At 40.4% G+C, this 60948-nt stretch overlaps 5 protein-coding genes across 7 annotated transcripts; 1 reads left to right on the forward strand and 4 right to left on the reverse strand.

The window, feature by feature from the left end:
• Positions 1–11415: 11415 nt before the first annotated feature.
• Positions 11416–12905, reverse strand: LOC109985686 (growth arrest and DNA damage-inducible protein GADD45 gamma-like). The gene is made up of 3 exons (XM_020636080.2): positions 12745–12905; positions 12417–12624; positions 11416–12305 (listed from the first exon to the last, which is right to left on the reverse strand). Exons 1-3 carry the CDS (start codon positions 12843–12845, stop codon positions 12192–12194), a joined length of 423 nt encoding a protein of 140 aa, XP_020491736.1. The 5' UTR covers positions 12846–12905; the 3' UTR covers positions 11416–12191.
• Positions 12906–17142: 4237 nt separating this feature from the next.
• gadd45gb.1 (growth arrest and DNA-damage-inducible, gamma b, tandem duplicate 1) lies at positions 17143–18746 on the forward strand. The gene is made up of 3 exons (XM_020636075.3): positions 17143–17386; positions 17499–17706; positions 17818–18746. The coding sequence occupies exons 1-3, from the start codon at positions 17244–17246 to the stop codon at positions 17929–17931; spliced, it is 465 nt and encodes a 154-aa protein (XP_020491731.1). The 5' UTR covers positions 17143–17243; the 3' UTR covers positions 17932–18746.
• A 677-nt stretch (positions 18747–19423) lies between these two features.
• On the reverse strand, positions 19424–26501 carry nim1kb (NIM1 serine/threonine protein kinase). Its single transcript, XM_020636094.3, has 4 exons — positions 25809–26501; positions 24911–25212; positions 23184–23452; positions 19424–20666 (listed from the first exon to the last, which is right to left on the reverse strand). The coding sequence occupies exons 2-4, from the start codon at positions 25182–25184 to the stop codon at positions 19905–19907; spliced, it is 1305 nt and encodes a 434-aa protein (XP_020491750.1). The 5' UTR covers positions 25185–25212; positions 25809–26501; the 3' UTR covers positions 19424–19904.
• A 1200-nt stretch (positions 26502–27701) lies between these two features.
• LOC109985660 (coiled-coil domain-containing protein 152) lies at positions 27702–33998 on the reverse strand. The gene is made up of 8 exons (XM_065965305.1): positions 33936–33998; positions 32864–32969; positions 32083–32151; positions 31709–31773; positions 30722–30857; positions 30242–30369; positions 29852–29956; positions 27702–28237 (listed from the first exon to the last, which is right to left on the reverse strand). The coding sequence occupies exons 1-8, from the start codon at positions 33996–33998 to the stop codon at positions 28109–28111; spliced, it is 801 nt and encodes a 266-aa protein (XP_065821377.1). The 3' UTR covers positions 27702–28108.
• Positions 33999–37752: 3754 nt separating this feature from the next.
• ghrb (growth hormone receptor b) lies at positions 37753–60103 on the reverse strand. 3 transcript variants are annotated; one of them, XM_020636079.3, is made up of 9 exons: positions 59806–60103; positions 54025–54112; positions 45916–46051; positions 43680–43858; positions 42738–42916; positions 41405–41549; positions 41166–41256; positions 40928–40997; positions 37753–39945 (listed from the first exon to the last, which is right to left on the reverse strand). In XM_020636079.3, exons 1-9 carry the CDS (start codon positions 59806–59808, stop codon positions 39070–39072), a joined length of 1767 nt encoding a protein of 588 aa, XP_020491735.1. In that variant the 5' UTR covers positions 59809–60103; the 3' UTR covers positions 37753–39069. The 3 variants fall into 3 exon arrangements, with proteins under 3 accessions (XP_020491735.1, XP_020491734.1, XP_020491733.1); XM_020636078.3 differs by having other exon boundaries at positions 54025–54212; XM_020636077.3 differs by having other exon boundaries at positions 54025–54215.
• Positions 60104–60948: the final 845 nt, after the last annotated feature.

Genomic DNA, 60948 nt, shown 5'->3' on the forward strand with positions numbered 1-60948 from the left:
AAAACCACAGTTACTGCGGCTCTCAGACTATCCAATCACAGATCTCTTTTTTACATTTCTACATATCAGACTGAAGTCCGGTTATAACCAGATAACGGGTACGAAAATAAAAAATATTGAGTGAAGAATGAAGAATGAGCTGCTGGTAAAGTTTAAATGCAGTAGCCTATAAAGTTGAATTGGTGACATAAGGTTCACATTGAAGACTTTTCCCACAACACTGAATGGACACCGTTTGTTTCACATAATATCATGTATGAGAATAAAAACTGCTCAAGAAGATATTTTTTCCCTCTTAACTGTTTTTTTAATCAGCAGCTAACTGGACAAGAGGGTGGAAACACATTGTTGGAAACAGCTTGTCAATCACAGGTGGAGTTTTGGTCTGTGGAGTTTTGGTTTACAATAATTGTATAGTACAGCAGTGTTTTAGCGGGCTGTGCACAGGAATACAGAAGGAGAGGAGAAGGGACAGAACATAATCCACATCACATCGACTCAACAAGAGCTGTTTCAATCAGGAGCGACTTCATTACAAGAGAACAATCATTTATTTTACACGTTTAGAAAAGGATGTGCAATTTCTTTGTGACGTATTTATGTACTTTATAATATTAGAGACAGCTAAATGTGTGCAGCACTGAAGTCCAAGACAAACTCCTGAAGGGGACAAAAGAGTGTATGGTGTCATATTGTATCATGTCATGTGGTGCTATCGTATCATATATGCAGTGAAAAGCCCCCTGTGTACTTTTGGCTGATTTCTGTTTTGAGCCCTTTGGTTCAAATGTAAAAATTATAACAATAATGTAGATTCAAAGTATAAATACTGCTAAAAGTAACAGAAAAAAGATCCTGATTCAGAAACACACATCTTTTTTTTTTTTTATCTGAGAGTGTAGTTGTGTTAGCTCCATCATCTCTCCTCTGGAGTCCATGTTTCTGACTTGCTGCAGGAGGCTTTGTGTTACTGCAACACAGCAATACTCAGAGTCAGTGAAGCGCACAAATCCAATTTGCTGTGTGGGAGCATTAGACGATCAGACTCGGTGTTAATTTCTTTCTGAAATGACTTCCAGTGTGTCTTGTGTTTGCCCAGGGGACGGAGGCGGGGAGAGGAAGAAGAAGGAGAAAAAAGACTGAATCAGACCAAGGGAAGAAGTAAACGTAGAAGGAATAAAATCAATTATATACTGAGAATAGATATAATTGATTGCAACTCTTCTCATTATATCTATCATTACAATTTGGCAGGAGTGTGTTTGGAGTGATGGGGGTCATTTTGTTTCCATAACTGGGGCATGAGGTTGTAGTATATTGTTTAGCCTCCAGTATTTATTGTCTGCAGATATCTGGATACTGCATTGATGAGCTCAATTAATCAGACGGCAGTATAGTCTGTGCGCAAAGACTTTCAATTCAAACCCAGATCCATACAAAAGTCCAGGTGTGCTTTATACAGCCATTTTCATTATGGAGAGTTTTTACTTTTCATTTAGCTTTTGAACACTTTTGCATCTGGATTTTGCTTTCTTGGTAATTGGTAAATGGACCTGAGCTTGTAAAGTGTTTTTCTTGTCTAATGACTACTCAAAGTGCTTTTACACCACAGGTCACACCTACACATTCACACACTGAAGGCAGTGAGAGACGACCAACTCTACCAGCTGAGCCACAGCCGTCCCTAAACAGGTAGATGTGTTGCCATCTGTTTCATTCACAAATGAATTATGTACACACACGTTATTTTGTTTTTGTAGCATTTATGTTTATTTTTCTCTTCCTTGCAGTGTGCAAACAATTTTTTTTATTTTAAATGTCATCAAGAGGAAGTAAAAAAAACTCTTGAGAGGTGAAATTTTATTACTTTCCCGTTCAATATTTTTCATAATGTAATAGCTCGCTCTCCCTTTTTTTATTTATATGAAATAAGAAACATGTGTAAAAAAAAAACACCTAATTAAACACAGTGCAAGACCTTTTACACACTGACACAAATCAGAGGGCTTTATCTCAGGCATATACATGTAATTCAACATTATTCACAATGAAAAGAGTAATTACATCTGTTCACATTTCATAAAAGACAGTAACAGTAGAAAGAGGTGCTGGCTGAGGATTGCAGACACAGTTTGGTGATATGTTGCTCAAAATTAATAAAAAAAGGTAAGAAATAGCAATAAATAAATAAATAATTGACAAGCACTCTGACTTTGTGTCCAAGATTTTCTGCAGGTCTGTAAGTCTTCAACACTCCTTCAGAGTGCTGTCCTGGATCTCAACAAACAAAAAGAAAACTGAAAGGTTCAGGAATATAATATTTGATAATAACACCTTGCAGTTTATTATTTTATCATCTGAAATCAATTAAAACTCTCCTCAGTTTTTACTTCTTTTTAGTCCAAACCAGAAGATCTAATATCAACAGCTCCATTCGTGATGTGCTTGTGGATGCAGGAGCTGCTTTTAACCACTAGGTGAAGATGTGTTCATCAGGTTTAACCTGAGCAATATGTGACCGTGAGACATTAAAGCTTGTAGATCCCCTGTTACACCACCAGATGGCAAACCACACACACAAACAGAATCTATTCATTACAAGGCGAGTGAGGATTTACTCCATTTAAAGGACTTAAAATAGCACTGTCTGCACGCGCATGAATAACATCACAATTATCAAGTACAGACATGAAATTTCTTTTTAAAAACTGAAGTAAAGAAGAACAAAAAAAACCAGTTTCATGAACTCATTAAAATCACTATCATTTAAAATACACCAACCAAAAAAGAGGATATTTTAAAATCAGTCTAAAGCACAATATTATCAATAATGTCTCATTCTTGTATTTTATGTGAACACTTTACATCGATTGGGCTGCAACATTGAAATAAATCATGTATTACTTTAATGCATATTTTGATTTATTCACCAATGATTTTTTTTGTTCCTGATCTCTTTAGACTTCAGTTACCTGTGCACATGCAGCATGTGGATTTATAGTTTTTTTTGTCACTAGGGGGCGCTGTAACAGTGCTACCAGCAATGTGATCTGTTCTTTGCATCACTCTGGCACTTGGATGAGTAGAAACTGTGTCACTGCACTGAGAATAATGATGTGCTTGAAAGCAGAAAAATAATAAATCAGATGTTATCGAGGGTGTCCATGAGATAAAGCAGATGCCCTCAAAATACCTGCAAGTACGATGATGTTCACCTGTAAAACAAGCCCTGCTGGAAGGCCACCCTGAAAGTTTGCCATCTGACTGGTCTTTGTCTGCAGACCCCCCCCCCCCCCCCCCACACACACACACACACACACACACACTGAGCACACAACACCCTAACAAACATGAACTCATTTGTACAAACCTGAACTTAGGTTTAAATCATGTTAAGTTTGGAAATAGCTTGATGATTTTCTTATCACTGATTGTGTTGGTTATAATAATTTGAGTGTGCTGCTCCCACACAGCTGCTTCTGTGTTTTCTTTTTTATTTAAACTATGGAGGCAACTTTATGTGCACTATTTCATTCTGAGAAATACAGTATTAGATGTAAGGACAAAGAAGTTGTATATACTGGTATTGTTATTGTATTGATGCACCACCATCACAACCATCTTCACTCTTGTGCTGGGGAAGTTCATTCATATAGTACCAGCAGCACTTCACAATAAAAGCACTCGTGTCAGAGGGGGGCATTTTGGCCAGTTATTCAATAAGCTCTCTAAAGTTCAGGAGGTGCTACGCTCTTGCACAAGATTTCCTCGATCCATCTCACCACATAAGAGCAGAGTTTGGACCTTAATGAAAACTAAGTTAAAGGTTTCAATAATCGTTGTCCCATTAACGTCCATGTAACTATAAAAATCAATAAAAGATAAGAGCCAATAATAAATGATTAAAGGATTAATGGGCGTTATGCAGCTCTATCGTGTCCTGTATCTTAGCGTAGCGCATTGTATCGTATCGTACTCATCCCTTCCAGCTTTACATTTTAAATAGAATAATTTATATATCACTGAGTTTGATATTAATCTCGCTTTATGCATTGACTTTTTATAAAGTATTGTCATTGCATTGTCTTAATATTCACCAACACTAATCAATCCGACACACAGATCATCCTGAAGCACTAAAATAAAACCACAAAGTGCCCTCCTTCCTATCTGGCTAATTGAGACACTCTGTATATGACAACACTGCAGCCAATCAGGAAGCAGAGGTGTGTTATCTCTGGGTAGAGCAGGGTGAAGAGCTCTTGCTGCTATTGGCTCAGGCTGGATTTCTTTTTGTGATTGCTGAACAGATGATGTGCCTGCGTCCATATGGCAGACCTCAGGGACTCCTTTGTGCTGAGACTGATGTGACTCATGTCAACTTTAAAGGCTTCCTCCTTCACTCTTAAGACCCTCCCCCAGATCCCCCTCTCCGGCTGATCTGCAGGATGAATGGAGAGCCAGCCCCACGTTGATCTGGCAAAGTGTGCCTTTCGTTTTGTATACAACCCCCCCCCCCCCCCCCCCCCCCCCCCCTCCTCACCCCTGCAGCCCTGCAGCCTGCACACTCACAGCCCCAGACTTTGTTTTTTGGTGAAAGGGACCGTCTCAAATGTCCCGTGCAGCCAGCAGCAGCTGCTCCTGGACCTCGCCATTCTTCTGCACAAAAGAGGAGAGAGGGCCGGGGTCTCGCTGCACCTTTGTACGGGACCCCTCCTGTCGTTTTCTGCTCTTTGTGCCCATTGATGAGGGTGTAGAAGTGTTGGCTCGGGCCTTTGTCAGAGTTTTGTTTTGGTGAGGGTGTGCAAAGGGTGGGGGCGCAGTACAAGCACATTTAGCCATCTGATCTGGTCCTACAGCATGAAGACAAGTGTTGTCCTGAATTAGTCTCAAGTCTGGTCTCCAGTCTGCATTACAGTGACTCTGCGTTCATTATCATCTTGCATGCATCTCTTTCTATAGAGCATTCAAAGCCAAAGATGCACTTTCTCCATCCTGTACATGTGGTTGTACTGTAAGTAGCAAGTGGACCAGTTTTTGATTCACTTTTTTTATTGTTATTGTATTTGATAAACTGATCTGTCCCAGAATGAGCTTTCATGCAAAAGAATCAACTTGTGTGACAATTGCTAGCTCAAATACGAACATACACACACACAGGAACACACACACACACACACACACACACACACACTCTCTGTGTTGCTGATGTGTCCAAGCGAGGCCCTTGGGGCCCCATTGCTGAATGGAGAAGCAGAGCAGTGTTTAGGCAACAGCTGGCAGTGTGTGTGTGTGTGTGTGTGTGTGTGTGTGTGTGTGTGTGTGTGTGTGTGTGTGTGTGTGTGTGTGTGTGTGTGTGTGTGTGTGTGTGTGTGTGTGTGTGCGTGTGTGCGTGCGTGTTTGCGTGTGGGTGTGTGTGTGTGTGTGTATTTCTGAATCCACTTTGTGTTTACAAGCTGCCACTATGCATGTAAACAGATAAAACAACTTGAGTTTCTTTCTTATTTACACTCTTGTTACCGCTGATCTTATTACTCTGCATGAACACAGCACTTAGTTTACAATAAACAAAACTTTTGTGAAGTATTAGAATATGATGTTCAAGTTCTCACTTTAATACCAAAAATACATTGTCTGATTTATCACATGGATGGTAAATATGTCTGAACACTCTGCAGTGTTTCTTAAATAGAGAGCAGAGCAGCAGCCTGAGGGGCTTCAGGTTTGTTAATGTAATTAGTGATTAGATTCATCATGAGCTGAAAGAGGCGCACTGATGGATATCACAATCAGGAATTACCATAAACAGCTGATAACTGGGAAGGGTGTGTGTACGTGTGTGTGTTTGTATCTGTGTGTGTGTGTGTGTGTGTGTGTGAGCATAAACACAGATAAGCCTGAGCGTACACACGTAGTAACACGCGTGTGTGTTGTTTGACCCTGAGCCTGCAGTGACCTGCAGCTCTGCAGCAGCAGGCGTGTGGGGATGAGAGAGGAGCCCACATTAGCATAGTTAAAAAATATATTAGCATAGCTGTCAGACAGAGCAGACCTCACCCTCTGAAACTATATGATCTATCTACACACAGTCACCAAGTTCTGACAAACATTTATCCCAAAAATGTCAAAGCGAAGAATCCATGAATATACATTTTTTTATTTTATTTTATGTGTGTATTTAACCGGGATACATGTAATGAACATCGCTCTATATGTAAGACCCAAAGTAGATATCACGCATACAGGTTTCTAGCCATGGCTAACTTGTAACCCCTGTCCATGACCAAGCTCTTCTGATTAAAAACAGAAGTATGAGACTTAAAGAAATATAGAAATAGTGATACAGGTAAGTGCAGGTAATGGAATATTCTTATTTCACTAAGTCTTCAAGGTTCAAAAAGGTTTACTTTTCTAAAGTCAGCACACAGGTTGATGTGTAATATTCACAGGTTGATGTGTAATATTCACAGGTTGATGTGTAATATTCACAGGTTGATGTTTAATATTCACAGGTTGATGTTTAATATTCACAGGTTGATGTGTAATATTCACAGGTTGATGTGTAATATTCACAGGTTGATGTTTAATATTCACAGGTTGATGTTTAATATTCACAGGTTGATGTGTAATATTCACAGGTTGATGTGTAATATTCACAGGTTGATGTGTAATATTCACAGGTTGATGTTTAATATTCACAGGTTGATGTTTAATATTCACAGGTTGATGTGTAATATTCACAGGTTGATGTGTAATATTCACAGGTTGATGTGTAATATTCACAGGTTGATGTGTAATATTCCTTTGACTTAGTGTTCCTGGCATACTTCAAGCAGTCGGGTCTCTCACTTTGACTTGTGAAAGTTACATGATTTTCAGAATAATAACTTATTTTCTTTGTAATCTTTGTTTTAATAAACAAGTGTGTTATTAATGAGAAAAGGATGCTGCCTCAACAAAAAATTATATCAATGAAGAAAAACATGAATTTGAGATTTGTCAAGTTTGATGTTGGTGATGCCTGTTTCCTTGGCAACCCGCTCAACCAAAACATCAACAAACTAAGAACACCAAAACACACACACACTCCCTCACACGCACACACTCCCTCAAACGCACACACACACACACACACACACACACACACACACACACACACACACACACACACACACTACCTCAAACGCACACACACACACTCAGTCACACGCATACGCACACACAGAGTACATCAGAACCATCTGCTGCAGCTCTCCAGCACACAGAAAAGATTTGGGATGGAGGAGGAGAAAGGAGGAGGAGGAGGAGGAGGAGGAGGAGGAGGTTTTTATTTTGAAAGGACACTTGAGAAGCAGCATGTGGCTGCTGCAGCAGAGCTCTTTATGACCGGGGTTGAGACAGAGGGCAGTCGAGGTTATTCAGGGTGATAGAGTTCAGAGGAGAAGAATGAAACTCAAAAGTGTTTTTAGATTAATGCATATCAATCAAAATGTTGATAGGTGTATTTTTAAAGTGCCAGCTTTGCTCTCTACCTTTCATTTCAGTCTTTTTTTGCTCAGATAATACACCCTGAGTCCAGCTGCAGACTTGATATCGCCTCAACTCTTTGCACATTTATAAAGAATATATGTAGTGTGCATCTTATGACTCATATCAGCAAAGTGGTGTTAGTGTAGTGTAGTGGTGCTAGCACCATCCTGCAGTGTTGTGGTTTCTCTTCAGCTGACTGTCGGGGGATGGTGTTGTTGTTAATTCAGGATTTGGTCCTGAGTGGATGAATGGCAGCAGGCTTGTGCCAGGCACATGGCCTCCTCCTCCTCCTCCTCTCTTCCCTTTTTCTCCTCGTCATTAAATTGGACAGCAGATGGAGTGAGTGCTGGGTTGGTTGCCGTGGAGATTTAAAGGGCTGATTACGTTTCAGCTGGTCTTTTTTTCTTTCTTTCTTTTTCTTGACACAGCGGGTGTGTGTGTGTGTGTGTGTGTGTGTGTGTGTGTGTGTGTGTGTGTGTGTGTGTGTGTGTGTGTGTGCGCGCATGTGTGTTTGTGTGTGCATGTGTGTGTGTGTGTGTGTGTGTGTGCGCGTGTGTGTGTGTGTGCGCGTGTGTGTGTGTGTGTGTGTGTGTGTGTGTGTGTGTGCGCGTGTGTGTGTGTGTGTGCGTGTGTGTGTGTGTGTGTGTGTGTGTGTGTGTGTGAATATGTGCACATGTTAGTGTGCAGAATGCTGACCAGCAATGCTGCTGCAAGTTTGTTTCAAACGTACAGATTCAAAAATCAGTCCAATTCTTCTTTAGTGCATTTCTTTTAAAATTCAGATGGAACAATGAACACTTCAATAGGGAGAGGGATAACAGAAGTCAACGCCCTGTGTGTGTGTGTGTGTGTGTGTGTGTGTGTGTGTGTGTGTGTGTGTGTGTGTGTGTGTGTGTGTCACAGTGGGTCGTGAGGGCTGCAGCTGCTGTTGACTCCACAATAGTTTCTGGTGACATGCAACATGCAGGTCAGAGGGACTTCAGAGTTTGAGTCCAGAGACACAAAAGTCAGCTGAAGGTTCTGAATCACAAATGAGAGAAAGAAACTAAAAACCAACGTGTGCCAGGAGCCAAAGATCATCTTCATTAAGCTGCAGCATCACTCTGTTGGATTTTTCTGAAGCAGCATCAACGTCTGTTTTATCAATTCATTCTAAGTGGGTTTGGTATTTATTTATTTATTTGTTCACACATTGAATTCCTCTAAAAAACAAGAAATCAGGTGCACAGATGTTGCAGGATTTTTAAAACTCTGAAAAGACAATGCACTGAAAGTTCATTCATATCAAGCACCATTCATACATTTATGGCAATTTACACGGTCAGGGAATCAAAAGAAATATGACATAGAGCAGTAATAAGACATTTAAATACACAATCTATACAAATATAAGATCAATTAAAAGGTCAGTTATGATCGATTAAATCAAAAGAATTCAGTGAAAGTAGCTAAGAAGTGGTTGACTTTATGGGCAGCAGTTAATTGTCAAGGAGAAGAAATAGCATGCAGACAAAACTGCAAAAGAAGCAGTAAAAAGGAAGAGTAGAAATCAAAATACAAGTTGGAAAAAGAAATAGAAGGGAAAAGCGTTATCTGGAAAAAGGTTCATCAACAGTGGCAACAGGAATGGGAGGAGGCAACAAACAGGCAGACGTTTACGTACAATACAGAACAGGGAACAGTCATTAAGAATACATTTTCATATGCAGATTAAAGATAGGGCATGGTCATCTAAATAGAATACTTTCACTGTAGGAAACACCCAACAGATTAATGCAGTTAGTTAGTGAACTACAAACAGAAGAACGTGTCTTATTCATCAAACCATAGACTAATAATGATGGACAGATTTCAGACTGTGGGCCAAGTTCACTGTAAAACAAGAAGCCTTTTACAACAGGCAGACAGTGTTGAAGGAGGAGGGGGTGGGTGGGGGTCAGTTGCTTGGCCTGTTGAAATGTAAGTGCAAAAAAAGTTAATCATGATGCCTGAAGGGGGCGATAATGAAGCAAAATGGTTGTAGGCTGTTATAAAAGTCCAGCAGAGAAGAAGAAGCCTAACGCAGTGTTCATCTGATGGCAAGGTTTACCGTCAAGAAATCTATGAAACCATGAAAGAAATACCTTTTAAACACAATCCCTAAAGTCACATTACTCTCATATTTAAACATTAAAGATGAACTTGAAGCCTTGAGAGGTGATTACTCTCCTGCAAAGCTCTAGAAGAATGACCTATAATGTTATGAGCTACAGCAGGACGTTGAAACAATAGTATTATCAAGCAAAGATATAATACGCTTATTTAATTTTTCTACCTTTATAATTCATGTTTCAGCAGAAGGAAGAATGGCAGCAGCTCTGAGCGGTCAGCTCCAGCAGAGAGAACAGACCTCTGTGTTTGACATGTAGCTGCAGGGACAGGTTTCAGACTAATCCTGTTTTCCAGATTATCAATTTGAATAAATATTATTTTATTTCCAGAATGACTTCATATATAAAATATGTTAATGAGTAAGCATTAGAAGTGCAGTTTGATTTGGTTACCCGTGTGAACAGAGCAAGGCTGTTTCTGGTTTTACTGCTAAACTAAGCTAAGCTAAGCTAAACTAACCACCTGCAGCCCTATAGCTGCATATTTAGACACATTGGGGTGATAGCTGCTGTAGCTGGAGATAAAGTTACTCCAAGCTCCACTACACCTTTGTTCTGATTTGTAGCCTATGTTTAATCAACAGCTCTCTGATTTACAGGAGATGATGTTGTTGTTGTTGAATTATTGTAATTTTGGAGTTATTATCCGACCTTCACTTTCATGCATTTGATACTGCACTTATTCCACTATAATCCCCTTCCCCCATGTTTTAATATCTGTAAATTGTTCTATGTCTTTCTTCTCTCTTATGAAATGTGTGTGTGTGTGTGTGTGTGTGTGTGTGTGTGTGTGTGTGTGTGTGTGTGTGTGTGTGTGTGTGTGTGTGTGTGTGTGTGTGCGTGCGTGCGTGTGACTGGTTGATTTGTATTTTACTGTTGCCATCATCTGCCCAGGGACAACAGATGGAAATTAGCTAGCTAGCTAAATCTGGTACAAAGCATCTCTTCTCTTCTGAGACTAATGTTTTTTTTGTACACTGTCCCTGATTCAAATAAACGATTAAACTAAACTAAACTTCTCAAACATGTCTCGATGCACCTCTCAAAAAAGTGAATCCACTGTGGATTTTTGATATCTCTGCTCCTTTATTTGCTCCTCTTTTTGTATCTAACAGCTGCACAAATTGTCCTAGGTTATAGATTAAGTGTAACTCCTCCCTCAAACATTGTGCTAAAGATGGATCCTAATCTTGCAAATGTGCTGCATGAGATTTAGCCTAAATGTGCTAGAATAAGATGACAGTCGACCAAAAAACCTCTAAAAACTAAGATGAGATTTCAGTTTTGAGGAATAATTCAATCAAGATTTTTAACTACCATCCACTGTTCACATGCTAAACTTGGATAAGAGGTTGTTTGGTTTTTGCACATTTTTCATTCCTTAACTTAAAATGATTGCATGTTGCTGCACTTTCTGAACCATGGATAACAACTCATCTTCTGGATCCCATTTCTTCAGAGAAAGCTTCAACGATTTCCCCCAAATTAGAGGGAGCGAGAGCTTCTATGTATTTCTAATCAAAACTGAGGTGTAAGAGCTCAGTAGTATTAAGTTCTTTGTTGTTGCTGAAAGAGATGCAGACTGATTACATATTTTTTGTTAAAGAAACTGATTTAAAGGTAAAAAGGAAAAAAGGTTTAAAAGAAGCTCAGAAAATTATAAAGTCAGGTCAGACTGGAGCTGATTAACACTTTGAAACCTCAGATACTAAATGATCAAGTCAAAGGGCAAAAGTGAGTTCAAATATTTTATTTCTCTACTTTTCATGTACAAACAATCCAATGAACATGTTATTTCAAATGACATTAATGAAACTGAAGTGAAAACATCAGTAAGTACTTTTCTTTTTCTTCACATCTTTTATATTTCCAGACAAAAAGTCAGGTTGAATTTCGTATTTTCTTTTTCATTTTAACACTTTTTGTATTTTTTTTCCTTAATGTAAAATATCTAAAGTGAAACCTTTAGATAATATTTTTCCAATTCATTTTTAAAGAACATTTTTGTCTTCTAAAGTGAAACCTTTAGAGAATTAAGACAATTCTGGAAAGTGGGAAACATTTCCGCTGATTGCAACTGTTGTTATGTTGCTCAGCAAAGAAGCCATCTTTAAAAAGTCCTTTTTAAAAACGCCTCTTTCTCAGCACCGCTTCTTCTCCTACTGCGCGTGCTTCAAGATGCGACTTTTGCTCTGTGGGAGCCACAGGACGCAGAAGTCGCTTCTCCTTCCTCTCCAAACCTCATCCGCACAAAGAATGAGGGTCGATGTGTCGCTCTTGTGGCATACCTGACCTCATTCACATAAAGAATGAGAGTCATCTTGGCATGGACGGGACAAGAGGCGACGAATCACGGTGGGCCACTCGGGCCGGCGCCGTGCTGCCTGGACGGGAATCCTCCTCAGGAGTATCCAGGGATGAGAAGAAACAGGGTCATCCTGTTCATTAGGATGAGTATTTCCATATAAGAAGCTTCACAGCATCTGAGCAAGAGAGGAGCCGAGCCCCAGATCAGCGCTCGGGGAGGCTGATCTCGGGAACCCAGTCGTTCAGACGACGACTCTCCTCACAGAACAGGTGCAGCTTCTCCAGAGCGGGGTCCTGCCAAGACCCTTCAGCTGGGTTCTGTTGACACAAGAGAAGAAAAGCAGAGTTAGACACGTGTTTCTTTCACAGCTTAAATGTTTCTCAGATGATTCAGAATAATAAAAATGTCTTTAGCAGAGCTCTACATACCGTGATGAGGACGCAGTGAGCATCTTCAAGTTGCTCGGCCTTGTCGCCAACAATCTCAGCCAGACGCTGCACGTCGCTCACTCTGACGATGCTGATGTCGTTGTCAAAGCAGAAGGACTGGATGAGGGTGAAGTGGATCTGCAGAGCGATGTCACACTCAAACTCCTCATCCACGGCCAGGACGCAGAAAGACACGCTGTCCGGGTCACTGTGGACAGAGAAAAATCACTTCTGGTTAGCTGCTGCAGTTCAGTGTTGGTCATGTTGTATTTCAGAGAGAAGGTCAAAAGACAAATTGAAGTTATCTTTTTTTTCAAACTTTACTTACTCAGTCATGATTTTGGCGCTCTCGTAGACTCCAACAGTGAGTCGATCCTCGTTCTGAGCGCAGAGCAGAGCTTCCTTCATAGATTTTCCAGGGGACTGCATGGTGATACTTCAGGTAACACTTCAGTTGAGATGTGGTCAGAAAATCCAGAGAAGAGAGTTTGTGCTGCTTCCAAGAATCAGCCGGCTTTTATACTGCAGAGCCGGCACACGCTCACCCTCTGATTCGCTGTCAGGGGCACAATGGCTACAACAGGCCTGCAGCCCCCGCCCCACCCTCTGGGACGCGTGCCTATAGAAAGTCTTAGAAAGTTGGGGGCAGCTTTGGTTGAAAGGATCAGATATAAAAAAACTCTCTGACCTCTAAATGATTCTTTCAACTTAAAGAAATAATAGAACCACACAGGAAGACCAGACTGCTGTCGTCAAAGTCCTCAAAGTTCTGGAAGAATTAGCAGCAACCATTGACTCCCATTCAAACCAGTATAGCATACAATACAGGGGGTTCTCCATGTTTACATCTACACAATTTATCATGCAAACCATGCAAAAGTTTCACAGACTTAAATGTATGGTGTTGACATAACAGGTAGCTGATTATTTTTCATGTGTATAGAAATCAATAAATTGGCCTCTTTAACTTTCTTTTATGCAGTTCATCACTGATGTAATGTCATGTATTATATTCTTCAGCTTGCAGTATTGTATGTGTGAATAAAGTAAGGTATTTTCAAAACAACTTAGTGTAGACTCGTTAAAACTTTATACATGTGAATCTTTGAAGGATTATCTTGTCTTATGTCTACTTAAGATGAAACTTTAGTTCCATCACAGTGCAATGGAAATCTTACATTGGCCGGTTTGTAGAGTAAATGTTAAATCTCATGGATTATAAAGGTGAGCAACTTTGAAGAACCTGCTTTGACCCCATGACCCTGATGAAGGCCACGAGCCTAGATGTGTCGGTCTAATTTGGTAATAAAGTTGATCTTCATACTACAAGTGTTGCTGTAGCATTTTGACCTCTTCAAGAATCTGCTTTTGTGCAGAAATTAGTGGAAGTCAATGAGGAACTGCACTAATAGAGAGACAAATCTGGAAATTTGACCTAAAATTGTGAAGTTTGGATCAAAACATGCAAAAATATAAAAAAGCAAAAGGTTATATTTCAGCTTTATTAGTTTCAGGAAAAAAACTTTCACTGAATTGTTCATTATTTTTCTATTTACACCTCCAAATAAAAGGTCTGAGTTCCATACTATTATTATATATTGTGTTGACGTTTCATTTTATATGTTTTTTAAACTTTTTCTTCTTGCGACTGATTGTATAATGTTGTTATCATGTATATTGTCTACTTTTATTTTTAAGCACATTGAGTCTGTACTGTAAATCATGAAAGCACATCATGAAATATGCTTAATAACCCTGACTTGACATACTGTCTTACCCCCCTTTTGAAGAGTCTTATCCAAGGATTAAAGTTCTTTAGATCTTGTGCAGAGCTGTCCCTTTTCCTAAGTCCAACTTAAATTTGTTTTTAGGTCTTTTTCAAATACTCAGCAATCTTTTCGGATTTTCAATGAATCTGAGGTTCTAGCTGAAAGAGCGTTTGGTAAAGGTGAGCAAGACAACAAATGTGTAGAGTACACAAGAGTTAACAATAGTATTTGTTAACTTTGGAGAAAAAAAAGGTGCATGGTGTTTAAATGCTTTTGATGGTATGGCATACAGTTTCATGAAACCCTAGGAATCATATCAGAGTCTAAAAACTCAGATGATGAAATAAAAAGTGTTTTAGTATTCAGTGGTTAACTTGTAGATAGAAACGTTTGCATACTTGGGTTTGAAGCTGTTTTAGGCGTCATGCATTTAAAATATCAGCCTTTTTTACTGCCTGTGGATGTCAGACAAACTTTTCCAACTCATGACCAGTTTCACTACATCAAGTGTTTTTGTTGATTAGACGGTGGCACGCGCCGCTGCTTTGCATGACCTCACTTGAGGCGCGTGGCATCTGGAGATGCCTGCATGCTCTATCTCTCTGTCTGCATCTCTCTCCATAGCAACTGAGAGATACCATCTGTCCCCGGGGAGGGCTGAAGGGAGGGAGGGGTGGACAAAGGAAGTCAGGCAGCACCTGCTGGGCGTGATGACATTGTGTACAATATGATTCTTTATGTCTTTAGGTAAAACCAAATCTGAGCGCAGAAGTCTAGCTCAGCTCAACGTGTTGTTTGTAGAGGTCTACCTGTTTCATAGCTCACAATGGCTTGATTAATCAAAAATATAGGGGAAAAAGTACATAACTTTATTATTTTGTTATATAATCCGAAGCCATTTGCACGCAGAAGCCAAACACTTAAAGCTCGTATCCTGCTGCTTCAGACACGATCCATCCTTACAAAGAGCTTTAGGCACTTACTGCGCCGCCGCAGGTCACCAGAAAGCAGCTTTGACCACCAACACCTGTCGCGCGTTGCCGGGGAGGCCTCCATGTGGCAGATGTGCTTCTGCAACAATAGGTCGGTATCGATTTGCACGCGCCTGCCCTGTGGCAACACAAGCTGATCCTTCCTAAAACAGTTCAATGTTTGAGTCCCTATCAGCTGGATCCACATCAAACATGTTTAAGCCTCTCGGCCAGCTGATGGGCTGATGAATCTGCAGCAGGCGCACAGAAACTGAAAGTGATGTAAATAAATAAACGATCTGTTGCTGCTGTGTGCAGATAAGAGTTGTGTTGGTCAAAACACATTTGAACTATTCTTGTGCGTGTTTACAGCTCAAACTGAAAGTGAGTTGTATCTGCCTACTAAGTCTGCCGTCGTCTGCAGATAACACTTTTCATTGTGAAAGTTTAGACCATAAGCGCGTCTCTTTGGCATTCAAATTTAATCAAAACTCAGACAACAGACTGGCGAATGTGGAGACTTGTGGACAAAGGAGCGGCGCGCCCCAGGCTCGGGGTTGACCTGGGTTTATGAGAGGGGGGGGGCTCCTCATAGCGACAGTTCTCCATCTGCCGCTCTGCCCAAAGCAGAACAATAGCGCTGAATCAATCATCGCCAACCTGTGTCTCCGGCACCACCTCTCCACTCCAACCCCCACCTCTTTTTACGCAGCAGTGGCAGCAGGCCTGACCCGATGCAAGATGAGTTTGAAATGATTATGCAGATAAAATAAAAGCAGATAAGCACGAGCTGTTGGGGAGAAATGAGTGGAATAATTGAAAGAGAACCGTGCGTAAACGTGTCGCCTTGCGTAAAAGTAATCTATAATAATTGAAAACTGAGAAAAACGAATTTATTTATTTTTAAAGTTAACTGCAAACTCTTTACTTACCAAAACGGCCAATAATGCACAAGATGCAAGGAGAAATCGTGAACCATGGACATTGGTGCTGCGCGTAAAAGTTGTGTTGTGTGTGAAAGTGAATGAAACTTTGGGATTGCGTTTTGTTTTTTATTAAAACACTGAAAATGTGTATAAATGTTCAAAATATTAACAGATGAGGACATTGGGTGGAAACATACAAAACACACTGGAAACAAAAGTGCAATAAACTTTACAAGTTCCCTGACAGAATTCAGTCCGTGTGGCCCCTGAACTCCCCAGAGTAAATAAATAAAAACCGAGCGAGGATTTGCAGGACAGCTGATAGCCACGTGGTTTGCGCGGGGCCAGCAAGCACAGCGTTCTGGCACGCGCTGGTCATTTGCATTTGTATAGGCTGCCGTGATAATAGAGGGGCTTCTGGTGCACAATGGGGCCGTTTTTTATGGCCAGCCTCTAGTCCACAGATGGCATCATCCACCTGCCCTTTCTCTCTGCTGCTCGCGGAGAGAGGAGAGGGGGGAGGGGGCGAGTCACACTTTCTCTATGTTGATGCTGAAAAACTATTTTTAAAAGTCTAAAATTAAAAAACTGGAGTAAGTTTTTGATATTTTATGTTAAGTCAATTTCCAATGCGTTTTAAACTTATAAAAGTAGCTGATCAGGTCAACAGTGCTCTATATAGTTGTATCATTCTTCAAATAGTAAATAATCAGCTGTGCATCTTCAGAAGCTCTTAGAAAAACATGCAAAAGTGCAACTGATGTTCATCATGCACCCCATTCCCCACACTGTGAATCAGCTGCTTTGTTTTCTCTTACGTGCACAGAAGTGTTGCAGAGGGATAAAACTTTATTTTTTTTAATGAAGCTATTTTTAGTTTCAGTTCAGCCTGCTGCTGCTCTGAGGGGGGAGCGTGCGTGGCTCGATGACCCCCATCAATCTGCCACGAGCCAGACTGTGACAAAAGGCATTATCATACCAATACACCATTCAGCTTCAGCCAATCAGAGCGTAGCGCTTTCTCTTCGCCGCACGAGCTGAAGAGTATATAAGAGGGAGGCTGCAGATCTCTCAAATCACTCTGCTCCCTTTTACGGATTTGCTCTGCGAACCAGCTCTCGAAACTCTCCCTTTGTGGAATTATCTCAAATCACCTTCATCATGACTCTTGAGGAAGTTCTGATCCAGAAACCCACCGAGCGTGCCCAGTGCACCGGCCAAGCCCTGGAGGAGGTCCTGGTGTCCGCTAAGGACAACGACTCCCTCACCGTGGGCGTCTACGAGTGCGCTAAAGTTATGAATCTGTAAGTATGACTTTCTCTACTGAATATGTAGCTTACTACACTTTTAACTGAGTGAAGTCGTTTGAAACATTTTTGGATTGAAATCTCACGAGCTGTTATTTTGATTCCACAGTGACCCGGACAGCGTGTCTTTCTGCGTCCTGGCCGTGGATGAGGAGTTTGAGTGTGACATCGCTCTGCAGATCCACTTCACCCTCATCCAGTCCTTCTGCTTTGACAACGACATCAGCATCGTCAGAGTGAGCGACGTGCAGCGTCTGGCTGAGATTGTTGGCGACAAGGCCGAGCAACTTGAAGATGCTCACTGCGTCCTCATCACGGTATGTAGAGCTCTGCTAAAGACATTTTTATTATTCTGAATCATCTGAGAAACATTTAAGCTGTGAAAGAAACACGTGTCTAACTCTGCTTTTCTTCTCTTGTGTCAACAGAACCCAGCTGAAGGGTCTTGGCAGGACCCCGCTCTGGAGAAGCTGCACCTGTTCTGTGAGGAGAGTCGTCGTCTGAACGACTGGGTTCCCGAGATCAGCCTCCCCGAGCGCTGATCTGGGGCTCGGCTCCTCTCTTGCTCAGATGCTGTGAAGCTTCTTATATGGAAATACTCATCCTAATGAACAGGATGACCCTGTTTCTTCTCATCCCTGGATACTCCTGAGGAGGATTCCCGTCCAGGCAGCACGGCGCCGGCCCGAGTGGCCCCCCGTGATTCGTCGCCTCTTGTCCCGTCCATGCCAAGATGACTCTCATTCTTTATGTGAATGAGGTCAGGTATGCCACAAGAGCGACACATCGACCCTCATTCTTTGTGCGGATGAGGTTTGGAGAGGAAGGAGAAGCGACTTCTGCGTCCTGTGGCTCCCACAGAGCAAAAGTCGCATCTTGAAGCACGCGCAGTAGGAGAAGAAGCGGTGCTGAGAAAGAGGCGTTTTTAAAAAGGACTTTTTAAAGATGGCTTCTTTGCTGAGCAACATAACAACAGTTGCAATCAGCGGAAATGTTTCCCACTTTCCAGAATTGTCTTAATTCTCTAAAGGTTTCACTTTAGAAGTTTAACAATGACAAAAAAATATTATTTAAAATCTTAAAAAAAAGAAGAAGAAATGAAATAAAGTCAGCTCTCTAAAGGTTTCACTTTAGGAAACGACTGAATTAAGTTAATGTTCAAAAAGAAAGAGAATTTGTATTTTTAGACTCTTGATTCTATAGAATACTGAATTGTTAAAGTATAAAGTGATCAGATTTATGTCTTGATCCTGTTGGAAAAATATTGGAAAAAAAACGTATTTATATCTGACAGTTAAAGAAATTGTTGGAGATTGTGAAAAATGTGAAAAATGATCAATAAAAGTTCCAAAATATACTTTTTCTCTGACGTGTTTTCTCTTTCCCTAAAAAAGACAAGTTTGAGCCCAAGTTTTGTGTATTGTGTGTGTGTGTGTTTGGGTGTTGATGGGTCAGGTCAGGGAGGGGGGGGGGGGGGGGGTATGAAACTAACAAAAGTGTGAAACTCAGCAGATTTGCATGGAAGGCGCTAAGGCCTGTCATCTGCAGTATTAAAAAAAACCCTCCGCCGTCCCTCCTCTAGCAGAACTCATCTGCATGTGTATAGAGCAGCGCACAATAGCGGAGCTCCGGGCCTGTCAGCTCCAGCGGTCCGCACAGAGCGCCTATTGTCTGTCCTGCAGATGTCTCCGCAGCCACGCCGCGCCATCTGCCGCTCCCTGCAGATGGGGGTCGGGCAGAGCTCGGGTGGGAGGAGCCGTGGGGGTCAGTCAGTTTACAGTGCCAGAGGGGTGCAGCCGAGTTGGGTCTGGCTGGTTTGGACCGGTTTGGGCGATGATTAAGGGTCCCGAGTATCATCTGGTGTCCTGCCAGCTGCTGTCGGGACTGTTGTTTACTCGCACGCACTTAGTGAAACTTTGGCAAACAGGCCACAAAGACGGGAGATGAGCTCTGATAGAGTGCAGCTGCAACGGCAGCAGCCACCTGCTCTGTGCTGTAACAAAAGAGTCTGCGTGACGCATCAGTTTTCTTTGCACAACTTTATTTAGTGAATACACACAAAGTCTCTTGCAGAGGTAGAGGGTGAAGAATTTCCCTAAAAACACACATAATGCAAAGCTCCAATCAGGTGCACAAACGAGTGTGGCATGGCTTTATCAATGCAGGTTTGTGCAAACTCAAGTGTTTCTCGGCTTTTCGGCTCAGGAAACAAACAAAAAACAACAACAACAAAACATTGTGATTATTGCTTTAAACATAGTAAATAAAAAGGTTGCAACATGTTTCATTATTTCTTGTTATTAATCTCAACAGGCACTTACACATGACTCAGGCTATCCCAAAAAGTTGCATTGAAAACAGTGTCACAAATTTATCAAAAGTTTCTTGATGTGAAAAATGATCAGTCATTAATTGCTCAAAGTCACTTTCCCATGATATAAAACAAAATCCATACTTAAACTCATTTTAAAGAGGTGTGCAAAAAAAAACATGCCTAACCGTCTCTAACAGTCTGTTATGAAAGCACACAGAATTTGGAGGTGTGTCTGAGGCCCCTGTAGGCCCGGAGCCCCTCCCTCTTGGGGTCCCTCACCATCCCTCGGACCACTGGGGGAGTGTCATAGCCCCTCCTCTTCTGGGCTCGGTGCAGCAGGATCCGGTACACCCCAGTGACAGGGCTGCGGCTCTCTTTGAGTGGATTGTTCCTCAGGTGCTCTGAGGTGAAGCCCAGCTCCTCAAGCAGGACCCTGACCTCCTCCTCCACCTCCTCCTCCAGATCCCCACGATCCAAGTCCAGCAAGCTCTGCAGAGGGCTCACCGGCTCGGGAGGCACCAACGACCAGGGAAACTCCACGGGTAAGAGCCAATCACAGCCCAGCATCTGGTCAATAGCGCAGCGCTCAGCAGGGGCTGGTTTCAAGATGCCCTTGATGAGCCTCTGGCAGGGGCCGGGCACCCAGGGGGGCACGGTGTAGGCGCCATCGATGATGGAGCGCCGGAGCTTCCCCATAGTCTCAGCACGGAACGGCATAGAGCCAGTCACCATAAAGAAAAGCAGGACCCCCATGGCCCACACGTCCACTTGGGGGCCCACGTAGTACTCGTCCTTGAAGAGCTCTGGGGCGGCGTACGGGGGAGAGCCACAGAAGGTGTCAAGGGTGTCGTTGCGGTTGGAAACTTGCGTGCTGAATCCAAAGTCGGCCACCTTCACACAGCCGCTGCAGGTGAACAGAACGTTCTCCGCCTTCAGGTCTCGATGAATGATGTTGAGATTGTGCTGCAGATATCAAAACAAACAAGCTGTTGTTAGCCATGTTGCTAATAACTCAACAAAATGTGACATGATAACGTTTCTATTACAGGATCAAAACAGTCTTGGCCTTCAAGATGAGAAGAAACTTTTCCTTCTCAGAAAACTTATAGAGATCAGACTTTTGTCCATCACACACACACACACACACACACACACACACACACACACACACAGACACACACTCACACACACACACACACACACACACACACACACACACACACACACACACACACACACGAGTGAATAATACAATTTACATCAATACATTTGATATAAAGACATCAAGACAACATTAAAGTGAAAACCAATGTTCATGATTCTGAAGAGTCCTTCATTAGACTTTGCTTGTAAGTCAAAAATCTGAACTGTAGGTCCTTCCTTCCTGCTGCAGTCAGACTGTTTAACCAAGCCTGCTCCCAGTCCACCATAAAACACACACAAAACCGGAGAATTCACTCCTACCTCTTGTGCATAATATGTAAACTACTACCTGATGCTATTTGCATTGCAATAATAATATATGGAACTACTTGTGCAATAACATGTTCATCCTAATATGCTTTTTTATACAGACCTACATCATGTTGCAACGACAGCTCTGTTGTTGGCTCTATAACTATTTGATCCATATTTTTTGTATTTAAAAGTTTTCAAAATGTTATCCAATTGTGCACTGTGTGTTTTTCCTTTGTTGGCTATCCTGCTCTTCGCTGCTGAAACACTGTAAATGTCTTTGTTTTGAGATGAATAAAGGATTATCTTATCTTGTACATTGTAACAAAATAATATGGTCCGATTTTTAAAGTCTCCTTTTTCATTCTTCAGTGAATGTGTTTGATAATTGGGTGTAATTTATGTCAGTACTTGAATAAAACCTGACAAAATGTGTTTGCTTGTTGCTTTTAGACTCAGTTGTTTTAGTTTGAAGTTTAGTTTTTTTCTGTTAACCCAAGGAAATGATGTGGTGCAGAAATGCAATTATCTTATTCTCTTAAAGAATCACACAAGTCAGACTAAAACACAAACAGGAAGTGCTTCCTGTTACCAATGTTGTTGTGTAACCCAACCAACCACTGAGCTGACACTGAAGGGTTGGACAAGTGAAGCCAATGCAGAGGTTTCATTCTAACGTCCAGCAGGGGGCACCTTCACTGGCTACAAAAAGAAAATCTGATTGTATAGAAGCAGATGAAAAAAACAACTGTACCTCTCACTTGATTTAATACAGAGTAAACGTTTTCTAAACTGGTATTTGTTGGTTTTTAAGTCTTTAACTAAGCATGATTTCCACCTTGTAATTGTTGTATCCTATTTAAAGTTAAAATAGACAAAAAGCAGAGTATACTTCAGGGTGTAGGAACCTTCGATGTATAAGATAATCCCCACAGGCCTGATTAATGTCTTGTACTTTGACTAATTGTACAAAAGGACACAGAGGAGTTTGCTTTTCATTTAAAGCCTCTTCCACCAAGTGATATTACACTTACACAGCTATACTAAGACAGCAGACAAGCATATTCCCAAATGTTGGAGCAACCTCTTCAAGGGGCTGATAACATAGCACAAAGACCCTGCATTAAGTTTTCTTCAACAGTTTCTCCTCAAAACTTGGTCACTGATAGCTCACACCCTACAAACTCTTCTGACCTCTTTACAGACTCCCTTATAGTCACTACTATTTACACCGTCACAAAGAAGATTACGCCATGACTTAATTTGATTAAATCTGGGTGTTTCCTCCGGTGACGTCAACATGTCTGCTTTAAAAAAAGGTCTGCAGCCTCCTCCTCCATCCTTAGATTGCTAAATGTTGATTAGTTGTTATGGAAATATCGGACTTACTGCACAAAAAGAAATTCACCTTAAAGAATTGCACATTAATCTTTGCTATTCTAGAGACATATGTACTTGGCTGGTTTGCTGAAAAGGATAAATAATTCATCTTGACACTACAAATGTAACATACTGTTACGCATTGAGTCTGTCAAGCATTATCTTCAACTTTAGGTTTTTCAGCTTAAGTTTTTTTTCCTGAAGTTACTGTAGGAGCAAAGTGAGTGTGGGCATAATAATGTATTGTATTTCAATGGTTTTGGTTTGTATGTTTACTTATTTACTTAATTTGAACACTACATGGTGATATATACCGGTATGTCAGGAGGTATTGTCAGGTCATTATAGGTCATGGGTGAACAGGAAGATGGTGGCATAGGTGGAGGTTAAAATCTCTGCAACAATCATCCATCACTTAATATGATCACCTCGGTTTGTCTGCTTCATCTTTTACAATAAAGAGGAACTTCATTTTGGACATTTGTTTATTTTTGGATACGTGTCAAGACCTTCCCATACACCTGTTCAAGTGACTGAAAGTATGATTAGAACATTGGGACATTAGATAGTCTCTACAGTTACATAAGACAGGTGTGATTTAATGACATGCTGTTTAAGAACTAAATGAATCGTTTTCTTACTAACCATATATTTGATGGCAGACAGGATCTGGGCGAAGGTGATCTTGCAGGTGTTGTCAGACAGTTTACCCTCGCTGCAGATCCTGTTGTGGAGGTCTCCTCCTCCTGCGTACTCCAGCACCAGGAAGAGGCGGCTCGGCGTGTCCACCACCTCGTACAAACGCACCACGTTGGGGTGCTGGAGGGACTCCATGCTGCTGATCTCCCTGGAGAGCAGACGCTGGGCCTGATGGTCCAACCTGGTCTTGTCCAGGATCTTTATAGCCACTTTGTCTGAAGGGAGGAAAGATGAAGACACATAAAGATACAGTCTGCATGATGGACGTGGGGACTTCTAACATCATAAGCTGAAAGTACGGTTATCAGTCAAAGCTGTGTTTAGTTAACAATCAGAAAATTCACCAGGTGGGTATCATATTCATATCACTTAATGCTACTGGGTGTTTTAATCGTTGGATTGTCTGATAGGAAAAGTAGTGTGTACATTTTTTAAGAGTGTTGTTATGTCAGTGCTGAAAAAAATTGTACTTTAATGCGTTGGTACAATAGTTTGTGAAACCTTCACGCCAGCTCTGCCTTTGAAATGGTATTAAAAAGTTAATTATATATTGAGCAAAAAGGCCTAACAATATACAACTAACAATTTCTGTTTCAGCTTCCTAAATGTGAACATTCTCTGTTTAATATTTTTATAATTACATTTGTCTGGATTTTGGACTCCTTGTAATTAAATTTTTTAACAAAGCTCTTAAAGAGGACATATTATCCCCATTTACCACCTTTTCAAAGAGTCCCCTGTGGTCTAAATGAAACATCTGTGCTGTGGTCAAAATATAACATGAATCAAGCACCAGAGGAGGTTTGTGACCCTGTATAAACCAGCTCTCTCAGAACGCTCCGTTTTGGTGTGTGTGTCTCTTTAAATGCAATGAGCCCCACCCCCCTGAGATTTCCCCGTAGACATCACTCCTTTGCTAGTGAGAATAAAAATGGCATGGAGTCCATGGGTGGAGATATCAGGGGAGTGGAGGATATTTGTTTTTACCAGAATCCCACTGTGACATCACAAAGAGAACATTTTTCTCTGTGTTGTAAGACTTATGCAATCACAAACAAAGGACTGGATGGATTTATTTCACATGTTGTGGGTCTGTAGACACTCAGGTTACCCAAATATATGTTCAAAAACACATCATAATTTGTCCCCTTTAATATCAACTGATGATCAAGCCTTTTGTCATTCGAGACCCTTAATCTTTTAAAAAGTATGATATAGTAAGGTTACATCACGTAAGATATAGTAGAGTTCAGGACAATTGTATCAAGTTTGGAGTCTGATTCTGCCAACTTTGATTTGTTAAACCTGAGATTTGGGTTGACGTAGTCAATGTGGGCTTGCCATTCGAGAAACAAATCAGGCTTTGGGTCTGATATGTCTTGTTTTAGGTTTGCCTCTTTTGTACAGAGATGGACTGAGTTTTTGTCTCAGTTTCACACTTGTTCAAATGAAGGTATATTGGATATCTTTTTCTGTTTTTGAACAACAGACTGCCTCCATTTTAACCCTATTGTTTTGTCTGCTGAACCACATCCTTTTCCTTAAACTACTTGCAAGGTGTTCTGTGTCTCTGTCGCGTTGTGAATGAAGTTAAGTTGACCGACAATGAAGCAATAATGAAAAGAAAATGTGTAACTGAATGTGAGGCACAGTGAGAAAGCATACATCCCTACCTTTAGTCAGAGCATTGAAAGCCATTTTGACTCGGGAGAAGGTCCCACTGCCGATCTCCCCTCGGACCTTGTAGAAGCCCACCCTGCGGCCTATGATGAGCTCCTTGATGGTCTTCTCATCCTTGCACAGGGCGGTGGTGAGCTTCTGCAGGGGGGTGAGGCGCAGCTCACCGTCAGCATCCTCGTCCTCGGGGCCGATCTCAGAGCTGTCCGTCAGACTGTACTGGCTGTGGTGGATTTTGGCACTGGGCACTCGGTACTGGCTTCCTGGCATTTTTGCGGCAGGATGGGGATGAGGTCATCTTCACAAACACAATATTGTCATTAGGGTCTTTAACCAGCTCAATGTTCGGACATACACTAAAATGACCAACATGATGCATTTGTATTCTTTCAGTTGAACATATTTTACATAGCATGTTGTTCTTCGCACACAGCTGTTCTTACTATTTGAATAAGGATGTTCTTCATTAATTTAATTCCTTATTTTAATCAAACACTTATTGTTTTAATTTTCTGATTCAGACTTTCCCCCCTCTTTCTCTACATAATTCTGAAAACACTTAGGATTTCCATGGCATGAAGGTCAGCCTACATCAAACAAAATTGTAATCATACTTCCCTATGAACAAGGTGAACCCCTTATTCCACACTGTAAATATCCCCTTCACATCACTAATACAGTCAATATTCTACACATGCTTCCTCCGCTGCTTCAATGCCATCGTTTTCAAGACAACATAAATATATTCATGGCTAAATCTTGCAACACATCTACACATCTAATAGTAACTACACGATAGATATGAAACATGGAACCCTAAATGGTTGCAATGAGTCTTAAGAGATATATTATAAAGACATCAAGTATATATAAAACAAGATTAATGTCTCTTACCAAGTTTCCAAAGTGCTGCTCTGTGTTAATTCACAGTTGTAGAGTCCATTACAATCACCAACACAATCACATGGCTCTTCTGGCCCAGCAGGAACCAGAAAGATGAACTTCTCTCAATCACATGCTGAAATCTGTTTGTGCCCAAATCTTTTCAGACAGCTGGATCCTTGTGGGCAAAACCGCGCTGTCACAGTGTCCTTCTCCGTCCCCCCCTATCAGACCTACTGTACACTGATGGTCAGGAGCACAGGAGGTGAAGGAGGTGGGTGTGTTTGAGCCACTAGTCAAGTGCACAGTCTCCTCCTCACTGAGTGACGAAGGATAATGGGTGTCATGACTTCAAATCCTGTTGTAATTTAAGCCTGTCCAAGTCACTCAAAAATCAAATCAGAGTGGCAAAAAAATGAAGCAAGGAAGATGCAACAGACATCAAAATGTGCACGTGTTTGTATCTGCAGCCGATATGAACAGAACACTTTGGTTTGCACGTCAAGCAGAGAATAATTGTGTGATACCAAAGCCTGTGTTTTGCAGCTGAGGTTGATCCCTTGGCTTTTGAGAAGGTGATATGTTATGCAACGGCATTACCCAATGTTCCCATAGAGATTAGCTCCCTGTCCTGTGTGGGCTGGCAGAGCAGCTCACTTAGAGAGATTAAAGACCACGAGGTCATCGGCAGGCAGAACGTCTTTTCATTCAGGTGTGTTCTCCCTGTGAGGAACAATCAGAAAACAACATTCAAATCTGCTTATTTCTATATAATGCAAGTGTTGATTAAATATAATAGCCCGATCAGTACCACAACTGAGCACCAATCTCAAAGTAATGTTCCTCATTATTTAAAAACAACATCTCAGTTGCATATTTTGCTCACCAGGAAGGAGTAATAAATTATTTTTTGCAGATTTTCTAAGTAATTATTTGATCGGCTTTGAATTAACTATTTCCCAGTCTTCATAGTTCTTTTTTTGCTTGTCTTGCAAACTGCCTAAAGCCCAAATATATTCAAGTAACCATCATACACAACAAGAAAAGGAGCTAAATCCTCACATTTGTGAAGCAATGACGAGACGATATGTGCTTTATACATGTCAGCAGTGTCAATGGCTAAATAATTCCCTGGTCTTTCTGCACTCCATTTTTGGGAGCAACACGTTTAAGATGATCTTGTCAGAAGTGTGCTGCATAAATGGATCTAGGAAGTAGTGTTGTAGTACTCGAGTTTGGTTGAGACCACTCTCGTCTCTGAATCAAAAGCATTTTTACTCGGTCTCAAGCTGGGAGGACTACAGATTTTAAATCAAAACCAGTCAAGACTACTACTGATTTGGTATTGCTATTTTTCCACGTCATTACTGTCATGAGAAAAAAAACGCCGTTTCATAAACAACAAATAACTTCAATGAATATGTTTCATTCCCTCTCCCCCGATTACGACTGCAACCTTTCCGTTATGGTCTAAATGAGTGACACGCAGCCTGCACACAAGATGATGATTTTTCAGGGATATTTAAGGTCTTGGTCTAGGTACTTGACTCGGTCTTGACTTGGTCTTGATCCCCAAATGTCTCGGTCATGTCTCGGTCTCGGAGCAGTCTGGTCTCAGGTATGTCTTGGTCTCGGTTAGTGTAGTTTTGATTACAACACTACTAGGAAGTGAGCTCAGATCAGTAAGGATTCCAGTTTCCTACTGATCTTAAAAATAATATTCAGAAAGTCGAAGGTCACTCAGAAAATATGACTTTTCATATTAAAGGAACTCTTTGAACACAAATTACAGAAGACAAAAGAACTTGAGGCATTTTAGAAATCCAACACAAAATAGTCAACAGATTCTTAACTCTTTGAATGAAATTAGATTAAAATGATTAATCCCTTGAATGAGACTGGCCTTCAAGCTACCGCATCCACTCCCAAGGGCGTCTCTCCTATGTCTGCACTGCTCCCTCCCTCCATCACTCCCATGCAGGCATCTAATTGGATTAAAGCCTTACACCGGGCTACAGCATGTGTTGAGAATGTGCTCGCTTCACACTGGTCACCTGCAAGCAGCGTGGTGAGACTGCAAATCTGATCATGAGTGACTGTACAAGAAAAAGGCAAGGCGTTCAGAAAAGCATCTGGAAAAGATGTTGACTTCCTCAACTCTGAGGAAATGCTTCGAAATGGAGCTAAAATATAAATCTAGAAATTTCAAAACACTCAAGTATTTTTTGCCCATTGAGAGGTCAGAAGATTCGTGCACCTGCAGCGCCGGGAGGTCAGTCGGGAGGTCAGCAGCTCGTTAGCTTCTAAACAAACTAGATCTTTCGCCTCTTTAGAGGGTTAACGTTGTGGCCTCCGACACGCTGGTTCTCTTCCAGCTCTTTGATTCTGTGACGCAAGACCTCAATCTCTCTGTTCTTCTCCTCCTGGAAGAACTGCAGCTTCTGAAGAGACACACACACACACACACACACACACACACACACACACACACACACACACACACACACACACACACACACACACAGTTAATCCACAAACAAACACAGACACACTACAAAAAGGCATTACAAAAAATACTTACAGTTTGCTCAAAACAGACATGACGCAGACGACCTACAAAAAACACAACCCACTTACTTTAAATCTTATTTGCGATTCTTTCCAACTAGGAAATGATATCAGACTAAATATTTAGAGGCACTATTGTTGTAAATTTAATGCTAAGGCAAACAAACATGATTAAGCTCTGGGCAACTCAAATTCTAAGACATGTCACCAAGAATTGAAATGAATCAACGTATTTAAAATGTGTGTGTTTTTTTTTCTTGCAAGTTTTGCTTCTCTGAGGTTTTGTGTTCACACCCGTCACAAACATGGTTTTTAAGTTTCCATCTGGCTAAAGCTTGTGTCTGTGAAGTTAGGATATCAGTTGTTCAGGGTTAATAAATACAGTTAGCAAAAACACTGCTGTTATCAAAATCATTAGTCACTTTCTTTTATCTAGGCTGCTTTCTTTTGCAGGAAATAATGGAACTTGTGCATGATTGGAAGTGGCCTGATTTTGCTTGTGTTAGATTGTTAAAGTTTAAACGAGGAGTTATTTATCAAACTAAGGTAGCAGGTGGCTGAGCAGAACTTGAAGTTTCAGGGGAGAGTGTGTTTCATGTCAGGTTGCTGATAACAGCCTACTGAATATTGCTGTATGCTGAGTCATATATATGCTGAGTCTTATACTGTCAGCATTAGACGTGCCTGAGTAGCCCGGCTCACATGGATGTGTGTGAAAAACACTGAACTTTTGCTACATGTATCCTTGATGCCCACTCTACAGACACCACTGCATTTAAGCTATCCTAAAAAGGCTCAAAAGGCTGACCCCGTTTTAATTGAAAACTCCAGGGTTGTGTTTTAGTCTGTGTGGGCAAAAAAGTTGTTGCAGACTTCCACATCCTTTTTCTTCCCTGTTGGGACTTCTCAGTCATAAAGTGTTCTTCCCTGATTTGTCATGCTCCCAACGTGAAATTAAGTGTTGCTGAACTTGCGGTCTACGTACGCAGCTGTTGAGCCGTTCTCTATTTTATTCATGGGACTAGTGCAAACATGAAGCTATTCCCATGTCCATTGTCCAGCCAGTATGAGTCGTACATTGAGAGCATCTGTTTTGTGTCTCGTTTTACATGAGAGCGTAGTAGTATGGGTGTCGCTTTACAAAGTTAAACTTATAGGAATTAGAATAAGATGAGACATCCAGGTCAAATCTATCAACGTTTTCTCTCCTCTGAGCTGAGGTTTGCAAAGCCTGTATGCCAATTCACGTACCCATAACATCTTGCAGCTGTGTACCTCAGAAACACTCATGATCATATCCTCATGCATGCACAGAGTGCTGCTTACAGACTGGAAGCCTTTGAGGTACACATCCATTACTTATATATATATATATATATATATATATATATATATATATATATATATATATATATAAAAATGTGTACTCTGTGGAGGTCCACAGTGAAAAAGGGGGTTTTAAGTGGTTTTCTGTGTTGGCTTCTCACCCTCTTGAAGACACTCTGGGGAAGGAGGCTGGAGCCGTGTTGTTGCTGCTGGTGCTGTTGGCTCAACTGAGCTGTACTCTGAACTCTGGCTAATTTGGCACCAAACTGTTAAAACACCAGAGACAACAACAAGCTTACAGAAAGGCTGAAAGTAGCTACTGAGGAGCAAAGCAGAGGTCTTCTTAATCTCAGCACTTCTGCTTACTGGATGTCAACCATTATCTCCTGCAGACAGACACAGTTGAACTCTTTGACCCTTCAGAACACTCGTTGGTTTCCTCTATGAACTTCATTCACACTTTTTTCAGAAAAGGAGCTAGAACTATCAGTAAACCAATAATCTTTCTATTAATTAGCAAACATAATGATTATACGACAGCTTTTATTTACCTCCATCTGTAACTTGAGGAGCTCGCTCTGCTTCTCTCTCTCCTGCTCCTTCAGCTTCTTCTTCATTTCCTCCAGATCCAGATCTTTCCTCTCCAGCAGATTCTTCAGCTCAGCATCTTTAGCTTCCACTATGAAAAACAGAAACAGCCTCAGACACAAGTCATACACAGATTAATCTAAATCATTACTTGTTTCTCTGCTGGGATGCTACAGCATTACTAAAATAAGGAATTATGGTTATAAAGCTCTTGAATGTCACCTTGCAAACGTCTGACTGAAAGACAAAGTTTGAAACGCCTTATATTTGTGTTAGATTTATATTCCGGGATATAAATGTGATCCATAGTCTATGACCTGCATAAAGACTTTGCTTTAGAGAGATTACTTTGTGCTTGTATAACATCAGTGTTCCCTGAAACTTTCTATAAGATCCACCCTCCCTCTGTCTCAATGAATAGAGTTTTTTTTGCGAGGTCTCACTCTGATTGAAAGCCTGCCTGTGGGCATCCTCCACCTCACTCCTGCACTGCTGTCTCAAAGTCTCTAGCTCCCTCTGGTGTTTCTCTGCTTCTGCTCTCATTTCACCAACCAGCCGCTGAACCTCAGCCTCTACATCCTGTAGAAAACACACAGGCCTCAAATACAAAAACTAAATCTGCTTATAGGCAAACATTTGGAATTGCTACCTAGTTTCAGGGTTAAGAGAAAACAAAAACAAACTTTCCTAACAGTGAGAATCAACTCTAAAAGTAGCAGCAGGTTAACAAGATATTGGTCAGTTGAATCCCGGTTCTTTCTGTGCGGAGGTTGCATGTTTTCCCTGTGCATGCATGGGTTCTCTCCAGGTATGTTGACTTCCTCTCACTGACAAAAGACATGCTCATTAAGTTAATTTTTTACTCTAAATTGCCCTAAGGGGTGTAGTTGAGTGACAGGTTGATGGTACAGCTGTGGTTCAGTGGTAGAGTGGGGTTTCATACCCAGCTCCTACAGCCACATGTCCGATGTGTCCTTTAGCAAGACACTTTAACCCCAAGTTGCTCCCGCTGCCTGGGCGGCTGTGTTTAAATGTGCATGAGTGGGATTAGCTAATACTGATGGTCACTTTACATAGCAGCCTCTGCCATCTGTATGTGAATGAGTGTGAATATGTAGGTGTGACATGTGGTGTAATACCGCTCTGAGTAGTCAGCAGACTAGTAAAGTGCTTTACAAGCTCAAGTCCATTTACCATTTATCTCTGTATATTTCAGCCCTATGACAGAGACTGGCGACAAATCCAGGTTGTATTCTGTCTCTTGCTGAGATTAGCTCCAGCCCGAACAGGTCAAATGGTAAATATAAAGGATGGATGATTGTGCCGTTTAAAATCCATAAAACTAGTTAGCTGTCCACATTAAATCCTTGTTTTTTTAAGAGTGCTATACAAATAACGTTATTATTATCAGATGCTGCCTCTGGTCTTACCTGTGCTGTTCTCTTATTCTGTTGTTCTAGTTCCATCATATGAATCTTCAGTCTGTCATTCTCCACTAAAACATGAAGCATTAAAGCACAACAACAGTTAAGCATGGTTAAATCCATTTAATGTCATTAGCAGGTTTAGTAAATAACTAAGAAGTTGTGCCATGGCATTATGAACAATTCTGAATACAAAATATGGAGGAAATGGATGTCACACAGAGACAAATATAAATGTTAACTTGAACACAACATTACAACAGTAACAGAATTAAACTAGCACTGAGATGATTTTAGGAATTGGTGTCCAAATCCTTTTTGTTTCTAGGTAAATCTGCAAGTTAGTAGAAAATATGGATTCAGTGGTTTATTGCAGTTACCTCTGAGGTTGATCTGCTCCTGCAGAGTCTGCTGCAGTCTGTTCACCGAGACCAGAAGACTATCTCGCTCTGCAACATCAACAGCAAAATTTCATGAGGTGGTTGATTGCTTTTATCTATCATACATTTATAGAGTTCAAACCAACTCAATAATGGAAATGAATTTAATGCAACCACTTAGAAGTGTTTGAAGTATTGTATGATATTGTCTATGGTCAGTACAGCCATTATTATGTCATTATTTTGATCTTTTTTTTAATGGTGACCTGCATGACAAAAAACCCACTAGTGCAGCAGCCCCTTCACATGCTGATAGTTACATCCTCATGTAAAGGGCCTTAATATGATTAGATGCACTTGTGGAGTAAACCACATTTAGAGTCATTCAACATGCATGTCTAAGATAGATTGAAATGTTTGCATAAATAACCTTTTGTCTGTTCAGCCAACAATGGTTCAACTAAAGTATTCTTCATTTAGTGTTCAGAGAACATCTTGTTTTTTCTCCTCAGCTTGAAAAACTCTTAAGCCTCTTAAAAGTCCTCCTTACTCCTCCAAACAGTTTTTCACCTTAGAAGCTCTGTTAAGGGTGCTTTGTGATTCACTTTTTAAATTTACAAGAATCTAGTTCTCACTCTAAGGGGAAACTTTTTGAATAGGCCCCTGAAACACCAGTCGTCTATGACACTGTCATTTGACAAAACAACCAGCAGAGGGAGACAAACAATACAAAATCCTACACCCTACACAATGCTCTTTCAGAAGCAGGACAACAACTCACCCTCAATCAGACTTTTCTCCTTAGCCATGTTGAATTTCAGGAGTCTGTTGGCATCCTCCAGCATGATCTCCAAAGCATTGTTTTTGTTATTAACTTCTGCGATTCCCTGTGTAAAACGTAAAAGCACTTTAAATACCCTTCAATTCGTAACAAACACTTTTCCTGTGGCGTGCATGTGTAATAGTTTGCAGAGAATATGCTTCAGGTTTTAGTGGAGGGTCCATTAAGAGATAATTTTATTCCACTTAATATATCTATATAGATCATGTAGTTGTGACATAAGTCTGCCCTACAATATTTAAAAGCTCCTTTTATTAATAATTTAAAGGTACTTTTTATCATAGCCGAGCTGAAACTTGTTGGTCTGCCACACATTTTGTATTTTACCTAGCCATGAAATAATAATTGCTTTTACATGTTTGAAATACAACATAGTGTATAGCATTTATTTGAGTGTTTTGAGGACAAACATAAACTGAACTGAACACCTGATGTGTTTCCTCAGTAATATTCTCATGACATCATTTTATATTGCCTACATAATGTCTCTGCTTTCTTGTAGATAGGCCTATACAATACAGAATATCTACCTGTCTATGTTGTACACCTATACAACATAGACAGGTAGATATTTTCACTCCATCTGCACTGAAACTGTGAAAGATGGACATTTAAATGCTAACTTTACCTGTTCTTCAGTTATCCACGATAGTGTTACCTTTACCTGTGCTTCAGTTATAGTGTTACCTTTACCTGTTCTTCAGTTATAGTGTTACCTTTACCTGTGCTTCAGTTATAGTGTTACCTTTACCTGTTCTTCAGTTATAGTGTTACCTTTACCTGTGCTTCAGTTATAGTGTTACCTTTACCTGTTCTTCAGTTATAGTGTTACCTTTACCTGTGCTTTAGTTATAGTGTAACCTTTACCTGTGCTTCAGTTATAGTGTTACCTTTACCTGTGCTTTAGTTATAGTGTTACCTTTACCTGTTCTTCAGTTATAGTGTTACCTTTACCTGTGCTTTAGTTATAGTGTAACCTTTACCTGTGCTTCAGTTATAGTGTTACCTTTACCTGTTCAAGTTGAGTAAAAGCCAACAAAAATGTGTCCAGATTCACACGGTTTTCCTTTGTCATGTTGTTAATCCAAGACGGAGCTCACGACTACAGCGGGAAAAAAAGTAATAATATCGTATAATTTATTCAGTCTCAGAGTCAAAGTAACGTTCATGGATAACTTAGAAGCTACAAGCAAAGAAACGCCGATGCTAAAGCTAGTTAGCTTACACCGTCTCCATGACGACTGTTGTAAAGTTGAGCACACTACAAAAAAACAGAAACATTTCTCCACATTTAGGCCGAAAACATCCCTAAAAATTGGTGTGAATTTTGAAAAGTCACTTTTTTTCACATTAAGATAAATATTTGCCAACTTTGTCATATTTAGTTTTTGTTAATATAAATGTAAGGTTATTTAATTGGCATATCTAAATGTTTAATGTTAGCCTATGTTAAAAAATACATGGGCCTACATCAACATATAGGGCCTACATAAAGACACAAAAAATGACACGAAGCAACTATGGAAATTATTAATATTTGTGATTTAATTACAGAATGTAGATTTAAACTAGCAAGCATTTTTACAATTAACTTATTTGCCTGTTATTCTTTTTTTGTTTATTTTTTTGAGTAAGATGTTGTGTTTACAGTGACACATATAGCAAATCCTCACATTACAGAAGCTGTACCCAGACAACATTTGGCCCTTTTCTTGAAAATCACTTAATTGTTCATGGAAATTGGTGTTGATAATTTTGAAATTACTAATCAATGACTGATAATCATTTCAGATAATCATTTAGTCCTGGATATACGTTTATGAATACACTTAGTATTGTATTCTCTAACTTTAAATTAAATATTTTATTTGGTTTATATAGTTTCTACTCAAATAGATCGTTTCCCCATTATTTGTACAACACTGATCAAATTTCACTTTAAATATTTTGAACACTTCCATGTGTGTTTTGGACTTCATGGTCGGACAGAAGTTTATTCTGAGTTAAGACAGTCCTCTATGCTCATTTACATTCTTCATGGGACATAAGGCTCCAATGAGCTCTAGTAAGAGCCGGTCAAATTCACATTCAGCAGGGTCCAGTTCAGGCTCTCTGGAGGATCTGGCTGCACTGCAGAACCGAAAAGAAATCAAATCATTTTAACATGATGATAAAAAAAAGAAAAAGAAATCATCATGATAACTGATCTACAGAAACAAAGAAAAAAATCCCAAAGAGATTAACACTAAAATAAGCAAGCACCAACACGAGTGAAAGGGGGCCGATATCGGTATTGGGGAGAAAAAAAAAGCAGATGAAGAGCTGGTCAGACTTCCTGACAGCCTGTGTGCGCCGGATGTACTGTGCCAGGGCCCTGACTGGACCCAAGACAGAAAGGTGCTGCTCACCCTCCTGACCATCTTTGCAAGAGGAGAGTGACCACAACTCGACCAACTGGGACAGATGTAACTAAGACAGGACCGTAGGTAGAAAAGCCAGGTTGGGTCGGAGGACTACGCCAGACCCACCCAGCGTAAACCAGATAGCAGTCTTCATGAACAGACAGTGCGTGGAGCTCGCTTATTATTCTGGCAGAAGTTATGGCAAACAGAAAGGCTGCCTTAAAGGAGAGCCATTTGAAGTTTAAATCCTCAAGAGGTTCAAAAGGCGGATGCCGTTGTGCACTGAGGACTAGATCAAGGTCCCAAGGCAGAACCGAGGGTCCAGTCCTGAGGATGGTAAGACTCTGGTAACCCCTGAGGTATCGTGAAATTAAGGAGCAGCCGTCTTCAGTAAAAGTAAGAATATTCACCAAGGGGAACCACCTTAATTGCTGCCACAATGCCCCGCAGCGAAACAGCAGACTTCCGAGTCTCCAGCTTGGACTGAAAGAACTGCAGGACATCCTGAGGCTTGGCCAGGTAGGGGTCCAAGTGGTGGGCCCCACACCAGGCTGTAAACATCAGCCCTAGTAGATGGTGCTGGTGCTTCTTGCATCGGTCTCACTACAGGCTCCGGTAACCCTAAAGCTAGGAGCCTGTACCTCTCAGGGGCCAAGCCGTCATTCTGAGCCCTGCTGGAAACGGATGGAAGAGAGTCCCACTGGCCTGGGACAGCAGGTCTCTCCATGCTGGGAGCTCTCGCGGCAATCCCTCTAACAGGGGCAGGATTGCCAAAAACCAAGTCATGTGAGGCCAAAGAGGGGCCACCAATATCAGCCTGACACTCTCCAACTGCACCTTTTGGAGAAGGGGCTGAAGGAACTGGCAGGGAGGGAAGGTGTATAGCAGAGGCCTTGGCCGACTCTCTGGAAGCAAAAAGGTCAACTTCTGCTTTGCCCAGGCGACGCCAGATCTCCTTGACCACCTGTGGATGAAATCTCCACTCCCCAGGTTGGGTTGGGCCCCCGGAGGTCCAGAATAGGACGAAGACCCCTGTCTCCCTTGGGGGCCAAAAAATAACGGGCGAAAAACCCGGCTTGTTGATCCCCTCGCTCTACCTCTCTTATGGCCTTTTTCCCCAAGAGAGTGGACAGTTCTTCCTGCAGTAATATCAATGTTTTAAATCAAACATACAGTCAAGTATCTTTAAGAACCGTTTCCTGACATCCGCTCAGTTTTTAGGCATGAACTTAAACTGAATCCTTTAATAACATTTAAGCCTTGTGTTGTTTGCACTTCCATTACGTCTTCAAGCAGCTACAACTTAACAAATACAGTAACTTTACACTCTGAAAGAAGTCCTTTAGCTTCAGGCAATGCTTCCAGTTCAAAACTGAAACTTTGACTCCATTCAACAGATCAATGTCACACTTTCCAGTCAGTGTCACACTCACATTTTCTTTAATCAGCAGTTCTTTAAAGCTCCTGAGGAGTTTTTAACAGGTTCTGATGACTCTTAATGACTAACCAAAGCAAATTAGACCATCAGCATAAAGAATAATCATTTCTAGATTGTTATTTTGAATGCTTTAGAAAAACCCTTTTTGCGAGGTCTCACTCTGATTGAAAGCCTGCCTGTGGGCATCCTCCACCTCACTCCTGCACTGCTGTCTCAAAGTCTCTAGCTCCCTCTGGTGTTTCTCTGCTTCTGCTCTCATTTCACCAACCAGCCGCTGAACCTCAGCCTCTCCATCCTGTAGAAAACACACAGGCCTCAAATACACAAACTAAATCTGCTTATAGGCAAACATTTGGAATTGCTACCTAGTTGAAGGGCTAAGAAAACCAAAAACAAACTTTCCTTACAGTGAGAATCAACTGATCCTTATGGAGTTAACTTTAACAAGTCTAATATTAATCCATCATGAGCACTAAGAAACATTTAGCTGAGAGGCAGAAACCTTGCACAGAACCAGACTCATGTTGAACAGCCATCTGCTGAAACTTCTTTGAGCTTGGAAAGTATGTGTAGTATTAGCAGTATCAGTTAAGTATAATAATAGACTGATCGGTCTATTGCTAACATTAGTAATGATGATGAAACAGGGAGGACTAATTATGTTACTTATAGAGTTTGAAGTTTAAAGGGTCTGAGATTCACTTCAATGTTTATGGATGTAAGGCTGATATTAAGTATGAAGTAAGCCGATGTTATTTAAGTTTATTTTTGGAGTATCTCTTGTGTTTCCCTAATACAAATTGTAACAGTGTATAAACATTTGAGAATCCATATTCTTAATAAGATTTGTACCTCTATGACTGTTCTGCATTAGCAATCCTTAAACAGGCATTCACTACATGTCCAGTCTCTGCCTGCAAGACTGTGGAGAGCTTAAACTAGCTTGGTTTAATAAAAAGACCCAAAGGCAGAAGGACAAGAGACATATATATTTGTAACAGGCAACTTCAAATTTAATTCTGTACAAATTCAACACATGATGTCCACATAGCCCCAACTTAAAATGTGCATTTAATGCACTGATGACCTCAAAACCAACTGAAAAACCTAATCTTTTATAGTCCATGCACTCATAAACATTGATGTTGCGTTAGACTGACTGACTGACTGACTATGAAAACTATTTTCTCTGTCAGACTTAATGTAGAAAATGTTACCGTGTCAAACTTTAGTGAACAACATAACACAAAGTAAGGTTAGCTCGATACAGCTCATTCTTCCCTTTTTTGGGGAGTTCATGTGACAACAACGTAATATGAAAACTCATAAGACTTAGTAGTGACAAAAGCAAAGTAATATTATCAGAGTTGATGAAAACATGAATAAAAAAAGATGTTTAATTCACTACACATGTATTCTTATGAAACAGTTATGGGCCCTTTTATTTTACATATGATATAATTTGCATTTGACCTGATTTTATAAAAGAAAAACACTTTTTATATATACAAACTTTCAGCTAAAAAGCTTTCGACTTTACACCTTAATGTTCTGTGATTTAAAGCTCAAGATTACAATGTCATGTTAGAACCATTGTCAACAACTCTGCAGCTCTAATAAGCTCTTAAGCCTGTTTTGACTCATAGCACAACAACAGACAAAATGAACACTCCATACTAGCTTGGAGAAAGAGGAAACTTTAGTAACTGAAGACCCTGATAGGGTCCTACAACTCCTTTTGAGAATGAACACTGAGCTTAAAGTCATTAAATCAACAGAAAGACAACTTTAATTCAATGATCGAGTTTTCTTTGATGACCAGATGTGTGAGTCAGAAACTGTTTGCCAACAAGATAGCCAAAACTGTTTTCTCGTTGTTGCACAGTATGTCTGTCTCTTCTCATTCAAAAGAGTTGTAGCTGAGAACTGGTCAATGCAGCTTTAACAAAACAATTACTTGATAACAAGCTTTTTAGTCCTGTTTAGGGGGTTCAGAGTATGAAAGTCTTGAGGCCATTCAACCCCCAGCTAGTGCTTATTCCCTTCAAATGGTTCCCTTTTCACAACTGCAGTAAAACACATTCACGTGTCCTCTTCCTCCTTCATACCAAACTTCAAGCAGTGTAAGCTTAATGGTCCTGTCAGACAAAGCAGCGGGAGTCCAGAGGTGGTGGCAGGACAGGCACATACAGTCCTAAACCATTTTAGGAGAGCTGTCATTGGGTAAATTCAATCATAAAGGCTTCTCCTGAGCTTGGCTCTGCTTTTGATTAAATAGTCTTAACTTTACAGAGTTCTATGCTGATTTATGGTGTGATGCTTCCCAAAAGGTCAGGGGTCAGGTAGCCGTCTGGTGACGGCATGGTCTTTGGGATTATCAGCTGGGGGGCTGGTGCTGAATTTGGTGTCAGTAAAAGGCTGTTCTGCATGTCAACATGCTCTACCACTGTGTAGACAGGTGCAGGGGGAACAGGGGACATGGGGGTGGTGTCTGTTTCATGATAGGGAGATGGGGACGACAAGCTCAAGTCTCCTCTTGTCTCAAAGGGTTGGGTCATGTCTCCTGATGACCATCTTGGGCTAGTTTGGCCTGCGTTGAGTTCTGAAGTGTAACCCCCATGATCATGATTCACCACGATGAGCTGAAACTCTTTCTTTTCTTTCTCTTTCTCGGCCTTGGTGTCTTTCCCCGTGTCTTTACAAGTGGTTTCCTCCGCCTCAATTGTTTCCTCAGGTGACAGCAGCACCTTGCCAGACGACCTCACCTCACTCACTAGAGTGTACATCGCTTCGCTGCCTGTTGTTCCAAAAGGAAGCTCCCCAGTGGTGGGGCTCTGGGACGGAGAGCTTGGCTCAGAGATGTCAAGATGTAACTCATCCTTGCTGAAAGTTTGATTTGGGATGAGAGGGTGGAAAGGTGATGCTTCAGGGTCGCTTGGGAGATCCGGGTCGCAGCAGCTGGCTCGGCCCGAGTCGTCATCTCTAAAACCGATGTTGAGGGGAGTGCTGTTTGAGCACAGGGAGGGTTGCATGAGACAGTCCGTATCCAGGTCTGTCAGTCTGTCGTTCTGTTCCTCAATGTCCAGATCGATGAATTCCACCCACGGGTCGTTGTTGTACAACTCAGGCCTCAGATCAGCGGGTCTGCCCAGGATGGATGTCAACTCCCTCAGCTTCCCTTTCTGAGAGATAAAGAAAGTAAAAGTTGATACGCATCACCACATAGAAGCCACATACACCTAGTTTATAACTCCCTGGGACTTGTTTTTTTAGCTTTTGCTTTTTATTTCAGCGTTAAACAATCGCTCTCCCCATGTTTAAAATGAGAACTGGAGGAGCCAAGTCCAGTAACACGTGCAATCAGATGATCAGACAGGTTGGTCTGACCTATGATAAACCAATGATGATGGGAGTACCACTATGAGACTTGAGATGTTTTGCTGGAGAGGGGTTGTGCTCCCATCATGACAGTTTTTAATATGAGGTGGTCATAAAACTCTGTTCCAGCTATCATAAGTCGGAACACAGTTTTGTGAGGCAGCAGATAGCTCCAGTAAAACGGTTAGAGATTGAAGTATTAATAAGGAAAAAGCTTTGCCAATGACTCAATAGTTTGAAATGTTTGGTGCTCTCATGATATGGCCTCAACAACTATGGAAAAAGCAAACCAGTGCACACACAAAGGCAACTTTGTATAAAGTCGCAGTGTAAATGATGTACTTGCATAATACCCAGTTTCTGCAAGATAACATGTAGACTTGAGAAAGTGTAAGAACTGGAGGAAAGAGGACAGAACTCAAATCAAAATAATAATCAACTAATAACATTATTTGTGATTAAAACATGTTAATGCAAATTAAATGTTTAAATATTAATAATCACTGCATCAAAATCTATGTGTCCTTTTCCGGTGCCAATCTGTCAAAGGAAAAAATCATCACACACCACTCTAGCCAATCAGAATTGAGCAGCCACTGAGTCAAGCTGCGGGACCTCTGACAAAAAGCTACCTACATCCTGTTTACTGTTATGATCACTGTTGATTATTGCCATGAGAAAAACTATGAAGACTGTTTACAACAAAAGACACTGAATGAAATGAATGACAAGATTACTCACTGTTAATAGAAATAAGGAAATACATGAAGAAGTTGCCTTGAATACCTTTAGTAGCTCGGGGTCAATTCCTCTTATTTTAGGTCCAGGAACGGGAGGCAAGAGAATAAACATCAACCTTTGGAAAGAACAGTTGGTAACATGTTACATTTTATGACAATAGGAAACTAAATGCACATTTGATTTCAAACCTCGATGATGAAAGGTTACACAATGTCCTGTACATGACAGCGCTGATAACAGAGACACTGTTGCAGTTTTTCAAGGACGTCTCTAAAGTACTTACTTTTCCTGCTGTAAGATGACCACCAACATCAGGATTGCAACTAAACACAAGGCTCCAAAGATGAGCAGGGCCACCACAGGGAATCTCGATACTGGCAGGGCAAATACACAAACAAAACATATTTAAATAATACCTATTGTAAGGTCATTATGGTAAAGATCTTGTAATAAAGCATGTAATATATAGCGGTGTATAAATCACAGAATAGATAGCCTGTACACATAGCAGTGTGTCTTTACCTTTAGATGGCATGTGGACGAACACAGAGTCACTAAATTCTCCAAACTCTTTCCCTGCGTGCATTTTGCACCGAACTCGAACCTCATGGTTGACGTTTGTTTGAAGCCCGTAGACGGAGCAATGTGTGCCTTTCACAGGCTCAATCTGTGGGGAAAATAAAAAGGGTTCAAGTACCCGAGTGCTACAGCAATGCAATCCTCTCCTCCAAGAAACATTCATGATAAAAAGTTTGCCATTAATGCCACCAAGTATGTTTTGAGTCCTGAAAAGTGCACTTTAATCAAACTGTTGACAGGAAGCGGATGTAACCCCTTGGTTTCAAAAAGACAATGCCAGTGTCTTCAAGCTGCATTCTGTCTTTTGACCAGCAGAGGGCCTTTTGATTCAACATGAATGCATATTGTACTTGGGTCTAGTTCAAATTAGCCTATTTTTAACTTGGTGTATCACCTTAATGAACATTTTCCTTGTGTTTATTTGTCTTAATCTCTTGTTGTAAATCTTCTCTAACACAGCATGGTGTTCATTCTCTTCATTATAGTATGCTTGTGAGAAATTCAGTCAATATAGCAGAGCATGGATAGGTTTTGGTTAATAAATAACTTCTACAGCTTCCTCTCTAACAGCACAGCTCTGTTTAGTTCTATAGTCCAGATGTGGTTACTTCTGGCACATAGACGGACAGACAAACAGGTGGAAATATAAAAACAACGTGCCATACATAACATTTTATTCCTGTTGTACCTTTGACCATCATTGCACTACGATCACTTTATTCATTAAGTATTTGTCAAATTTCACACAGCTCTGTTTATTTATTAAGCTCCTGTCCCTCTATATCTCTTCATCATTCTATATTTGCCTACTTAAAGTTGTTATTTCTGGGACCTTTTTGCCTTTATTGGATAGGACAGCTGAAGAGAGACAGGAAGTGTTGGGATAAGAGAGTTGGGGGGTGACATGCAGCAAAGGGCAGAGGTCGGATTTGAACCCATAGCCGCTGCAATGAGGACTATAGCCTCCATACATGGGGCGCGCAGCATAACTCCTAAGCTATCCGGCGCCCCCCTTATTTGCACAAAGCTGTGTAAATATATATTTATTTCCCGTTGTAATGTTCTTCTCCATTGCATTATTATCACTCGGTGTTCATCTACTGCATATAGTTCTGTTTACATTTATTAGTCTGATCACTGTCCACTTGTATCTCTATTCTACTGAATCTATTTTAACTTTTGTATTTAAATTGATATTGATATACACTGTGGTTATTCTACTGCTCTGTGTGTCTTTGATTTCACAACATTTAAATAACATTTAGAAGACACCCACCACTTCCCACAGGTCGGAGCTGACATCACGATAATGGACCTCGTACTGCAGGGTCATCCAACCCATCTTCACATCTGCAGACTGAGGCGGTTTCCAGCTCACCATGATGTCATAGTAAGAGCCGGTCAAACTCACATTCAGCAGGGTCCAGTTCAAGCTCTCTGGAGGATCTGGTTGCACTGCAGAACCATAAAGAAATCAAATCATTTTAACATGATGATAAAAAAAAGAAAAATAAATCATCATGATAACTGATCTACAGAAACAAAGAAAAAAATCCCAAAGAGATTAACACTAAAATAAGCAAGCACCAACACGAGTGAAAGGAGAGCAAGGGAGGAAAAACAGCTGTGACAGTTCTCACATCTCCAGACATAAATCTGGTTGAGTATAATGATGCTAACGTAAGCAGCCAAAGGAGCTATAAAAAGAAGAAAAGAGAGGAGGACTTGTTCAACAAAACAAATGAGAAATAAAAAAACTTTCCAGCTATGAGTCCCGTTTGTAAAGAGCCATAGTTACAGTGTGAATTCTTGTGTATTCATCATCCTTAACCTACAGTTTTGATGACTGTATGCAAGTGGCTTGTGGGATATGCTGGTGGGAACAAATAACCATTTTCTGGGAAAATTGCCAGAAAACTGCTCTTGGCTTTTATATATACTGACTTGTGCTCCCAGAACTTTATCTTATCTGGACGTTGGGATTAAGAATTGTTTTATCTTTCTTTCATCAAACAGTTCCCAAAAAGACCGTTTCAAGAGAAGTGGAAAAAAAATCCTAACTATTTGGGACATCCTGCTCTGAAAAGTATACACCAACGTGCACTCTGAGGGTTATTATCTTGCAAGTTAAACGTACGGGATAGGGGATAATGTCACATGCACTGCACATGAGTTTTAAATCCTCAGACAGGTGGGCGCTGTAAGGACGTAAACTCACCGATGTCTTCAATCTGGAAGAATTTCTCATCATACTGGATGGCTTCATCCTTGGAGCGGAGCTGGACACTGTAGTACGTCCAGATGGATGTGTGGTTCTCATTGAAGAAGCACTCGTTCGGCCTGTCGGTGCTGTAATGAGGACATTCGCTCCACTCTTTAAGAGACGCGTGGGGGGCTCTGCAAAGGGGGGGAGAAACAACATTGCAGTAGGATGAGAGGAAGGATGTGACAGATCAGTTTGGCATATTTTGTCTCAAATGCAACGTGGTTGAAAAATAAAGTATTGGTCCTCTAGGGGGCACTGACTAGCTTCTTATAGAATCCACTCACTAGTGAATTAATCCACAGCTAAAAAAAGTCCTTATGAAATGCACTTTCCTCCTTTGATTATAGTTTAATAAAAACAAAACCACAGGGTGCTGAGAATTTCTGAAATTCTAAAATAAACTGTACAGTTGCAGGTTTCTTGTTTTGATTTACTGATTTTATTTCCAGCAGGAACTTTGAGGCTTGGGCTAAAAAATAGTCACAGTAGATATCTTAGTAAGTATTGAGCGAAACTTGAAAGAACACATTGTCACTTTGGAGCTTGTCGTGGGATAAGAAGAAGAAATAATGTCAGGCTTGTCCTTTAATCAAGCCTTCTGCCATGGTATTTGGGCATCAATGTAAGTGGAGTTCAAGTACCCGAGTAGTTTAATAGTTACTATACAATATACGGTATAATTCTGTCATGTCCTCAGAGTAACTCTTTAAAAGTAGGCTAATACCTAAAAAAAACATGTGCAGCCTCAACTGGACTTTTGACTTGTCAACAAAGACTGAGCAGGTGCTTTATATGCCAGATAAAGTTCAGAAATAATGTCAACAGGTGAGTTGTAAAAGAAACTCTGCCTGACCTTGGTGGCAGTTGGGCATGATAAATAATAAAGGTCGGGCGTGGGTGGGGGGCTGAAACTGCTGGGGCATGCATGTATTTTCTCGTTCATTTACAATAAGTAAGTCCATCATTGCCAAGTGATAATTTAATGATTTACTATCCTAATTCTTCTTGTAGAAATTGATAAAAGTCTTTTCATGTTTAACAGCTGATATCTGATAAATCAATGATAGAAAAAAATGTATCTTCTTATTTATTTAACCGGGAGAGAAACTCATAGCTGGATTAACAGTGTGTCCAGAGCATAGACTGTAAACATTAATGTTTGAAGCCTGAGTGACATCAGCCATCTGTTCCTGCAGGGGGCTCTAGAGTCTCATCAGCAGCAGCCGCCATGTTGGAAATGCTGTCTCAGCCAAACTTTCAGTCAACATAACGACAGGCTGAGAGCTGGAGCTGAGGCGGGTTTTAAACCTCCTGACGAACCGTTACATTGCGCCCACCTGTCAATCAGGTCAGCTACATACCTTACTATGGATAACAAGTATCGTTCATAAAATTAAAATGAAGCCTTTTAAAAAAAATTTACCCCTCATACAGTGTGTGCCAGTGATGACAATAACTAATCAGATGTATTTTGTTTTTTGTACCAGGCTGTGAACATGTTTATTTCTGCTGTAAAAACTTTTTCACCTCTTGTGTGTATGTGACTTCAGGTGTTCCTGGAGCCAGCTTCTAGAGGTTGCTGCTTGGTCCAGCAATATGAATACCACAATGAATATCCTGAATATCCTGCAATAAGTTAAATTCATTTTCTACAGACAATAAGATGTTGTATATGGTTTTTGATATTTATAGTATTATAAGACATTTTCTTTTGGAACAAACTGAAAAAAACAAAACAAAACGATTCAATGGGAGCGTGCCAATGGTAAGGATGCCAAAAGTATTTTGTTTCATACTTCCTTGAATAAAAAAAATGAATTCCTGACTATCTCTGTAAAGTTTCCTTAAATCCTTACATCAAACAGAAATACACAAAGTCCGGTTTTAACAAAACTTGGTGCACAAGAGATTCTTGTGTGTTTTGTGTTTTTTGTTTTACATGCAGAAAATGTTTCTAATAATATGAACGTGAACATTTACACAGATTCTTTAATAGTTTCATTTTTGATTCTTAAATAAAACAACACAACTTTGGTTTCTTTCAACCATGGATAGTCCAGGCGTTTAATGTCTGTAGTCCTAACTAATCCTTTACACTCTGCCTAGTTCAATCAAAAGAACAAGAGAGTGAACAAAAGAACTAAAAATAAATTTTTGTGTTAGTGATGACAAATGTTTTCCCCCTCACTTTTTCTTGATGTAGAGTAAGCGTAGATCTCCTCGCTCAGAGACGTTTTGAAACGTCCCGACATTCCATCTGCAGCGGAAAGTCTCCATGTTGGCAGAGAAGCAGCCAGTGAGGTGTGGAGGTCTCTGTGGGAGCACTGTGGGGGGACATAGAGAATAATTACATATATTATTAGTTATGATTGGCTCTGTTTTGCTGTATTTCCTTGTTTGCATCTGCTCTGACTCATTGTTGTTTTAGCAGGAGGCTCCACTTCAGAGACATGCTGATATATGTAACTCCTGCGAGCAGCCAAGCCACAGAGCCAAAATCAGCGGTTTCCTGGAAATCTCTCAGCTTTTCCCGTGAAAGCTGCAGCGGGAGAGTTCACTGCCATGGCTGTTGTGGAGTAGGTTTCTCTGTACTCAGAAAAGCATTTGCACAGAAATTACGACTCAACGGCTCCTGTTTTACAGCCCGCACTGAAACCATATAACCACAGAGCTCTGATTCTCAGCATGTCAGATTCATTTTTTGCGCACTCGCAAATTACATATACACTGTAAACAGACAAATGTCAGAATACAATAAAAACAAAACACAGGAATACCCTGTAAAGATGTCATTGTCATGCTGTTTATTTGTTCTTTCTGTGTCTTTTGTAGCCTTTGAAATCCCAATTGGAGCATACAGACGTCTGTAGCATGCTCCACATCTCTTTATGAGGCGAGGGGGCTTAATGCAATATAATAACCAAACTGTGTTGTTCGTACAGGCGCCATATTTTCACACAAAGAAGCATATGTGGAATAATAATGACCACATCTGTTTCTAGTGCGTCATCTATGATGATTTGTTTTTCCAGCTGTCCATTTTGAGTCCGACAATGTAAAGGAGGTGAAGTACTACAACCGTGGAGTATTCTATCAGATGTGATTGGCAGTGGCTTTAAACACACAGATTGCACAAACTGAAGACCAAGTGATTTGTTTTTTTGTAAATGCTGAGCAGTAAGTAGCCAGATTTAACATAAACTCACTGCAAAAAACAGATGCACTCATTTACTGCAATGCATGAAATGACCAAATAGTGGAAATACTAGAGAAGAAAAATAGATACAGCATAGCATCCCAATATTTTGAGTGCCCATATTATATCGATTCATGATCGTCGAGTATCAATAATTTTTTTAATATTAACAGCAAATATGCTTCTTAATTGCTAAAGGGGTTGCACAATTCAATTTGAACAAGTTCCATTTTCAAGATAATATCGTATTGTGGGGCCTCTGATGTCACACCCCTAGGAACAACAATTCTATAGCTAGTGTAAGTGCAGAAGTGCAGGTTTGGTAATTAGACCATGGACTGTATAAACATGGACGTAGTGTTAGTGACGTCACCCATTGGTTTCTTAAGTGCACTTCTGACGCCCATTGATGTCGGTCGCCATATTGAAAAACCTGTCTCAGTGAATAGATTTGTCACAATACTTAAAAAAATGGTTATAGGGATAGTTAGTTATTTTTGAAGTGGAGTTGTGTGAGGTACTTGACTATAGGAAATGTATTACCCTGAGGATATGCCGGTAAGCCCCGCCCATTTCTTGAGAAACCGGTGAGTGACAGCACGGAGGCTAAGCTTAATGCCACAGACGGGGCCTTTAATACCATGGTATTTAGCTAATTTTAGGGAAGAAACAATCTAAAATTCAATCACAGTATATTAAGACATTTTTCAGTGCTATACTTCACCGTCAGCAAGCCAATTTATTTAAGCACTACTTCAAAGCATCACATACGAGTTCTTCAGCCGGAGTGTCCAAAAGTGATTGAACTATCCCATTAAATGTGTACGTAGTATGTACTTACATGAAAAATGTGTTTATGCCAAATGTTTAGGCCTCACCATTTCAGTATGAAGTGCTCACCATAACCTGGATTCACACGTCGACAGAATAATATTTACATAGATAACTCCAAGAGCATCTCGCTACCAATAAGTGGATATAAAAATATCTGCATTGACATAGAGTAACACCTGTTTAATGCAGGTGAAGTGTGACTGTCCCTTTAAATAAAGAGCTGAGGGAGCTTTATTTTATTACATTCACTTGAGTAAAGGCTGCTGATTGTGTTACCAGGAGCGGGTGTGATCAGTGATTCTGGGGACAGCAGCAGCATTACTGATGACATAAACATTGAAGGGACACACGCACACACACGCACGCACGCAGGTGCGCGCTGGCTGAGTGCTGAGACGTGCGAGGACAAGACGGCTCCCCTGCAGCAGAGGGGCAGCACTGGGAGCAAAGACGAATACCTTTGGCCTGCTCGGGGTACTTCATGGAAGGGGAGCTACAGGTTAAATATAACCTGTTTACCAGAGCGGCACTCCTTCTGGGAACTGTGCTGAGCTCAGGATTAAGAGAAAAATCAATTTGACACTCAGCAATGTGAGCTGTTTTATGGCTCACTTCATGATGATAAATCACGACAGCTGGCTGGTTTGTATTTGAAATGAGACAGGGAAAATGTGTTAGAACAATCATTTTGCAAGATTGATTTATGATATCCACTTGGTGTTCACAAGAGTATTTAGGCACATTCCTGTCCGAAGCACCCTAAGTTCCTGAAATAGAAATGGTGGCCAGTCTGAATCTTTGCTGACATTAAAAGAATATCTTGGAGTTTCTTAGAATCCGTACAAGACAGGACGACTTTATCATAGCATTGGATTAACAGCGGTGTTTCATCAAAGTGATGAAAACACTTGAGCAGGAAAAAGGGTACTGACTCTGTGAACAAAGACTGTAAGAACCTGTAAGGTCAACCTGAATAAAAGTGCTTTCATGTATTTCCTGATAAACACATTAAGATCTTTGTAAGTTATCGTAAGTTATGTAAGTAAATGGAAGGTAAAATAACCTTTGAGAAGATGTAGCATATCACATTATGTACAAGTCACATGTACTTTGACAGAATTTAACCATACCAGTCACTAAGGTTACAACACCACATTCATTTGCAACCTTGTCTCAAACAAAACATGTCACCTTGTACTTCTCGTTTTCAAACCAAATGAAAGCTGAGGGAAAGAAAGAAGTAGCCTGCAAGGATTTCATGTGGCAATGCTTTCTGTTATAATAAAAAAAAAAAAAACAGGGTTTCCCAAGGTTAGGTTTTGGCAACAGGGGTACTTTGTTGAAGGGAAATAAGGGCCTAAGGGGGTCGTCTGTTAACATTTATCTGATTTCTTAAATGGATATCATGCCAGGTATATTCATTAACATGTTTCTTTTATATTGATAAAATAAAACACATCTGCAGCATCATGTCAATAGTTTATTACACAGAGGCTTCACTCTGGCTCACTTCAGTGGTATGAACTAGAGCCGGATTGATTAATCGTCCAGCTGATGATATCCGCCGATATTAGCATACCCAGTAACTATCTGTATCGGCTAATTGTATCGCAGATATGCGCCGATATTACTCGATTTATTCACCAGTCAAACAGCATTTCATTTAAACGTTCCATATTATGCTTTTTCTGGTTTTATATGCTCTTTAGTGTGTTTTCCAAGTGTCCTGTGCATGTTTAGGCACATCTATTTGCAAAAATTCAAAGTCCGCGGAAACACTGCTTCTCCTACGTCCTCCTGTTAGCTGTAGCATTAGCTGCATGTAACGCTCGGTTCTAGCCCCCCTCGATAAAAATTTGTCAGTCCGACATCATTGTCAGTGTGAGATCACTGAGCTAAGCCCATTGGCTCGTTGTGGCAAGCCCTGCAGCTCATGATGTAGGCCCGTTAACTTCTGTAGCACGCCCACGATATGCTGTAGCCTGCGGTAGCACAGTAGTGCTAAGGTGCTAATATTTATGCTCCCCTCGGACGGAGCCAGTGGCTGCTTTCCCAATATGGTAAAAGGGGCGGGACATTTCCGAGAACCGTGCTGAGCAACTGACCAATTACGGCAGAGCCGACAGGCCGACCGATCAGATCAGATTTGGCACACGTGGGGACTCTGAACGTGGGCACTTCAGAGCCTTAGAGAGAGAGTCAGAAGCGAGCCGGTGCATGGAGCGGCAGTTCATGAAAACAGACACTTTTTTCGAACTTTATCTATTGTGAACATAATTTAGTAACTACCAGCAGAGGGCGCTATATGGATTACAAGGAGCATCATCACTCTCCAGAGAGTCAAGCGGTGATGCACGTACATGCTCAGTTACTTTCCAGTTGAGAGACCGTCATCGTTCACTTTTACACAAGTGTTTGATATCTGCATTTGAGGGATCAACGCAATAAATGTGTAAAATTATATCTATATCTACAGATTGAACATAGATCTAAAGATATCGGCCTCACATTTTTTTTCTCCCCAAAATCAATATTGGCCCCCTAAAATCCTATATCAGTCGGGCACTAGTATGAACCCAAATAAGAACAACTTTTCTTGTGATTTACTTTAATTAACAGATCTAAAGTCTGCAGAAAAACTACTTGTCAGGTCTGTCCACAAGAGAAGAAAACTACTTTAAAAATTACCCTAACCCTAAATGGAGGTCAGAAGGATAATTTCTGAAGCATTTGCAGTTAGTCTGTAAATCTGAACGCTGATTGGCATAAACAACACAATGTCACACAGATTGTTAACTCAAGTTAAATGTTGGGTCTGAAACAGATTATTAGCTGCTCTTAATATCTGTTCACAGGAATTAACATGTCGTCAGATTTAAAGCTGACAAAAGCCGAGATGTCATAACTGTGGACCTCGTTCTGCCTTCACATTTACTTAAAACATGTTCGAAAGGATCAACAGTGTCTGGGAAAAAAATGGTTTTATTACTCCTCAGAGGGACATTTGTCCAACTTAACATCCTGTCTGTACTGCTACATGTCTGTTACTGTGTGCTTATTGACAGGCAGTATTTTACTCGTCAGACTGGAATAACTTTAAACGTAACATGCTTCCCAGTGCTGCTGTGTTTGCTCAGCAGCTGCTGCACAGAGTTCACTGCTGGTGTAAGTAAACACGAGAGCAGTGGAAGCCGAGCACTTTCTGAACACAGCCATCAGAGCTGCAAAGCAAACACACAATTACCAAGAACTTATTATCAATTAACATTGCGCTCTCATCATTGTGCTCCTCTTCCTGAGGCTAATTACTGCAAACCTTACAAAGTAAACATGTTTACAGCGTGACTTTTCTTTTTCTCTCCGAGTGCTGCCCAGGTAGGCTCTTTCAGGGTGAAACAAAACATCCCTGCTCAATCTGTTTTGATAAGTCGAGAGGCATTTCCTCTGAGCCCTAATTGAAAAGGAAGCAGGAAAGAACAGTTAGCATTAATGTCCTTCCAAGAACTTGTTCCTACATTTAGCAAATCCCTTAATTTTCAGGAGCGCACATTTACCATCAAACTCATTTGGTCAAACAGCCTCTCGCTGGTGATGAGAGTCTTTCTGGTTGTAGCATATATCAGCATGTAAACAGCGTTTTAGTGGGAAGCGTTTATTAATGTCTTTCCTGTGAGCACACAGGGCAAACAGTTATTTAGAGAGTCACGTGTTCACACATCAATCAGTGCGCTCTCGGGGGGGGAAATACCTCATCCTCAGCGTTTAGAAAAGCCACTTCCTTCCTTGGCTGAAGGCCACAATGTTCTAATCATTCATTACTGGATCTTTACAAGCTTAACAAGCTTTATGGGCAAAACACACAGAAAAAAAGCTTTGATTGTTTGTTTGTCCGACAGTGACACTGAGCCACCTCTACAGCCAAGAAAAGTCATCATATTAGAGCTAACGTCTTGATTCCTCAGTGATTTATCAGTGGTGATCAGATTTAAGGAGGGAAAATCACTTATTTTCCACAACAGGTACCAGTCGTGTCTAAGGGTTTTAGCTCCTGTGACTAAAGAGAGAGGAGTTATTTTGGGTGTCCAGCGCTCTAAAAGGAAACGTCTCTTGATTTCCAAAGAAAAAAACAAAACATGAAACTCTCACAGTCCTCTCAATGTTCCCAGGGTCCTTTTCTCACAACAACGCAAGAGCTTTTCAAAGGATATTCTACAGTTCAAGATGTAAAAGGATTTAGAGAGGGATGGAAATCTCTTATTCAATTTGAATGGTAAAAATACATTAAGTATATACAGCACTTGGAGATATCAAAAAATCTAAAAAAAAACTTTAGTTGTTGGTTTTTAAGAAGTACAGCATCAGTGGCAGTAAGTGGATTTTAAATCCTAACGTAGGAAATAGGGTTGTGAAGATACCAGATTTTTGAACTACAAGACGATTCTGGTAAAAAATGCAACATCAACACCTTTATCTGTTCTACAAATAGGAATATTTAGTCGGTAAGGACTTGTTTTTAACTACCAAATATTTGCAGGCAAACACTGGCACATTGTCTAAATAGCACAATTACATTTGTTCAATTTAGACGGTGCTCCCTCTCTCTTTTGCTTGTGGAAGCTTGGGTGCAAAATATGACTGTGGGTCTATAGATTTAAATTTTAAAGCTACTACTTTTTGATACTATTGATCATTAAATTAAAGGAGATCTAAGTATCGAAAATGTGAGGACATATACGAACACAAAGTATTTAACCTGTGAGAACATAAATAAAACCCTTTATAAGGTCTACTTCATGTAAAAGGGTTTTTAGCTGAGCAGCATAGAGAACAAAGATACTCTCTTCTGGTTCAATAATTCATTCAAAATATGGAGGTCTCGAAAAAAGAGAAAGATAGAAATTGAAGGACAGAGGTGCACTTCATTAAAAGTCCTGTTTTACAACCCATCATCCATCCAGACCGTCTACCTTCATTATCCTTAGTTCACTTAGACATCATGCAAAATGAAGAAACAACGTGTTCAAATCTGGAGAGAGTTTTGCTTGAATCTATAGGTTTACCTTAATCCCATTTTACACATGAAATCCAGATCATTTCTAGAGGATCTTTTACACTAAGGTGAAGTAACTAAATTCAGCCAACAGACGTTCACACACGCATAGGGGGGATCACTTCGTCCCCTCATTACGCCTCTGCAACATCCAGATTGAAGGTGAAACATCACAGGGGGGTACATATCAGTCTGAGTGAGGCTAGAGACGCTTTAAGTGGATTCTGGTATCATCAATATTTATGTTCTCAAACTTTTAGTTGTTCCTCCTAGTAGACAAGCAGCCGTTCATCCTCACATTTTGTTGAGTGACTGAATCATTTCATAACATATGAATACAAGGCAGCCAATCAGAAATCTGCAGGCTGTTAGAAGTTTGTAAACCTGTTATTGATTTTATTCTGGCAGTGTGCACAGTTCAATAGAAGTGAAAAACGTGCCCGTACAGAGCAGCCTTGTCTGATGCCAAATTGGGACATGAAACAAAAAGAGAATAAAAAGGAGTAGCTGCAGAGCAGGAGAAGAGAGGAACACGTCCTTCGTCCACGCCTCTGCTAAATTACTGACAGTGTTGTGTAACAAGACAAAAGCACAGGATGTCCTTATGTGAATTTTATTGTCAGTGCAGACCCTGTTTACATCTGTGGACAAAATACGTTCCATGTATGCAAATACACAGCCTTTCTTCAACCACTGAAGGGCTGTTGAGTAGAAAGCAGGGCCTCTACACACTAAACAGCTTCTCATTGTTCAGTGGTGGAGTACTCTCCGCTCTCCAGAATTCCTGGGAAGCCACTTCACTAGAAATCCACTTTGCTGTTCCATGCGGCTCTCTGAGGAGAGCTTGGCTGCTGTGCAACTCACTTCATATTCATTTAAACACCAAAACATCTCAGGAACAATGCACCTTTACATGTTTGATACTCTCCTGGCCTTCAAATGTTCTGTGGCCAATTAAAAAACAGATTTGTCTCAAGCATTCATTCCACCTGGTGTTGTGCAATTTTTTGATTCCTTTGAAAAAACAAAACAAAAAAAAACAATGGAAAACTAGGGCATCCAAAAATGACCAGAAAACACTTTTCCATGTGCAGATGTTAAAGAAAAGTGCACACAATATGTGAAAGAAAAAGTTATTTTAAAAAGTCTCAAGTTTAAAAATCTAAATGAACTCAAGGTGTTAGTTTCTAAATTAATATCTGAATGAATAAACATACCTTGCCGGGGGGCTGATTCCAGCGCTGAAGAGGAGAAGATGTGAAGGAAAAGGAAGAGCAGAGTGAGAGCGGCAGCCATGGTGTCGAGCTGTCGAGGAAACATGTGGCAAATGTTAGCTCCTCCGTGCAGTCCACCCAGGCACGTAAGGCCCAGCCCACCACTTCCAATAACCAGGAACACCCCTTAACTGCTTTATAGAGATAAGAGATTTAGGTCATATCATTAGGTCATTAATATTTAGAGTCATAGAAATGTAAAGTGCCAGGTCAAATACTCAAATGTTAAAGTTTGCAAAGCCTGCTCCAATTTATACATCAGACCTTATCAGCCTTTTCTATACAACATCCTGCTGCTCTGAACTCACCAAGCAAATATTTTACAAAATTCTTGGAACTCTTAGGGACAAACAACTCCAGAAAATTCCTTTCCCCTCTGAACATATCATTTGTAAGCGTGTAAGAATTTTGGGTTCTGCAGGATTTCCCTGAGGAAACAAACTTCAGCATCTTATGCAGGATTTCACACCAAGTGTGAAGACTTCTCATTTTCATTTGAGAATAATAACCTTCAACCCTTTTTCAAATCCAGGTTACAAAGGCTTTTACAAAGGCCGTAAAACAAAACAGTGAAGTCATAAAATCATCACATTTTAAAGGACACTAGATATCGTTACAATGTAGGCGAACAAAAAGGAAGCGAAAACATTTGAGATGAAATACAAGAAAAGGTCAAATCAGAAGAGGCTCTCTGATATCTGATTCACCTGAACTGATCTAATTTGAATATCAATATGTTTTAATTCAAACATACAGTAAAATATAAGAAACGTTTCCTGACTTCTGCTCAGTTTTTAAGTGTGAACGTTAAACTGAATCCTTTAAGCCCGGTTCCTGAAACTAACATTTAAGCCTTGTGTTGTTTGCACTTGGATTACGTCTTTGAGCAGCAATGCCTAAACAAATAAAGTAACTTTACACAGAAATTACTCTGAAAGAGAGCCTACAGCTTCAGGCAATGTATCCACTTTAAAACTGAAACTTTGACTCCATTCAACAGATCAATGTCACACTTGAATTCCAGTCAGTGTCACACTCACACATTTTCTTTAATCAGCAGTTCTCTAAAGCTCCTGAGGAGTTTTGAACAGGTTCTGATGACTCTTAATGACTAACCAAAGCAAATTAGACCATCAGCATAAAGAATAATCATTTCTAGATTGTTATTTTGAATGCTTTAGAAAACTGCTGCTGCTACTTTTGGTTGAAATGCGATGCAAGCTTTCCCTCTTTGCTTCTGGTGATATCTTGATGCAGACGACAATGAGAATTCTTCTTTGCTTTACCCACTTATGCAGTTCCACATCAGCCCTACGTGGGGTTTGTAGTTCGTGCGCAGAACGTCTAGTCCAGTTTGGGTTCAATTGAGGTGTACACATGCAAAAGTTCATCTGTTTCCAACCAAGTTATCAAGGTGTGTTAGTCCGGCTTCGACAAATATCATTTCAGTCAGACGAGGTTGTTAACATACATTTTAAAAAGTCCTCTTCCTCGCTAGCTAAAGTTAGCTATGACTTCCTCTAAAGTAACATCCTGGTCACCGTTGATAAGGTTAGTTCAGAGCTTCATGAGTCTTAATATCAGTCAGAGAGCAGGCAGATTTCTTTTTATCAACATGAGGCTATATCAAAGGACAAAAGCTGCAAAACCCTAAATTGTACATGACAGTCTCAGATAAGGATGCAGAGGAAACATATTTGACTATTCTTTGAAAAAACGACAACAATCCACGACTGCAGAAGTGTTGATAATGTAAGAGGTGGGCTGTTCATGCTGAGATCATTATGACAGGCTGGGTTGGTTTACAGAAACGTGATTTCAGAGGAGGGAAAAAAACAACCAAGACAATGTCCTAAAGAAAAAGATCATGTTACCAGTAAAAGACCTGCATTGGTCAAATAATATGTAGTGGTGTAGTCAAAACCACACTAAACGAGACCAAGACATACACGAGACCAGAGTGCTACAAAACCAAGACCGAGACGTTTAGGGATCAAGACCAAGAACATAAATATATTTTTTAAAAATTTAAAAATCATCATCTTGTGTGCAGTGGTCGTGTCACTGAGAGCATAACACTGGGAATGTTGCGGCATTAACCAAGGGAAAAAAATCTAATTATGAATTTCAAGTTATTTGTTTTTTTAGGAAGAGGCATTTTCCTTCTAATCACAGCCAATCAGTGGTGGTCTTGATTTAAAATCTGGAGTCCACCCAGTCCAAGACGAGACCAAGTAAAGATGCTTTTGATTCTGAGACGAGACAGAGACTTTCCAAAAAGACTGATTTCGAGTATGAAACACTAAATGTTGTTGAAGTAAAATTCACAAGTAGTCAGCACATCAGTGTTAAAGATTGATCTACTGTTGCCCCCACCCCCAAAATGTTGGCTTGCATGACTCTGACTGATATGATTGATTTCTGTGTTTCTTTATTCAGGGCTGAATGTAGCATGTGCTCCGTAAATATCAAGAAATTCATTTAAACTAAGTTGATTCAGTATTTCTGTCCCACATAGACTTATTCAATGTGTTTGAGTATTTAACTTTAGGCAATAAATAAATCTCTAGTTTTTTTATTTTGACACGTTTCTTATAATTATCTTCATTTAAAATCTCCATGATGACCTAGTTAAGATACAAGAATGATGCTAAAATCAGTTTCTCTGTATTTTTCTTTAAATAAAATTGTCTACTGTAACATATTTCTTCCAACTCATTTGAAAAAACTGACTCATTTAAATCATCCAAATTGAACCTAAGTGGTGAATTATAGTGAACCTCAGTGATTGGACAGCAGGGAGCAGCATCATGTTTTATTCATCATTTTGCTTCTTGGGATTCACACTGTTTAGTCTTCCTGGAGAGGCGTGTTTCGAAACAGTAAACACTTTGATTCTAAACTTGACATCAATCTGTAGCCACCAGCGCTGACTTCCTGCCAGTACAATTGAAATCCAGCCTTACTTTTTTTAGTTTTTCAGACCTGAAGTTTGGCTCCTTTGTTGTCTTTCCCTTTGGCATGCTTGTCCTGAGTTTATTAATAAAAACGGTCTTAAACTCGATTCCTAGTTTCCTTGTCAATCACAGAAAAAATTGTCTTGTCGTTTTCGTATTTGGTTGCATAAAACATCTGCCTAAAAGCTGTTTTTTTATTTCCTCATGGCCAAAACTTCTGTGACCTCCTCCCAGAAAAGTAAGTCACATCAAACCAACAGCTGTTGCAGTGATATAAGCAGTCAGATATATCTTGATTCTACCTGAACTAAAAAAAGCTTCTGCATGTTTCTAATAAGCTCCACGAGCAGAAACGTGCTCAAACTAGGATCAATATTGGAGATGCTTTTGAAAAATGGAGAGAGGTTAGAACGCAGAAAGGTTTACAGACCCATGCAGAGCTGGATAAACACTGAAGCTTCAGAGTCCACCACATGGTGACCTGAGTGAGCATCCACTCTAGAGAGGAGGGGGCGGGGGGAAAAGCTTACTTCAATGTTTTGAATTTGGACTGCAGTACCCATTTTAAACACTAGGTGTCAGAGTTACATATTGCTCCTTTAAACTATAATATCTTGTTATTCAAGTGTTACTGTATTTTTCTTCCAACCTTTATATATGCAATCTTCTACCAAACCGGCCGATAAATCTTAATTGGACTATTTTTTAATCTTCCTTTTCTTAGTTTATTTTAAAAATGTCCTGAACAATTTATAAGAATCTGTCAGGGTTCATGTTTTCCTGTTTCATGTGTGCAAAATGCTGAAAATGATACCTGTTCTACATGACCTTCACTTCTCATGTTGGGATACCTGGAGGTGAATTTCTTGTAAGTCGTGTAAGAATGACATGCATTAAAAACTAGGGTAAAAAAAGTTCACTTTCTCTGCTGTAACTCTGTCACTTCATATTCTCTTTGTACCTCTGTTTGTCAGGCTTTGCACAAAAGGTAATTCTCATGCTGATAAGGCAGACACATAGACTAAACTTGCTGCAAACGGCACAACGTCTGTTTGAAGGAGCGGGTTTGGACTCAGGGTCCTGACAGAGTTTGGACTGGAGCACAATTTTTAAAAGTTTTTGTCTCTGTTTCTAGAGACACTCTTTCAAATATCTCAACGTTTCCAGTGACAGCGAGGAGGAACTAGGAAGGTTTCTCAGATTATTTTGATGATCATTTTTTTAAATACAGGATTTCAGCTGACCATTTTGAGCTTGTTTTCTGGTTTGTGAGGAATTAGAGGACTACAGTAAGGAGGCATTTAGGTTGAAAAACAAATGCTGTCATGGGACACCTCAACGAATGAACTGAAGGAAATTCAAGAGACACCCCTCAAGGCGTGTTCCAGGGTTGAGGTTACACTGCAGTAAACATCTTCCTGATGCTATTAGGAAACTGCTATGTGTGTCACATTAGTTGTTGATGATTTGTAGAAGACACTAAAAGAACATCAGTGTGAGAACATGTTAGTTTCACACATCAGGACAGGTGTGCTTCACACTGTGTAAACAGGAAGACTTGGTAGTCTTTACAACCACGGGAAATCCCTCTCAGGTTAAAAGCGGAAAGTGTTTCTCATGTAGGTGTTTGTTGCTGAGTTGTACTCAGTATTCAATGGTGTTCAAAGCGGTATATTTGTTTATCCAGCCCGATTCAGACTGTCATAATTAGCTCACAAATTAAAGACTTCTTCTTCTTAGGCCAAAGAGAGGCATAGCGCTGCATTAGGGGCATTAGCATACTCTTACTCTAAAACAGTGGTTTTCAACTGGTGGGTCGGGATCCCCCAAAGTGGGTAGAGGAGTCGTTTTCAGTGGGTCACAGATGTGTGCCTGGAAAATCAAACTGAGTGACGTAGATCTAGATCTTGTTTGTTTTGTTCCTTCTCCTCTGTCACTTTTTTTTGGCACCATCTGAATTATGGGTCCAGATTTACCACGAAGGACTTGGCAGTGGGTCCTGAAAACCCGGCTCTAAAGTTGCTATCCAAAATTCTCCTTTAACGGCTTGGCTTTTTTATCCATATGACCTGGGAAAACATCCGGCTCTGACTTCATTTTTCCACAAATTCACTCAAGTTAAAAAGTTTGGATATAAATCTCAATCAGTGTTTAAGCTAACAACATGAATGATACATCTGTAAATCCATGAATGGCATGCCTGCTTGTTTGTTTGTTTGTTTTGTTTGATAAACAGATGAAAGTCTAACATTAAGAGGCCAAATAAGGACTGTGTGATATTTTGATTTAAACAGAGTATCACACAAACAACAGCCAAAATTGCAGCTTATTATCAGTTCAAGGCACAGATTCATTATTTTACCTTCTTTTTTCTAAATACCTTTCTCTTTCAACTGTCTATTGTCCAGTTAAGTGCAAACAACAATAAAGTTATTTCATTCCCACAGAGCATAATTCAACTTTCTGGAGCTTAAAGCCTCCCTTCAATTCATGTCGACCTTTTTTCCACATGAAGCATTAAATAACATTAAAACACGACGAGTTACTTTTGTTATATGCTACTATCCTCTACATCTTTAACTATTTCCTTCACAGTAGTTTCAGTTTAATCGCATTAGCTGCTTTTTGTTTTGGCTCAAACCTCTGAGATTGTGCAAGACTCATAGACAAAGTGTTATAAAAAGCTGAACGCTCAGACACATGAACAGAAGAGTGTAAGCTTCCTTAACATATTAACTTATTTAAGCCTTATAAGAGTTCAGTTTACCATGCTGGGTGGGTCTCAGTCAGATCCTGGTCTCCATACAGCTGCGTAAACACTCAGACCGGACGGACAAGAGAAGCTGCTGGACCTGGCGAGCAGTCTGCCCCACGTCCTGGAGGTCTCACTGGTCTCACTGGTTTCAAAAGCGACAGTAAAAAATGTCACACTCGTAAATGTCCACAGTAGCTTCAAAAAGAGCGCGAGGACCCGCTGAAAACCCAAACGGAAACGTTTTTTTAACCGAGACTCGCGTGGGCTGCTCACACTGTCGAGGAAAGCCTGCCGGACTGACTGCTCTGTGTTTGTGTTGGAGCAGTACAGCTGTTGTAGGAGAGGGGGGCGCCATCTGTCGGTGGACACTGGTTACAGCAGGAGGACAACCACAAGCGCTTCAGGGCCACCGACTGAAAAACAGATTTTGTATTTTATAGGAAAAATAGGAAGCTATATTTAAGTAAATTAGAGTATTACCTCATTTCTATGCATGTTTTTTTTAAAGTTTACTCTTTTACATTCTAAATTATATTAACCTGCACTTTTCACTCCACTACATTTATCTGACGGCTTTATTGACTTGTACTTCTCAGGTGATCATGTAAATACTATCATGATTTTTTAAACACTCAGTGATTATTTAACAGGGTCTCTCCCTCTGCCCCCTGCAGGGCAACAAGTCGGCATAGATAAACTGTGTTACAAAGCAAAATGAGTGATCTGTTGTTTTATTGTTTATTAATATCCTAATTTGTACACTGTCAACTATTATACAACTTTACAATGTTAACCATCTGTGCTGTGTGCAAGGTCCCGTCTCATATTGATGCCTGTCCCAAATAAAGGTCATTTCATTGACTGAGGTTGAGAGAGGCTGTAGTCGTTGAAGCTTCCGGCCCAGGTTCAAATCCGACCTGTGGCTCCTTTCCTGCATGACGTTCCCCACCCTCGCTCTGTCCCCAAATTTCTACCTCTATTCATAGTCCATCTCCCCAATAAAAGCATAAAAGCCCCCCCAAAAAAGCTTTAAATGAAAAAAAAATAAACAAAACATCATAGTGTACTTTGTGTGTTTTTGTAGTAACAACAGTTGCCTTGTAACATTTAATATTTCCCTAAAATATAGTGGAGGTTAAACAATCTTGCAAAATA

The sequence above is a fragment of the Labrus bergylta genome, chromosome 17 (genome assembly GCF_963930695.1).
Source record: "Labrus bergylta chromosome 17, fLabBer1.1, whole genome shotgun sequence".
Taxonomy (NCBI): Eukaryota; Metazoa; Chordata; class Actinopteri; order Labriformes; family Labridae; genus Labrus; species Labrus bergylta.

Bases quoted from the DNA above. Each gene is read 5' to 3' on its own strand.
- nim1kb (XM_020636094.3), bottom strand. From the start codon at position 25,184: ATGCCAGGAAGCCAGTACCGAGTGCCCAGTGCCAAAATCCACCACAGC. The intron at 23,453-24,910 runs GTAGGGATGTAT...TCCTCCCTTCAG, and splicing joins TTTCAATGCTCTGACTAAAG to ACAAAGTGGCTATAAAGATC. The intron at 20,667-23,183 runs GTTAGTAAGAAA...TGATATCTGCAG, and splicing joins TGTCTGCCATCAAATATATG to CACAATCTCAACATCATTCA.
- LOC109985686 (XM_020636080.2), bottom strand. From the start codon at position 12,845: ATGCAGTCCCCTGGAAAATCTATGAAGGAAGCTCTGCTCTGCGCTCAG. The intron at 12,625-12,744 runs GTAAGTAAAGTT...CTCTGTCCACAG, and splicing joins AGCGCCAAAATCATGACTGA to TGACCCGGACAGCGTGTCTT. The intron at 12,306-12,416 runs GTATGTAGAGCT...TTGTGTCAACAG, and splicing joins CTCACTGCGTCCTCATCACG to AACCCAGCTGAAGGGTCTTG.
- gadd45gb.1 (XM_020636075.3), top strand. From the start codon at position 17,244: ATGACTCTTGAGGAAGTTCTGATCCAGAAACCCACCGAGCGTGCCCAG. The intron at 17,387-17,498 runs GTAAGTATGACT...TTGATTCCACAG, and splicing joins TGCGCTAAAGTTATGAATCT to TGACCCGGACAGCGTGTCTT. The intron at 17,707-17,817 runs GTATGTAGAGCT...TTGTGTCAACAG, and splicing joins CTCACTGCGTCCTCATCACG to AACCCAGCTGAAGGGTCTTG.
- ghrb (XM_020636078.3), bottom strand. From the start codon at position 54,127: ATGTTTCCTCGACAGCTCGACACCATGGCTGCCGCTCTCACTCTGCTC. The intron at 41,550-42,737 runs GTGGGTGTCTTC...TTTTCCCCACAG, and splicing joins GCTCCGACCTGTGGGAAGTG to ATTGAGCCTGTGAAAGGCAC. The intron at 39,946-40,927 runs GTATTCAAGGCA...TTTATCTCTCAG, and splicing joins TTGACCCCGAGCTACTAAAG to AAAGGGAAGCTGAGGGAGTT.
- LOC109985660 (XM_065965305.1), bottom strand. From the start codon at position 33,998: ATGACAAAGGAAAACCGTGTGAATCTGGACACATTTTTGTTGGCTTTT. The intron at 32,970-33,935 runs GTAAAGGTAACA...CGTTTTACACAG, and splicing joins CTTTTACTCAACTTGAACAG to GGAATCGCAGAAGTTAATAA. The intron at 30,858-31,708 runs GTAAGACCAGAG...TGTTTTCTACAG, and splicing joins AGAATAAGAGAACAGCACAG to GATGTAGAGGCTGAGGTTCA.